The following is a 70,897-nucleotide window of genomic DNA, read 5'->3' as shown; positions in this document are numbered from 1 at the left end:
CAGTACTCTTTTTAATACGGATGCGGGTCAGACTGAGGGTGGGTTGGGTTGTAGGGTTTCATGCGATCCAGATCGAAGGGAGTCGGGTCGGATGGCTTCGTTTGGGGTAGGGGTTCTCGGCGAGGCTCAATGTCGCCGTCTGGTTTGGAGTTGGTGGTCCACTGTGCCCCATCTGCTGCGGGATTTGGATCGTGACTGGTCGAGGCGTCGGTGAGTGGCACTTCGCAGATGGCGGCTTCGCAGTTGGATGTGTGTCATCCCAGATGGAGCTGGTGATGCTTCGCGATGCGTCATCTGCGGAGGATTCAGACTCGCGACTGCTAGTGGCGTCGGAAATAGCTCCACTGGTGGAATCGACGTCGGTTGAGCGACAGTTCCAGTTGGAGATTGAGATACCTTACGGTACGATATCGGTGGGGGATCCATCGTTGGAGTCAGAGCTGTTTGAGCGACAGTCCCCGGTGGTGTTGGAGATGCCTAGCGATGTATCATGGGCTTCCCAAGGAGAACAGGGGCACGAATGTGTGGTTCAGTCACCGGTTTTGGAGTTACAGCCTTTAGCAGTGCAAGATAGTGAATTGGTCACTTGTTTCAAACCAAAACAGCGATTTGAGGATGTTGGGGGATTCTCGGGGGAGGAAGTTCCTTCGGCAGAGGCTGCGTCCCAGTGGGTGTTGGATCGAATTAGTGAAGTTAGTCATTGTTTGGGCTTGTCTTTTGAAGGTCATGAAGCTGAGACAATGAGTCTTTTTGCGGCAGTGGAGGCTTCATGGAGGCAAGGGACTCCTAATCCCAGGGTGTCTCGTTCATTGGTGTCCCATTCTAAAGGATATCGGGAGCTCAAGAATTTGGAATGTTCTATGAATTATGATCGTGGTGTGAAGGATGTAGGACAGGATGAAAGGCGAGATCGGAGGGGCCCATTGTTGTTGAAATGAAGTTAAAAATTGTATCGTGGAACGTGCGAGGGTTGAATGATAGGGATAAACGGGTGGCGGTGAAGGCGGTTTTGCGAGGTGCCAATCCGGACATTGTCTGTTTACAAGAGACGAAGATGGAAGAGGTGGGGGTGGAGCTGATTCGCGAGGTGTGGGGGGGCGGTTTGTGGAGTGGACCTTTTTGCCTTCGTTAGGCACGGTAGGTGGGGTTCTTCTTTGTTGGGATAAAAGGGTAGTGGTGAAAGAGGAGGAGGAGATAGGGGGTTTCTCTGTCTATTGTTTGTTTCGTTGTGTGGACGATAATTTTCGATGGGGTTTTACTGGGGTATATGGGCCTGTGCAAGATTCCGAGTGGGGTTTGTTTTTGGAGGAGTTGGAGCATGTAGCCTTTCGCTGGGATGTCCCCTAGTGTGTAGGGGGTGATTTCAATGTTGTCCGTTGGCCTTCGGAGAAGGCGGGGAATGCCAGGAGTTCGGGGGCAATGCGGGCTTTTTGTTCCTTCATTGATGATTTACAGTTGGTTGATTTACCTATCCAGGGAGGCAACTTCACATGGTCAAATGGTCGGAGTTTGTCTCGAATAGATCGGTTCTTGGTTACTATGGGCTGGGAGGAGCACTTCTCTGAGGTGGTTCAGCTTCGTTTACCCCGACCTGTGTCTGATCATTGGCCAATTTTGTTGGACAGTGGGGGGATCCACCATGGGCCTACGCTATTTCGGTTTGAGAATATGTGGTTGCAACATGAGGGTTTTCTCGACCTGGTTCGTGGTTGGTGGAATAGCTACGAGGTTCGTGGTTCTCCTAGTTGTGTGTTGGCTCAAAAATTGAAGTTGTTGAAAGCACCTTTAAAAAATTGGAATAAAGAGGTGTTCGGTCGCCTAGAAGGCCAAAAAGCTGCAGTGTTGTCTTTACTTCATTCTTTGGATGAGCTGGAGGTGCAAGACGAGTTGTCTCCTGAGACCGGTATTCGTAAGGAGGCGGCTAGACAAGATTTTGTTCGTATATCTCGAATGGAGGAGGTTTGTTTTCGTCAGAAGTCTAGATGTTTGTGGTTAAAGGATGGGGATCGGAATACGACATTGTTTCACCGTATGGCTAATGGCCATCACCGGGTTAATCAGATTAGTAGGTTATGGGTGGATGGTCGGGAGCTGCGTATTGATAGCGAGATTAAGGATGGGGTGGTGGGTTACTATCAGCATTTATTCCGGCCTCAATAGGGGGTTTGGCGGCCAGGTTTAGAAGGTGTTCAGTTTGCTACGATTCTGGCAGAGGATCGGGAGAGTTTGGAGCAATCTTTTACCGAGGATGAGGTATTTGGAGCGTTGCGGGCTATGAGTGGGGATAAAGCCCTAGGTCCGGATGGTTTCACTATGGCTTTCTTCCAGCATTGTTGGAGCGTGGTTAAGGGTGATATCATGGCCACTATGGAGGATTTCCTGGAGTCTGGGCATTTTGAGAAAAGTTTCAATGCCACCTTCTTGGCTTTGATTCCCAAGAAAGGCGGGGCCGATGATATTCGGGATTTTAGGCCTATAAGTTTGTTGGGGAGTGTGTATAAGTTAGTTGCTAAAGTGTTGGCAAATCGTTTACGAGGAGTTTTATCGACTGTGGTGTCTGAATCTCAGAATGCGTTTGTTGGGGGGAGGCAGGTTTTAGATGCAGTTCTGGTTGCCCATGAGTGTGTGGATTCTCGGATTTGCCAGGGGCGCCCCCAATTTGATTTGTAAATTGGATATTGAGAAGGCATACGATAATGTTAATTGGGAGTTCCTTTTATATGTATTGAATCGTATGGGCTTTGGGGCGACTTGGTATAAACTAAATATGTGTACTTATTTAGATTAGTGTATTTATTTAAGATAAGTGTATTTATTTGGGTTATATATATCACCTTTTTATTTTTATACACATCTTTTCATAAAAGGTAAAAAAATATACTTATTTAGATAATCTCAAATAACCCATAACTATAGTGTACTAATAAATATATTAACTAAAACATAAGACATATGTATAATCTATCACTTGACGTGAGACCTATTTAACATTGTCTAGTTAAAATACTCGTTGGTATACTAATTAACGTTTGTAACATTATTGAAAATCTCAAATTAATATTGAGTTAATTATAGTTATAAAATCAAATCTCACTAATTATGGTGGTAAAATCAAAATCTTACTAGTTATGATTACAAAGTTAAATTCTACTAATTATGGTTACAAAACAAACATCTTTTGGTTAATTATATATGACATGATTTAACACTAATGAAACCCTTACTGTTTTAGTATGATTTAATTTCATAACTATAATTATACATATTTTGGCAGGGGTTCAAAAACTAGGCTATATATATTTTATTAACATTAATGCAGTATTTAGTTCATTATAATAAGGTTGTAATAGAATAGTCATTTTATCAAAAGACTCATTCTCATTTTTGGTTGAGTAAAAAAATTATATTGAAAATGGAATCATTATCCACCAATTTAAGAGAATGGTTATTCCATTATAAGGTCAATAAATAATCATCTCATTCATGCTTAAAATCTATACAGCGAACTCAATATTACCTACAAATTTTTGGGTGCAATATAAGATTAGGATCTATATTTTTCACGGGTAAGTATTTAAATTAGAGGATAAAATTATAGCATTAAGATTTAAAATATATTTAGATTTTAAATAGTAATATAAGGGTGTGTTAGGTAAAATATAAAAAATGGTGACTATAAAATAAAAAACCTCATAATCATAATACATAGTTGAAACAATAATACATTACCAAATAAAGAGTTCAACAATAACATAATTTTTCATTTATTTTTCATTGACTTGAACTAGAGGAAGAGTGGGAAATGATATATCTATTTTTTTTATTTGCTATGTATATTATTAAATATCATGATATAGAAAAATAATACATTTTGAAACTCGAAATTGATAAGAAGAAAGAAATATGAGTAGAACCAAAGTGACATTATTTTAAGGAGACGTGGATGAAGCTCCACCTATTACAAAAAAAGAAAAAAAAAAAAACCCTTTCTTAATTTTTTTTTTTTAAATTTTTAAATAACACCATTTTAAGACATTACAAATACAATAGAAATGGTCTGAATTTACATGCATGTGAGCTAGAAAAGGCAATTAATTATGAAGAAATTACATTTCAGTCTTTTCAAAAATAATTATAAAATAATAAAAAAAATTATAATTATAATTATAATTATTAATATTTTATAAAGTTTAACACTGATTTATAATTATTATTTAAAAAAATTATTGATTTGACATTTTCCTATTAATTATTTAGTGATCATCGTTTAATTGAAAGTCAAATGGCCCTCTTCACGTTGGCGATGGAAAATTGCAATCAATGGTGGGGATGTGGTGGTGAACCCCAATGGCTAATCGTTAGACAATTTTTTTTTACTTTTACGAAAAAAATATATAAAAATAGAGAGAATAAATTATATTTTTATAATTATTTTTAATTTTAAATTTTTTTTGGGCTAAAATGTTGCCTTCTCAAAATATAAGTCTTAATTATTACATAATTGAACATATATTTTTCAAAATGGTGTGAGACCTTTACAAAATTGAGAACCATCACATTAGTTATGTTTAGTGTACTCAAAATTGATAATCATAAAAAATACTTTTTCTTCAATTTTAAGATAATTAGTTTTTTTTTCCCACATTATTTAAGCAATTTTTACTTCATAAAACTTTAAGTAGAACATGCACCAAATAATCTAACACATATTATCAAAATAAACAAAATTATAATAAATTGTAAAAAATAACTCTATTACCATGTGAAAGATTATATCCAACTAAAATTTTTTATTTTTTATTTTTTTTTTGTACATTAATGGCGTGTTGTTGCAGTATTGCAGGCTGCCAAACAAAATGAGCCCCCTAAAATCACTGCAGTAGAGATGGTTTTACAATTAATGCTGGAAAAAGAGAGCCCATCCTCTACCCTATGACCAAAAATTGCCTTTGGATTATTTTAAGATTGTGTTACATTCATAAATTTTTTTTTTAAAAAAAAATTGCTCAATATGTGAAAATTTCATTAACATTTTACTAATCTTTTCTCTTTTTCTTTCTAAATCTTTATCCAAATTCTTAAATCAAACATAACCTAAAGGTTGATCATGCTTAAGGCTGCAAATGAACTGAGCTGTTCATGAACAAGCTTGGCTCGGCTCGGCTCGTTAAGGGCTCGACTCAGCTCGGCTCGAATATTAGGCTCGTTTAGTAAACGAGCCGAGTTCGAGCTCGCATAAGCTCGGCTCATTTATCTTTCTTTAAATTATATCATAAATGTATTATTTATATATTAAATAATATATAAATATATATAAAAATAATAATATAAATACATTTTTTATATATTAAATAATATAAATAATATTAAAAAAAATTTATCGAGCCGAGCCGAGCCAAGCTCGAGTTTCATTAAAATTAACGAGCCGAACCGAGCTGAGCTCGAGCCCAATTCCTTATCGAGCTGAGCTCGAAGACAAAAGAATGAAGTAATAAATTTTATTCTAATAAAAAATTACTTAGAGAGAATATATAAGAGGCCTTATATAGGCGTAAGAGATCTTGGAGTAGGCACCAAGTCAATACAGATATGGACAGGGAAAACTATGTAAGGAAAAAAAATATTTATGGAATTAATACAATTGGAAATAATACAACTCATGCCAACACTCCCCCTCAAGTTGGTGCGTAGAGATCTCCTATGCCCAACTTGTCGAGTGAGTCATAAAAAACTTTCCCGGACACTGCATGTGTCAATACATTGGCTGGCTGCTCCTCTGATTTAACAAATGGTATAGTCACCAAATTTGTATCTAGTTTCTCTTTGATAAAATGCCGATCTACCTCCACATGTTTTGTTCGGTCATGCTGAATAGGATTGTTTGCTATTTCTCGAGCAGCTTGATTATCACAATAAAGCTGCATAGCATTCTGTGGTTCAAAACCTATCTCGGTAAGCAACAACCGTAGCCAGAGAAGTTCACAAATTCCTTGAGCCATACCTCTGTATTCAGCCTCAGCTGCGGAGCGAGAGACCACATTTTGTTTCTTACTACGCCATGTGACTAGATTACCTCCCACGAATGTAAAGCATCCTGATGTGGAACGTCGGTCCGTAATATTGCCTGCCCAATCCGCATCGGTGTATCCCTCAACCTTCAAATGTCCATGCTTTTTGAATAGCAAACCTTTCCCAGGAGTAGACTTTAAATAACTCAAGATTCGCATTACAGCCTCCATATGATCCTCACTTGGAAAGTGCATAAACTGACTAACAACGCTAACTGCATATGCAATATCAGGTCTAGTGAGCGATAGATAAATTAATTTTCCAACTAGCCTTTGATATCTCTCTTTATTAGTTGGAACTTGATTCGGATATATGCCCAGATGGTGATTTTGCACAATAGGAGTACTCACGGGTTTACATCCTAACATACCCGTTTCAGTAAGTAAATCTAACACATACTTTCGTTGTGACAAATAAATGCCACTACTAGAGCGAGCCACTTCAATGCCTAAAAAATACTTCAACCCTCCCAAGTCCTTCATGTCAAACTCAGAAGCCAAATACCCTTGTAGCTTTTGAATTTCATCAGTATCATCACCCGTAACCACCATGTCATCAACATAGATAACTAACAAAGTAATCTTACCATCCTTTGTTTTTTTAATAAACAAGGTATGATCAGAATTTCCTTGATGATACCCATATTTCTTCATGGCATTTGTAAACCTCCCAAACCATGCTCGTGGGGATTGCTTCAAGCCATATAGAGTCTTACGCAACTTGCAAACTTTCCCTGAGCCGTTAACTATCCCATAACCAGGTGGAAAATCCATGTATACTTCTTCTTCCAAATCTCCATGTAAAAAGGCATTTTTGACGTCAAACTGCTTCAAAGGCCAATTCAAATTAGCAGCTAAGGATAGTAATACTGTAATGGTATTCATTTTTGCTACTGGCGCAAAAGTCTCATGATAATCCACGCCATATGTTTGTGTGTACCCCTTTGCTACTAACCTCGCCTTGTACCTATCAATCGTTCCATCAGCTTTGTGTTTGATAGTAAATACCCATCTGCACCCCACCGGTTTCTTTCCGTGTGGCAGCGAGACTACATCCCAAGTCTTATTCTTCTGTAGTGCTGCCATCTCTATATTCATAGCATCTATCCATTTTGAATCCTTCAAAGCCTCCTCAACACTATTTGGGAACTTAACAGATGTCATTTGATTCACAAAGGCTTGATATTGTGGTGACAATCTGTGAGTAGATACATATTGAGCAATGGAGTACCTTGTTTTTCCTTCGGGTGAGAATCGGTCAGGTGGATGGCCTCGATTCTGTCTTGGAGGCAACTGATAAGGTCTGTCAACAATGTTAGGATTAGTAACAATATTAATGTCTACGTCACTTACCTCAGGGATATCCATAGGAGCATGAGCAAGTACGAGAGAAGGGGAATCAACAACCTCAAGAGGAACAGCCGTAGGCTCAACAGGCTGCGCAATATTCGGAACAGAATTCGGAACAGAATCTGGAACAGCATCAGAATCTGGAACAGCATCAGCGTGTGAAGTAGGCTCAGTGACTGGTATAGATGAACTTGGCTTTGGTAGTGAACTGGGCTCTGGTTCAGGGGCCACTGGTTTGTTGCACACCACTCCTTCTCTATCTTCCAATGTAACCTCATACCAATCAGGTGGTTCAAGTGTACGCAACTCCCCCTGAAGCACCAGGTTGGACAAGGTAGGATCAAAAAACATCTCATGTTCTAGGAATGTCACGTCCATAGTGACATAAAAGCGCCGAGTAGGAGGATGGTAGCATCGGTAGCCTTTTTGATGGGGAGCAAAGCCGAGAAAAACACATCGAATAGCGCAAGGATCCAATTTGCTCCGCTGATTTTTATGAAGATGAACATACGCCACACACCCAAAAATCCGCGGAGTAAGATTTAATATAGATGACAAAGGTACATGATGTGCTAAAGCTTCCAGAGGAGTGTGAAAATCAAGAGTCCGAGAAGGCATTCGATTCATCAAATAGATAGCATGGATAACAGCATCAGCCCAAAATTGTTTGGGGACCGAAGCACCAATGAGCAAGGTACGAGCAACCTCAAGAATATGTTGATTCTTACGCTCCGCAACACCATTTTGTTTGGGAGTTTGAGAACAGCTAGTTTCATGGATCATGCCAATGTCGTGAAAAAATTGAGACAGCTCAGAATTAATATATTCCCCGCCGTTGTCAGAGCGGAACACCTTGCTAGGGAGTGAAAATTGGGTTTGGATCATCTTATGAAAGACTCGAAAAATTGGACCAACATCACTTTTATTTTTCATGACATATAACCAAGTCATACGAGTACAATCATCCACAAAGGTAACAAACCATCGAATACCAGCATAAGTAGTAACAGGGGAAGGACCCCAGACATCAGAGTGTATTAAAGCAAATGGAACCATACTTTTATTAAAACTCAAAGGATAAGGAACACGATGACTCTTAGCTAAAATACAAATATTGCACTTAAATTCAGAGTCCTTGACATTATGAAATAACAAAGGTAGTAACTTGCGTAAATAACCGAAAGACACATGACCAAGACGACGATGCCACAGCCAAATTTTTTTCATCTTCTCAGTGTCTGTCCCACGCACCTGATGAACCCTACCTGCTGCAACATCATCAACATAATATAATCCCCCTCTCTTAGTACCACGCCCAATGATCTCCCGAGTCTGGATATCCTGGAGCAAGCAAAACAGAGGAAACATTAATACTATACAATCCAATTGTTCTGTAACTTGGTTGACAGAAAGTAAATTATTGGATAATGTTGGAACAAGCAAGGTATGATGTAGGGACAATGAAGGAGTAAGAGCAATAGAACCCGCCCCTGTAACAAGGTCAGTTTCACCATTGGTTGTAACTACTCGATCTCGACGAGGAGGAGTTTCATATTGAAATAGAGATTTAACGTAAGTCATGTGATCGGTAGCACCCGAGTCGATTATCCAACCTGTGTCACGATCCTCGGAGGAGCTTAGAGCTTTTCCAGCAGCATCTTTTTGGGAGTCTTCTGAGAGAGAGAGCTCAGAAATAAGGGACAAACCTGGTGCTAGATGACCAAAATGTTGCACAGTAGGGGTGGTTGGTCTTGTGGTTGCAACTGCTGCAACCCTAGCCAGAGTGTCGGTAAGTTTCGCATGGCTTGAACGTCTAGTCATGCGCTCAGCTTTGAGTTACTTTCGACGCTCCAAATACCAGTCGGGAAACCCATGTTTCTTAAAGCAATTATCGGCTGTATGTCGAGTACCATTGCAAAATACACAATGCAAATCATCTTTGTTTTCAATATCAGAGAAACGAGGAGTTCGGGATGTCGGGATGCCAAAGGATTTGGATACCATGGCAACAGACGGAGTACCAATGGCACCTGCAGAAGAGAGCGTAATAGTCTGTCGTTGAGCCTCACGGTGGATATATGCAAAGGATTCCTCTAAGCCAGGAAGCGGCTAGATCCGCAAAAAATCGCTGCGAACTTTATCAAATCCATCGTCCAATCCTGCAAGAAAATCATAGATACGATCTTTCACAACTTCATCTCGACGAACTTTTATATCCGTAGCACAAGTCATTTTAATCGAGCGACGCTTATCAAGCTCTTGCCATACGGTTTTGAGCTCAGCAAAATACAAGGGAATCAGACGACCACTTTGTTTTATACGAGTGGCTTTGCAGCGTAGTTCGTAAATCTGTGATTCATCCGATCCATCATAATACATTTGAGAAACACCTTCCCAAACGTCAGCCGCAGTTGGTAAGCCAAGAAAGAGGCCAAGTAAATCAGGTTCCATGGTTTTCATCAACCATCCTTTAACAATAGCGTCCTCCTTTCGCCACTTTGCATAACCAGGATCAGATTGGTCCACCCGAGGAGTCTCACCTGTCAAGTAGCCGAACTTGCCTTGGCCGGCAGCATGTAATTCCATCATCTGAGACCAAATAGTGTAATTGGAACCATTCAATTTGATTCCAAATGGAATAACAGAGGAATCATTTAGGATAGTCACCACAGGATTGGAGTTTACACCAGTTGTTATAGCAACTTGCTGATTATTATCATCCATCACGATGATTGGAGTATGTAGAAGGTAGAGTTTGTTTGGAGATTGGGTTTTTAGAGCAAGCGAACCAAGATCTAAACTGGGTTAGGAACTTTCTCTGATACCAAGACAAAAGAATGAAGTAATAAATTTTATTCTAATAAAAAATTACTTAGAGAGAATATATAAGAGGCCTTATATAGGCGTAAGAGATGTTGGAGTAGGCACCAAGTCAATACAGATATGGACGGGGAAAACTATGTAAGGAAAAAAAATATTTATGGAAGTAATACAATTCATGCCAACACTCGAGGGCTCAGCAAAGCTCGGCTCGGCTCGGTTCTCATGCTTGCTTTCAATTATCTGTATATTAATAACAAAATGTTGAATTACCATTATTTTTTTTCCTACATAATTTATTATAAATATGATGTAACAATGATATCTGTATAAATTATGGCCAAAGTGATGAGTATTATATTTACAAATAAAAATATCACAATTTACCACATCATTCTGTATAATATTTCTATAAATTTGTTATGTTTATATATCATCACTCAAGGTAAAACAGACTTCGAGCAACTCCAATAAGATACTGAGATGGTTTCTCTTTATTTAAGTGTTTTAGTTATTTATTTATTCTTGTTTTTTAAATGTCCACATGCTAATTATTTTTCCTTCTCTAATTTTTGCCAGTTAAATGTGACTAGTCCAAAATCACTAGCTAAATATTTTAAAAATATTCAGTATATTTGGTTTTAATTTTTTGAATTTAATTTTTTTTTAAATTAAATTTTTTATTTTTCGTATTTTTTTTGTTTTTAGTATTTTTTTTTAATTTTAAGCAATTTTTAAAATTTTGTAATGCACGTTACTTGGATGTATTTAAAAAGTAAAATATTTGTAAAAAATATTTTAAAAAGTTAATAAATATACTGAATTCTCGTTTTTGTTTTTATTTTTGTATTTTGGGTATTTAATGAATTTTTTAAAGATTTTTTTTACAAATAATATATTTTTTAAGTGTATTTATGTTAGGTGTATCTAAAAATTAAAAAAATTGCTTAGAATATTAAAAAAATTGAATAAAAACAAAAAACAAAAAAATTTAATTTTCTGAAAAATGAATTTTGAAAATCCAAACTGGCAAAAAAAGATTTCCAGTGTAGATTCCTTAGTTCTGTTGAACACCAGATTTGCAATATCCAATATTTCGTAATTATTCACTGATTGTACGTACGAATCTACATGGCTAGATATTTAAATTCGAGTTCCGTATGGTAAATTGACGGTTCTTCACACAATTTGTTTTTTTGTTTGTGCTGATTTTATGTATATTCTTTCCGTACATGTCCATATATTGGTTGTATTGTTGCTACTTTGAGACAGTTGTAGAAGCATGGCTGAGCTTGCCAGTGCCACATATAGGCAGAAATTAAGCAGGGTGTAGTCTAGTTTGTAAATTTTTTAACCCTTGCTGCAATTCCAGATAAATTGAGTCCTCTTCTGGCAATATCATCAATTGAAGCCCACTGATGGAATGACAAAACAAGAAAGATAAAGCAAATCATTGGCTCTGGAAAATTCTGAAATTGTGGTCTCCATGGCTTCTTCTTCTTCAACCCTTCCATGGCTTTGGGTCATCGAAGCTCTCGCAAGCTTCAAGGAACAGCTGACTGTACAGAGCTTACTCTTGTATTGAATCTAAGAATTTACTTAAAAAATGGTGACTTTTGTTGCCATGGAGAAACGTACTTTCTTGAACTCTCAGGGCACATTCAGTGTGGATTCCCTGGCAACAGCTGACTGTACAGAGCTTACTCTTTGTATGAAGTGTAATGAAGGTGGTCAACTATTGGTTTGTAGTTCAAGCACGTGTCCGTTAGTGGTTCATCAGAGGTGCTTGAGCTCTGCACCCAGCTTTGATGACAGTGGGAAATTTTACTGCCCTTTTTGTGCATATTCTCATGCAATTTCGAAGTACTTTGAAGTCAAGAAAAAGGCGTCTTTAGCTAGGAAAGATCTCGCTGCTTTCATTGGATTGGAGAATGGACATCGGGCAAACAAACTTTGTAAGAGATCTCTTAGATCAGAGCAAAATCAGTTGAGACGAGATGACAACGTGAATGGAAACAATCAAACAAACTACAATGGAAACCATGTAAATGAAGTCAATAGTTCTCAATACAGAGAAAATGTAGAAGCTAAGCAACGAGCAGAACCTTCAGTATCAGGCTTTAATGGCAATCCATCTTGTCGAGAAGGTGGTGTGACCGTAAATGATGGAACACTTGCGGAGACACAACAGATTGATGAACGGTCTGGTTCTAAGCTTCATGAAGATAATCCATCTTGCAGAGACGCAGAGATTGTCGATGTGACCAAGATACTTGCTGGAGATGGAAAGCAACAGGAAGTTTTACAACAACCGATTACTGATTCAACCCAAAAAGCTGCATGTCCACCGAATGCTGATGCAGAGGAAAGTTCTGAAGAAGAAAATGATAAGACCTCTTCTAATTACTCCAGATCACTCAGAAGAAAAGAAAAAAAGTAGTGAGTTTGTCGTATTTGTAGATGATAGGGGTGTTTATTTTCTGCATGTCTATGCTAAAGTAAATCACTCTATTCTAACCAGCATCCAAACACTAATATGTTCTTAATTGGCAAATTTCTGTTAAATAATTGATCTGCCTTTTTATCAACTTTAATTTGTTGCAAGTATTTGAATGTCCGACAACTGTATGTTCTCTCCCATCCTCATGTATGCGCTTGGTCTTTTGAATACTCTGATGTTGGATTTGGGTGCTGCTATTTTGATTGATAAGGGATGAACTTTGTTCCAATCTGCAGCACTTACCCGGCAATTCCTCAGTTGAGGCGGAAGAAACTCCCATGGACAGCTGCAGAAGAGGTCATACTAAAGGTACTTTTTTTAAATATTTTTTTTATGCATATATTTCTGCACCATGAGGGCATGATGTATATTTTTTCCTCAATAATTCATATATGCTATTACTGCAATGTAATAAGATTACATCATGTCCAATCTAGGCGAAGTCATAAAGTATTTTCATCTCAGATTTCACTAATTCCATAGTTCTCTAGTCAAATTTTGACATTCACCTCTACCCACTTCACCTAGGACCTTGAAAAGAACGGAAAGTATTTTGGGATAATGTAAACCAAAACAAAAAAGAAAGATGAAAAAAGTTGATTTAAATAATGGCAACTGGCCATACAAGATCGAGTTAAACTTGAGTCTAAGTTTTTGATCGCTTTATTAATTCTCCTCTAATGTGTTATTCAACCTTTCTCAATTAGCATTTAAGGGCTAAGGGTAGGTCTGGATATATGATTGTCGTACTCATTAACTGGGCGTCTCTGAAGTTTGTCTCCGCTCTTATTAACTCTTGCTGCTGTGACTTAAAACTAAAAATTTTACATTATAGGCATGCCACAGTGCTCTTGGACCTACTGATTCTAACCCTAGATACTAGCTAGCTGATAATATATATATATATATATATATATTTTTTTTTCTTACCCTAGATAGCATCTGGAAGCACTGCAAGGGTGAGGATAAGGTAACTTTGCTGCAAGGGTGAGAATAAGGAAACTTTGCTTACACCTAGAGGCAAAAAAAAAAAAAAATTGTTTCACACATTTTGACCTTTCATTGCTTGGGATTCATATGGATTTAGTAGTAGCACAATCTTTGGGTTTGTTGTTCTGGTTTATTTCCTTCTTTTGATTAATGTTTGTTGGAAACGTTTTGCATTGATAATTATTACCATTGTTTGCAGGAGGGTGTGAATAGATTTTCATGTTCAAGATAGAACTATCCCACGGAAGAGGATTTTGGAATTTGGGGTTGATGTGTTTCAGAAAGGTCGAACCTCAATAGACCTCAAAGATAAATGGAGGAATATTTACAAAGGAAGCCCCAAATCGAACCCCAAGTCAAAGTGAAATTTTGTCAACTTGGTCTGTTTGTTGCATATGTAAAAATATACTCTGTTTTTGGCTTCCCCTTTTTAAACTTCATCATGTTCTCTTCTTGCTTTATGTATTCAAAATTAAGTTGAAGTAATTTCATGATATGAGTAGGAATTTAAAAAGAGAAAAAAAAAAGTGAGAAAAATACAAATGAAATATAGTTATATTTTACTTGGGGTGTTTTGGGAATTAAGTCGATTTTTTGATTTTTTACGGAAAGACGTGTAAAAAAATAAAAAGAGTTGTTAGATTTTTTACTTTTAAACTAAAATAGTCTATCCCCAAACAGAGCTTTACATTTAATCTACATTTTTTATTTTCCTTTTTAAGTTTCTACCCAAATTTATAATTCAAATACAACTTAAAATTTATTTTACTTCTCAATCACTACTCCTTTTGGTGATAATTTTTGAGGGATTTGGTGATAGATCTCTCACTGTCTAATTTGTTTTTCAAAAGGACAAGAATTATGTAGGTACTTTCAAAACCTTTTAATATTTTTAAACTTGTTTCTTTTATTATACTATCCTCATATCTGTCAGCTCTCCTATTAAGCTATTCTCATAGTATATTTTAGAGTAAAATTTTACTTTAAATTATAATAAATTTTACTTTAATTCTGAGTAAAATTTTATTCTGAAAGTACATATGATTCAAAATAAAAGTTTAAATTTTGTACCCTCTCCACTTCCACCAACCGATGACGAACCAGATCTAAGGACTCTATTGGTGCACTATTGCTGCCTTTATATCTAAAGCTCTCAGATCTGAATATCTCGCCTTTTAACTTTCTCAAACTCGTTTTTATCGTTTTCCTTCCCAACATAATGACACGAGGAATAGAGCAAAAACATGAGGGTTTGGGTGTAGTGGATCTGAGAAGAGAGAAAGGGATAGAGAGATTTGAGAATGGTGCAGTGGATGTGACATCGAGGACGGTGGTGAACCGACGGTGAGAACTAACCTTTGGTGGAAAAATCCAACCAGTGATGCACACTCTCTTCTCAACCTCGTCATTGGTGAGACACCACGAACCGATCATGATAATAATGCAGAAGATTGGGAAGATGAGAGGTTTTGTAGTCATCGACGGCGATGGTTGTGGCAACGGAGGTGAGATACTCGGCGAAGGATCAGCGGCGGCTTCTCGGTCTGGCGATGGGGGAGATCGACTGAGATTGGAAAAGAGAGAGGGTCTAATAATCTGATAAAATATTTAAATAATAAATTTTGTCCTTTATACAAGACTTTATAATTATGAGAGAGTTTTAAAAGTATAATTTTTAACAATAAAAGGAAGGTAAGAGGGGTTTATAGCCAAATTTCCCATAAGGTTTCTCTTCTTTTTTTTTTTGGATAAATTACATTGACACCCTTTGAGATTTCTGTTTAATACAGATCTCCCACTCATATTTGAAAAATTACACTTATCTCCATGTCTGATTAAAATGACATATTTGCTCTTTAGCTTTTATACATATCAAATAATAAGCATGCAGATATTTTGTTCATGTTATTTTAAGGGAAATAACAATCTTCATTGGTTTAACTCAACAAAAAAATTGAGTGTTTTTTTATTATTATTATTTTTTGTATTTTTATTGAATTTTTGTAATATTTTAAGTAATTATTTTATTTTTTAGATACACTTATTTTTTTAAAAAAATTTACCAAATACAAAAAAAATATAAAATATAAAATTCATATATGATCTTATTTTGTTGTATTCAATGGATTTTTTTAAAAAAAAAATTGTACAAATTTTTATACCTTTTAAATATATCTAAATTAAATTGATCTAAAAAGTAAAAATAAATTGATTAAAATATTAAAAAAATTATTAGAAATACAAAAATGTAAATTAAAAACTCAAAAAATTATTTTTACAAACTCCACGAGGGTACATTTTTGTTGATATTATTTTTGTATAAACGTATATATATGCATTATATTTTTGTGCTTTCAAGTTTTATTGGGTGGTTGGTTAGATTTACGTGAATGACAATATTTGGCAATACTATAATAAATGTGAATGAATAGACGAGAAAGAAAAATGTTTGTCAAAATAAAAATGAAAATTTATATTCATATATAAAAATTTATACAAAAAAATATCATAAAAATATTGTGATAGTGATATTGTTGTAAATATAAATCATATTTATGGGTGTTTTGTTTTAAAGTGAAAGACCACCATTAAGCTATATCATTATGTTTGAAAATTCTATACAAAATTTATATTTGTATATCATCATTCAATAAGAATATGTTTAAGTAAAATTTAAGAATAAAAAGTTGTAGAATACAATCATGATGATAGGAAGAAAAAATGATAAAAAAAAGAAAAGATAGTCATTTAAAAAAATTTAAAGTATGACATCAAAAATCAAAGGGATAATTTATAATGAAATTACAAATCTCAAGGAGGAAAATATAATTTTTTAAATATGAGAGCAGGTCTATATTAAACAGAAACTTAAAGGGTGTTAGTGTAACTTACCCCCTTTTTTGTTTGGACTAGTCATTGTGATTTTTTTTCCCACACAAACAGTTGGTTTTAGTGAATCTTGCACTATTTCTCCTTTGACAGCCCACACCCAAGACTTCTATTTTACATCATGAATACAAAGATGTAAAAAAAAAATTGATAATAAAAAAATTTCTCAATAAAATATTATAAAACATATGAAATCGTAAAGGTCAAATTATCCGAGTAAATTTTGTAAAATAAAAAATTTTCATTTACTTTAGATAATGCAAAATATTGTAATAAAATTGTAAATTTTAAGAAAACAACTTTAGCCTTGCTGAAGCAATGAGGGTCACAATATCATATTGGACAGTGGTTTCCTTCCCTTTTTACAAATTTTAGAACTTTTCTTTGACAAATCCATTAACATCCAATCCAAAATAAATAAATGGTTTTGGAAATGTTAGACACACAGAAATTCTTAACATCAGAGTCCCTTCGTGTTGGATCAAGTGGAATGCAAAGTACTGCATTCTGTGCAGTTTTCTAAATAAATTTCAGTGTTTGTTATCTAGGACCAAGTGACATTTGACAAAGAAGGAAATATCCTTCTTCCATTATTGTTTATTCATTTCCATACTTCGAAGCACTCAAATACTCGCCATGCTCCTCAAAATACTCAATCAGACGCTTCAAGAATCCATCGCCAGTCACGGTTTCAGTGTCACAAACAAGACAACACTGCCTCCTTGCTCGTGTCACCACAACATTCATTCGCCTGCGATCGCTCAGAAACCCCACCTAGAAAATCCATGAGTCATTTACCATCACGTAATCTTGATGGCAATTGAGATTTTGAACATTAACAGAAAGGAATTAAGAGGACTAATATTTCAAGGATTACCTGTTCCTTTGAGTTTGATCGGACCATTGAAATGATAATCGCTTCCTTTTCTCGGCCTTGAAAGCCATCAACTGTTGATATCTCCATATCTTTTAGCTTGTCTTCATTGCTTCTCATCATCTTCAGTAAGACAACCTACGATAGTATACATAGTACAAAATAATAGGTCATAATATTCATAATGGGTATTTTAATCCTGTTCTGTGAAACCAAATTCACTGCAATGAGGCCTTCGATTGAACATTAAAAAAGTTATTCTTTAATTTATTGTTATTATTTTTTGTTTTTTTACCTGTGCTGCGTAAGGGGAAATGATTCCAATATCAGAAGCTTGGACTCCACTCTGAACAAGTCTCTTTGCATGGGTAATGGCAACCTCGGCTTCGCCCTCATTCATTGTGCTGTCTTCTTCATCTTTCTTTTCCTCCATGTCGCATCTGAAACAGATTGGAGTGAACTACTTAAAGCAGTAGCACGGAATTCTTAAATAAAATCATTCCATTCTCTTCTTACAGCATAACAAATGATATTGTAACGTTTCAAATGATTGTCTATATTTAAAAATAAGATGCTTCGAAGGGTTTATAAGAAGTGTCTCATTTTAAACATCTCTAATCCATATGTCGATATTTTTTCCCCCTCCTAATTATCATCCCATGATAATATGATTTTGAGCATTCAAATCTTATAAAGCATGTATAATTTCATTTCAAAGTTCTACCTAAAAATAACAGAAAAGATTAATTTCAACGTGGTTCGAAACTCAATGCAGAAAACTCTCATCAATTGCCAAGTGAAACTGAGCCTGTGTGGCAAACAACAAAAATCAGCTGCATACCCAGCTATGTCTATGAGAATTAGAGTTGGTTCGGTTGAAGAAGACTTCTTTACCCCCTCAAGGTCATACAGCATGTGTGCAGCAACACATGGATGAGCTTCGATCTGTAAAAAAACAGCAGCAAAATATCACATAAAAAATACTAAAAACAACTGAACAATCATTCTTCATCAATAAAGAAATTTTACTATGTGAATCAACATCTGGGTATGATCTGAGCACCTTACTGTTGTAAAGCTCTTTAGATGACCAAGTCATTATGAGCTCATGCATGCGGTATTGGACAGTGAGCATAGACGTGACTTCATCACCATACAAGTCTGCAAGGCGTTCAAAGAGGGTTCTCCCTAAACCCTTCTTCTCGGCTTCTACGCTCTGAATGGTTGGAGGAAGCTGGAGGTGGTCTCCTGCAAGTATACATCTTGAACCCTAAAACAGAAAACTCATATATTAGAACCAATGCATGAAGTGTTAAAATGTGTTTCACGTATTAACAAATCAGGGATTGGAATTAATGATTGGGCTCCTTTCCAGGTAAAAACACGTTTAGAGAAAGATGTCAGATATGTCTTCCTATTTACCTTTAGTAGGGCTATCCAACATGCTATCTCAAGTGCCTGAGCAGCTTCATCAATAATCACCAAATCAAATGAAGTACCCTCCAACTTTCGGGACAACGCACCAATCAATGTCATCAACACCACATCAGAACTTTTGATTACATCTGCAACGGCTAGCACTTGCCTTTCACGCTCTTCTTTAGAAAGAGTCTTTAGCTCCCTCCTTATGTCCCTCCTTGAATTTTTATCTTTTGTCTTCAAAAGCTTCCCATTCAAAGCCTGCACAAATCCATTAGGACAAAGTTGAAAAAAAGATCGTACTGTGATAATCATAAAATTACTGTAGATCAATGAATATATAGCGATCCTGGTTTTTCCTCTATTTATTGTATTCCGGACTCGGTTCCGTGGATGTGTTGTTGTCTCATTCTCATTTTCATCCTTTACTCTTTATATTTGAGTCTTAGATTGTGTTGGGCAGGTTTGAAATAGGTTGGTTGTGTTTTGAAACCAAAGGTTGATGCCCAGAATTTGGCCTTCACGCTCGAGCGGGCCCTTTGTTGTTGCTTCTCCGCTCGAGCGGGCTTTTTGACGCTCGAGCGTGAATTTCCATCTCCCAGTATTTTCTCTGCAGGTCTTCGTATGCTCGAGCGGGAGTTTTGACGCTCGAGCGTAACCCTTTGATTTTGTCCCTTCGCTCGAGCGGGGAGTTTGACGCTCGAGCGGGGACCATCGCCTGCAAAACTTTTGGAAGTGTGCAATCGACGCTCGAGCGGCGCTTTTGACGCTCGAGCGTGAGTTTGTGTCTGACGCTCAAGCGGGGAGACTTTTATATCAGTCCGAGTTTCACCTTTTTAGATCACTTTTTGATTTCCTTTCTCTCTTACTTTTCGAAAACCACCATTGTAGAGCACCTCACTCTAAAACTCTACCTTCTCTCTAAGATTTGATCTAGTAGGAGTGACCTCCTACCCTTTGGCCTTTGTAAAAAGTGTGGAGTTTGTCGAGGGTTACATTTTGATCCGAAAATTTCTTGGTATGGAGCACTTCGAATTTCTTCATCTTCTTCCTTTGAGCTCCGAATTTGAAGTAGGGATGAATGTTGAGCTATTTGTATAGATGGTTCGATTTAGGAAGTTAGGGTTTGAGGTGTGTTATATTGAAAAGAGGGGTTTTGTCTTTTGACTCATATAGGTATATTTTGGGTCTTAAAAATGGATCATTGATGTTGTTGGTAATATTTGAGCCTTTGGGTCATCAGTGCAAATAATGACATTTATTATGGAATTATGAAATTGAGTTGGAAATAATGAATTGGACCATTATGTGTTAGAATGGTGGAGTTGGAATTATTAATCACTCACCTTCAAAAATTGTTGATACTTATATGTTGAATGAAATTATTATCTGTTTAGAAATAATTGCTTTGGGCTAGGAAGCATGGATACGGATACGGGATACGGATACGATACGATACGGATACGGCGATACGACAAAATTTGAAAAACTAGGATACGGATACGACGGGGATACGTTCGTAAAAAATATTATTTTAACAATTTTTAGTAATGCAGTATGCATAAAAATAAAACCTAAAGCAAAAGACAACTTGATAAAGAAGAAAGATTCCTATAAAACTAAGAGTCTTCAAGGTCAATAGCTTCAACTTGTTTCCCTTCATCATTGAATATCACAAGACCTTAGCTAAAGCCAAAAAACCATTCTAAAATAAAAATTTCAGCAAATATACTTTTTTAAGTCATCAATGATAGCCTAGGAAGCACGGATACGAATATGGTGATATGGGGATGTGGATATAGCGATATGTCAAAATTTTAAAAAGTACGATACGGGTACAACGGGGATACATTCATAATTTTTTTTTTTTTAATAATTTTAATAATGTAATATGCATGAAAATAAAATTTAAAGTAAATTAATAAATAAGGAGAGGGATTCCTATTAACCTAAGAGTGCTCAAACATTCATAAAACATCCAAAACTAAAAGCAAAAGCAAAAGCAAAAGCAAATTCAAATTAAACATCATCCTTACATGCCAACACTAAAAAAAGAATGAGAGCAGAGAGAAGAAACGTGAGAGAGTGAAAAAGCGAGAGAGAAGTGAGAGAGACAACAAGGATACATCAATTTGACAAATTCTATTACTTTAACTCTCACTATATTCCTCTTATCAAAGAACTAAACAAAATATTATAAGTAATATATAACTTCGAGTATCCGATACTTCAAAATTAAGTATCCGATACTTCAAAATTAATAAAAAATTAATTAAGAAGTATCTGATACTTTTAAGAAGTATCCGATACGTATCCGCGAGTATCCGAAGAGTATCGGTATCCGATAAGTATCCGATACGGATACGTCACCCTTTTTGAAGTATCCGTGCTTCATAGGCTTTGGGCTATTGGTGGATGATAGTCTTGATTGTTGTAGACAATGCATGATGATTAGGCGAACTAAAACTAATCAATTGAATATGTCATCGGATATGACGGTTGGAATAATACATCAAATTTTATGTATTGATTGATTGATTGTGTATATGATATGTGTTTATATACATGGTATTGTGTGGGAGGAGATAGGGGATGTACTCCACGGTTTAGGAAAAAATAGGGAATGGACTCCTAAACCGGATATTGTTTGGGAGGAGATAGGGGATGAACTCCATCGATACAGCAAATATGTGTATCTATTGAAGTATTGATACAGCAAGTCTGTGTATTATATATGAAGTACGGAAGTGTTTTATTTGAGATTGATATAGCAATTACGTGTATCTATTGTGATGTACGAAGTGTTTAATTTGAGTTGTTATCTCAATTGAAATGGAAGTACTGTTGATATGAGATGTAATCTCATTTAAATTGTTTGGCCAGGTTCTAAGCCATAGTTATGAATTGAGAAAGTGAATAAGAAATGGAAAATGGATTGAAACATGGACACATTTGTCATGTAATTGAAATGGATTAAGAATTGATTTATGTGAGTTAAACATTTATCAAATGCTAATGTTTTAGTCATTGCTCATATTATGTTTAGCATATCTCTACTGGGCGTTGGCTCACCCTATATAGGATATCATTTTCAGGTTCAGGTATTATGCCGCCTCCGAGGTCATAGCTTGGATGGTTGTGGGAGTTGAAGACTCTTTTGTTTATTTTTGTGTATTACATATATATCAAGCCAATGGCTTATTTTGTGTAGAGTTAGTACTCTCTTTTTTGGAACTAAGTGTTGGCTTGGAAAGTTGTAAGCCCGTGGGGCATTTACTTTTGTTGTCAACGTGTAATACTTTTGGACTAAAAACTTTGATGAATAGAAATATGTTTATTTCTCTTATATTTATGATTGTCACGAATGCATGATTTATGGGTTTATTTTGAGAGCGTTACAACATATCAATGTGTAGTGATGTTATGGGGAAAAAGACAATATGTTAATCAAACAAGAAGAAGAATAAGAAATAATGGGCTTTGTGAAGCATCATCTTGGTTGTCACTTCTCTATATCTTTTACCTTCATTTCCTTGCTGATGTCATTTGCAAGAGAACTATTATCCCCCCGTAGAACCTACAAGGAAACAAATTGAATAGGTAAATACAATTCCATGAATCAAACATACAAATCATTGAAATCAAGCAATAACAATGGCTATTATATTCACACACAAACAACAAAAAAACAAAAAACTAATTTTATTTTGCTTTTTCAAAATTCAATTGGATTACAAAATTATTCTTTATTTTTTTTGACAAATTTGATGTGAAAATTGCTTTATTCTTTATTTTTGTTTTTCAATGTGGATTATTTTTTACAAAATTTATGTGAAAATTCAAAATCAACAGTCTATAACTATCACGTAATGATTAATGGCTATTAAAGATCCACATCAATACATCTTTATTTTAAATTCAAAAATGGTTTAAAAAAGCTTTGAAACTAATCATGGCGTGATAGTATAGACCATTGATTTTGAATTTTCATGATGTGTTGCAATTTTATTAAATGAAATAGAGATCTCCATTACATCTATGAAATAGAAAGGATCAATATCTTATCAGGCATGAAAATTCCATGATCCAAAAAGTTTTCCCAGCAAATAAATATTTTTAAATACCTGTGCATCAAGAGCACTGTCCAAGACTTGAGGTAGCAAACGTGCGGGATGCCCCACCCTCACCAACTTCACTCTAATTAAAGGAATAGATAAAGAAAGTGAGTAACACAATGCAGGTCAGCATATGTACGATCAGAGAAAATCCCTAACATGGCATTGAACTTGTAGTTGGTAAACATCACAATGACATTGACATTTGATAAGTTCAAGCTAACAAGCTCAGAGGGTTTGGTATAGGTACATAGATTTATATAAGGTTACTGAAAATCATAATCAACTAAATTCAACAAAACTACAGGTAAATTTTTTCTATAACAGGAATTTACAAACACAATAAGCATAGGTTCAATGAGTACAATCAAAGAGAACACTTTCTCAGGTGAAGTGAGCAATACTTTCCCTTAATACAAAGGAGGCCCAATTAAAAAAGATGAATTAGGCCATATCATATCAAAGCCTAACTCAACAATACAGACCTCCAAGGTCTGTTACACAAAATCCTTTCAACTATCCAGCTATATGAATCCTATCGTCGAAATGTGAGGAATAGACATTGGTGAAGGCAAAAAAGAAAATGTTAAAGAAATATCAATTACTTAATTACTTAAACACACATGGATCTCTCTGAACTCGTCAAATTAGGCATATACGGCTTAATTAAAATTTAGAAAAGTGGACTACTGGACTTCCATCTAAGCTTCATTTACTAACATTCCTTTACATGAGATTGTCCCCCATGATATCAACCTGAAGAGTTTTTTCTAATGATGAAATGAAATCAATATACCTGTAAGGAACAAGTCGTTCAACAATGTTGTCAACGGCAATATTTGAAGCAGCACAAGCAAGAATCTTTGATCCACGTTTCACTTCTTGTAAGATAATTTCCACCACAGTTGTAGTTTTTCCAGTTCCGGGAGGCCCATGCAACAAAAATATGTTCTTTGATGATAGGGCCTTTGAAATGGCGTCTTTCTTGAAGCAAAAGAGAAATTGCTTTAGTGTGCGAAAATGAAGACATGAGCCTAGAAAACAAATGAATACAATGTTTAAGCAAATATTGATGCACATTTACATAGATATACATGCAGAAGTTCAAATACTAGCTATGTTTATGAAGTAGATTTCCAACACAAAAGTACATAATATGAGAGCTACTTCATTTCAATGCCATAACATCTTAAACTTCACTGGCTTTCCATGCCCAATTATTCCATAGGAATAAGTTGCTACAGTGCTACTCCATGGCAACACATACTCCCCAATGAAATCCTTAGTCAAAAGCATTTAACTTTAGCATATCTCATTGGATGCTAAAAAGGTTCAAAATCATTGCATATTTCATGGTCAAGAATTTTAAATGAACTTAACATGAAATGTACAAGTATCCCTAAGGACATTGTTACCATTGTTTCCCCATTCAGTTGAAGCACAACATATGCGTCTCGAAAAGGAAAAATTGAAAGCACTTTGAGTGGAATATAATTCTCTCAAATTAACCTAATCAATCTCCTCAAACTCTGCTTTAATTAACATTGTAACTATAGCACTTTCTTGCAACACAGCGCATCTCAAGTACCAATAGATGGTCATGACCACTTAACATTTTCAGTTCTACAAGCTGAGAAGCTATTATACAAGTAAGATTTACTAGATACTCTCAGTGCCAAACTTATTAACATTAGCCATTTTAACTTTTAAATTAGGGAAATGGACATGGAAATTTTAGTGTCTTCAACCCCCAAAAGATTATAATAAAAATGGACAAGGACGTCATTAATCTAGACCATCTTGCGCCACAAAGAAAATTTACGTCAACCACACATGCTGTCCTCTATGAACCAATAAAAATTCCCAACCAATGGAAGCCGTGTGGGTATCCATAATCAAAAGGGTAAAAGATGATTGCATTAGTATTTAGCAATGAATTATCAATTGGAAGCAACAAGTTAAAAAAAAGTATTCCACAAAAAAAATAGAACAGCCATATGGTGTGAGAAAAAAGCCATCTTAAATGTTACATTAAATAGTTTTGGATATAGCAACACCGATATATCAATATATATATGTGTGCATATACATGTGCTAATATGTATATATATATAGAGGGAGAGAGAGAGAGACAGCATGCATTTAAATAGAAACAAAAAAAGCTTAAGGACCTGAGAGTGATCAAGGTTGGTGTTAAATAGTGAGAAAGTAACATCCTTCTTTGACACTGTTGGCGGTCGCTCTCCAAATAGCACAGGAACTAAGTCGGCAGCAGGTCCCCTCAGCACTCCTTTACTTAGTTGAATCAATGTATCCTTCATCCTACGGTATGTCACCTACAAAACAATTTAAATGCACAACATTCTTTGTTAGGCTTGTTAGAGTTTCGACCATTTTCCTTTCATGCTAAGCAAAAATATATATATATTTTAGAGATTTTTTTGTGAAAGCTATACCTCATTGGCCCCTTTCTCAAGACGTAAAGGACTATTTAAACCCTCCTCTGGGATATCATCAAAAGCAACAGTGATTGATGAGTCCTGTTCAATATAAAAACCAATTTACATCTCAATCAAATAAAAATAAGAATAAAAATATATATATATATATATATTTTGCATGACAATAACCAGTACCACCAATAAATGCAATAACCCATATAGTGTTTCGAAGGCAGAATTACCTTCAGACGATAAACCACACCTTGACCCAATGGAGGTGACCCTAGATCAGCTTTGTTTGGTTTTAAAACAACAACATCATGAATCCCAAACTGCAAGGGGAAGAAAAATACATTATTACTTATCAACTTCAGTTTCCATTAGTTACAAAAACACAAACAGTAGAAGTATGAAAATGAAGAAAAAGTTTCTTGGAAAAATTATAAACTTCAGTTTCCATTAGTTACAAAAAAACAAACAGTAAGTATGAAAAATGAAGAAAAAGATTCTTGGAAGAATTATCAACTTCATAACATGTGACGAAACTGAAGAAGCAACCTTACTAACATGATTAATTCGACATGGCAAATCAATATATTGCAGCACACATCACATTATAACATGTAATAAATATCAAAATCAAAATAGTAATGAGTGGACATTAGACAGTCACCTTGTGGGCAGGAAGAACATCACCTTTAGTAGACTGAAACTCGAGAAGAGATTTTCCCATTAATCCTGTCTACGGTGAGAACAAAATCAACAAAATTAGAGAAAAACAACCCAACAAGTTAAATGATTTAAACCAAAAAAAAAAAAGAAAAAAGAAAGAAAGAGAGAAAATAAAGCAAAATAAAGAATGCACTACCTGAGCATCCACACACTTCAAATTAAGAATGGAGGAGCCTTTCTTCTGAGCAGCATCCAAAGTCCTTGTTGCTCCCGAAGTCATGGAAGCTGATATCTCAGCTTCCTAATACAGTCATACAAACAACACTATACAGCAATTTCTTTAAGTATTCTTCTTCTTGCACTTTGTTTTCACTATTTATAGTCCATAATTGTTAATTAAAACAACTAAACCCTAACCCATTTGGATTGAGCAATTTGATGAGAAATGATAAGAAGTGATGAGAAAGATAATTCTTTCTCATGTTTGATTTATAAATTAGATATATTAAAAAAATAGTGAGAAATGGTAAGAAATTGAGAGAAACATAACTCTCTTATTATGCCACTTTGGTTTCCCACCAAAAAAATGGGTAGATTTGGCGAGAAACCAAACTGGTTGGATACTTTTTTACCAACAAGATAACCTATCAAAACACAAAAGGAAGAAAATTTTCTATGACCCATATCCCAATTCCACATGTTTTGCTATCTTAACCCATCCAAACATGATAATAATGAGAAAACCACAATTACTTGTTTTCTCTATCAGGGCAAGAGCTAATTCCAAACGAAACGGGCTAAATCCTTAGCAGAGGCTACACAATTGAATGCATTTATTCGAAATACAAAACTCAAAGAGTTGAGGCGGACTAAGTAGAGAGCGATTAATTCAATGATTCGGAAGATAAAAATGCAAATGGAAGTTCCTGAATTCGGCGCATTTCCAGTAGGACTAAGATTAAAATGACATATTTGTGTGTAGAGGGAGAAAGAGGGGACCTTTTCGAGATCGAGTAGAGGGGCCATGGTGGAGACGAACTGTTCAAGAGACATAGCAGATGAATTCTTGCTACTGTTCTTCCCCCGTTTCTCCACTTTTAGAGAGAGAGAAAAAAAAACATCACATTAATGATGGGCCCCACTCATTAGAGCTCTTAGTTTAGAGCTCTCAAACATTTTTGTAAGATCAAATATATATTTTACATAAAAAATGATAATATTTTTTTTTATTTATATAATTAATAAATTATCGATGAAGATATAACAAAGTGTTAATATAATTATTTCAAATTTCTAGAACTAGTTATATTTTTTTTCTAAATGTAGCATTTTTACTTGCTACTCTTGCTCAATATAAAATAGTAACACATATTCGAGTGAGTTATTTTTTATTCTTCAACGACATAATAAAATTGAGTTTGTATGCCTTAATAATTTTTTTTGTTAAATAATTAGTTTTAAAAATTCCATAAATAATATCACATAATATTAACCATCATTCTATATGAATTAGTAACATTTCATGCAATTACAAGTGCTATAGTCACAATCATTCTACACTTCTACAGCATTTGTAATAACATGATTATGGGTGCTCCGAAAATTGACATTTTTAATGATTTTTTGAAATTTTCCAAAAAATTATTTACAAAAATAAAAAATAGTTAACTTTTATAATAACTTTTTTGATTTTTGACATGTTTGAAAATTATTTTTTTAATTTTTTATTAAAAGACGTATAAAAAATTAAAAAAATGATATGACAACTTACAATAATTTTTAACTTTTTAATTATTTACCCTATTGACAAATAAGGTCCCAGAAAAATCCTAAATCAACAATGGTCAAAGACTCGGTGTCTCCAAAATTGACTGATTTACTGCTCAAAAAAAAAAAAAAAAAAAAAACCCTACAAACTGCACCAAACAGAGCCTAAGCCATGGTATCATACCAAAATGCCCTATATTATTACCCAGCACAGTTATTCAAATTCAAAGTCATAACGACTTTATCAAAGTAGCCCAGATTGAGAATTAACATTTGTTACAACAAATGCATGTCCACTAACTAAAATTTTATCTCTTTGTCCAAAAATTAATCCCAATCACAGGGGACATACACCTCCAGCATTAGAAAGCTTCATTCTAGCAAATGACAAGAACAGAAACCCTAATAAATAATATCACTTGTATATAAGAGCATCACGCCCAGGCCCGACACCTATGTAATGGATGGGAATACCAACAAGTTCTTCTATCCTTTCCACGTATTCCCGTGCAGCCTTTGGAAGATCAGAGTAGTTTCTCACCTTCGAAATATCACATTGCCACCCCAATAAAACTTCATATTCCACCTGACATATATAAGAAAGAAAAAATACAATTCACATGGTGAATGGAAGCCACTATGAGGCAAATGGAAACAATTACAAACTCAATATTTAGTTTTTCAATTATTTTCTTTAATTTTTGTTATGTATTAGATTATTGATACAAAACAACAAGCGGGGGAAGGTCAAACATCAGGTGTAAACCATCACATTCAAGTAATTTCCTACTTAGAAATAGGACTATTTTTTTAGGACAGAAAAGATTCATTGCTAGGGTTTCCAGGTGAAGACAAGTTTCATTTTGGCATCCTTGAGAACGAGTAGGGTCCCAATACATGGAAAACAAAAATGCACAACCAACCACATACTACGTGTAAAGTTTCTATTTAGTGAGCCAATGTCATCAAAGTTTAAATCTCCATTGAGTAAAAAGGGCGACCTAGTGTACGAGGGCAAAATATACACAGCCCTGTGTAAGTTTAGATACCAGCTCCAAATAAATATATGGAAAGGAAAAAGAAATGCTTGCCTTCAGTTGCTCGAGAACGCGAAGATCACCAGGGAAGGATTTGACTGGTGTACCATCAGCGTGTTTATACAATACCCCCAACTGAATTTCAGGAAGATCCGACAAGACATCAAGCTTAGTGAGATTTAGAGAAGAAAAGCCATTAATCTGACAGCAGTATTTTAGAGCAACTACATCAAGCCAGCCACAACGACGAGGACGACCAGTAGTCGTGCCAAACTCCTGCCCAGCAAACCTAAGGAGGTCACCACCTTTACCCAAGATTTCTGTTGGGAAAGGACCTGAACCAACTCTAGTAGTGTACGCTTTAACCTGCACCATAAAATATCAGGTAGGGACCATAAATGACCATGGTGTAAGTGTATTGTGTGAAGTACAAATGTTATTACCATAAAACACTCAGGCGAAATCACTTTCTACAAGAGACACTTGGCAGAAAAGAGAAAAATAATACAGAAATAAAAGAATTATATCTCTTACCACTCCAACTAGGTCACCAAGAATTCTAGGGGCAATGCCAAGACCAGTACAGATTCCACCTGCTGATGGGCTAGAGGAAGTTACAAATGGATAGGTTCCAAAGTCAACATCCAGCATGGTTGCCTGACCACCTTCCACTAAAATATTCTTCTTTTGTGCAATGGATTCATTCACGACATGCACAGTGTCAGCAATGAAGGGTTCCAACCTCTCAGCAAATCTCTTGTATTTTTCAACTTCTTCTTTGAGCATGTCTGGGCTATACTTAAAACCTTGGAATCTTAAAGCTGCATCCGACAATAAGAAATCAAGCTTCTGAGGGAAAGTGTCCATATGCCTAAGGTCACATATTCTAATGCCATTGCGAATCACTTTGCTGGAGTAACATGGTCCAATGCCTCTCTTGGTAGTGCCAATAAAGGAATTAGCTAGCTCAGCCTCTCTAAGGCCATCTACTACTTGATGAAAATCAAACAACAAGTGAGCACGATCAGATACCAATATCCTACCTTTGCAGGAGACTCCATTAGATTCAAGGCCATCAATTTCTTCAAACAACCCTGGTAAATGCACTACAACCCCATTACCAATCACACACACAGTTTCCTCGTTAAGAATACCTGAAGGAACAAGATGAAGGGAAAACTTCTTCCCCTCTGCATTGTAAATAGTGTGTCCAGCATTGGCTCCACCCTGACATCAAGTTATATTTAAAGCTTTAGAATAAAATGATTGCAAGTCTCAGACACCTGGCTATTTAGGAAATCACAAGATTAGGGCAGGTAAACACATTATCACTATTACAATCACATAAAGCATGTTCAGAAGAAGGTTTATCAACTCAAAAGGAAGACCTTTCCTTTTTTATGGTTCTTTTTTTTTTTTTAGTCTAAAGAAAAACAGATCTGTCACCAGCCACATGTAAAATATACTTTGAATTGTGGCAACATAGATGTTCATGTTTACATGTAAATTGAATATCCAAAAATCATAAAGAGAAGTAGGAAAGAGTTACTATCTGGTATTCATCAGAGTACTAGTTGTAGATTGGGGCGCTTGGTATTTTAGTTGAAATTTTTGAGCTTTTTTTACCTGGATGGACTCCACATTCAAGTATCAAAACACTATGACACCCATAGCAAAGGAATGGGTGATGCCCATGGATGAAATGCCCCCTCTTCTCCCCTTCCCCCATTTCCCAGCCACTGCCCCCCACCCCTTCCTATTTCAGCACCATTGCCACCTCCACTTCCCCCTACCCCATTCCACAACCCATCTGCTTCTATTATCCTCTTCTGATTGGACACCAGTGCCACACAGAAGGTCATTTTTGAGGAAGCATCACTGGTTGGCTAATCATAGCTGACGGATTCCAATATGGCAAAGGAAGAGCCAAACGCGACGAATTCAATGACAAAAGAATCCAATCAAGGTGTTTAGACAGGGCACTCTTAAATCTGAAGCTCATTACCATCCCATTAGGTTAGTGTCGGCTGTGATGGGCCTGATCAGATTGCAATACCTCAAATGTCTCTTCCACTTAACCTTTGTTATTATGTCGAGCCCGCCTCCAAAAACACCCTTAATAGTTAATATCACAACAAATCCACCACCACTGCCGCTTAAAAATGGTTACTTTGCCCAAACAACCCCCAACGACCAGTCAACAATGTCACTTAAAATGACTACCAACCCCACCACCTGTAATATATGCAAACATGTAACATTTACTTATATCCATCCTACCACCACTACCACCACTAAACTACTAGCACATCCCTTGCCTTGCCAACAAAATTGCTTTTAGCAAACTGACAATTCGGGCACTAGCACCTCAAAAATCTCACCACCACCAAATTACTTTGTCTTTTATAAACTGATCTCCAATTTCTAACATGTTTAGTATAGTGTAATCACTTATTAAAGACCTAGTTTCGACACCAGGCCATTACGAGTGCAAAACAAACACTAACAATATGTCCAATTTATGCCTTGAGATCTTGTGGATGTCAAAACTGTGATCAAGATAAATAACCAACAAGGGTAAATTTTGTTGATGCATGTAAAGTGAATTGTCAAACAGTATGAAGAGTCCATATGACTTGTAATCATCGGATGTATTTTACTGTTTTATTTCAACCTTGCATATAACACCCAAAAGACAATCTTTTGAAAGTAAAAGAGCCCATTTGGATTTGGTGACTTTGGAATAAAAGAAAAAGAAATGCATTTCTTTCATTTGTTTGAATTAATTAGTAAAAGTAATAAATGGGGTGTTCTATAACCCTCGTTTGCAATTTTGATAAATTTTTTATTTCTTATGTAATTTTACCAAACAAAAGAGCAGAGAAATCTTTTCTCTCATATCAAATCCTAAAAATTTCTTTTCTTTTCTCTCCTAAACAAGAACGTAAATTTTAATTCTAGACCAAATAAGAATCTTCTTGAAGATCATACATGTATACATATACCTGACAACGAGCGACAATGTCGAAGTGCTTAGCCAAGATATCGACGAGTTTGCCTTTACCTTCATCACCCCACTGACAACCCAACACGCCCGAGACCTGACTCAGCGATCTGATTCGACTCAGCCCCTGACTCACCTGCTCAGCAGCCACTGCAGATGGCGAAGAAGAAGAAGCAACAGACTTCACAGAGAACACCGCGTCCTTGCGATGGTGAAGGTGAAGAAGATGAGACCCAGCACAGGTTCGGATGGTTCTTCCATAGAAGCTCCTCTGTTGAGCTGTGATAGGGTTTGATTCGAGTGTCAGTGATGAGAGGTTCATCGTAGAGAGAGATGACAGAGCTAGGGTTTACAGTGAGAAAGAGATTTAGAGGAGAGGACTGTATGTGAACGCTAGGGTTTACAGGGAAAGAGATTTAGAGGAGAGGACTGTATGCGAACGCTACGGTTTACAGAGGAGAGGACGGTTGCGTATGTGAACAGGGAAAGAGATTTTAGAGGAGAGGGCTGCATGTGAACGCTAGGGCTTACAGAGGAGAGGAAGGTTGTGTCGGTGAACACTACTTGGAATAATTTAAAGAATATGTAATTGTCCATGTTATTCTTTTTTTTTTATTTCGAATTTTCTTAGGAAAATTTTAAATATATATAAAATTTATAAAAAAAAAATAGAGTAAATTACATAAATAGTCTTTATAGTTTGGGACTTGTATCACTCTAATCTCTGACTTTTCAATTGTAATATATTTGACCCTAAATTTTTAATTTTGTTTCAAATGAAGACAATTGAATATATAATTAGATTTTTCAAGGGTAAAATTGTTAATTTGATAAACTAATTCGACAAAAATAAATGTCAAACAAATATTTTTAAATTTTTAAAAATTATTTCTACCTACTAAAAATAAGATTATGTAAAATTGATAAATCTTTTAGACATTTATTTATTTTTTTACCAAATTAATTTTTATTATGTGTTTGGATGATGATCATGTAAAATTAATTTTAAAAAATTAATCATGTAATTTTTATTAATTTTACATAATTTTATCATTGGTGGATAAAAATAATTTTAAAAAAATTAAAAATATTTTTTTAACATTTATTTTTGTCAAATTAGTTTATATTTTATCAAATTGACGATTTTACCTTTGAAAAATCTAATAATATTTTTAATTGTCCTTATTTGGAACAAAATTCAAAATTTAGGTCAAATGTGTCACAATTGAAAAGTCAGGACCAAAGTGACACAAGTCTCAAACTATAGGACCTATTAGTATAATTAATCCAAAAAAAATGATAAAAATTAAGAAAATTCGAAATATACATAAAATTTATTAAAAAAAATATGATAAAAATTATATGACAATGTCATTATCTATTCTATTATTAAAAGGAAACAATAATTTTGGTGTCATAAAATTACTCCATAGAAACTTTTCCCAATTTCTCTTAAAATGATCTTAACTTCCTACACTTACACAACTTCACTGTATTTTGCATACAAAAGTTCTGACAGCTCTCTTCTAAAAGCATCCTATGGATATGTGATTGATTTTTCTAATTCGTAATTATATGAATGTGTGTGACTTTCATAATTTATGAACATTTTCACTGTATTTTGCATTTGTTCCTATGGATATGTAATTGGTTGTATGTTTCACTTTTGTGATTGGTTTTAATAATAAAATAGATGTGTGCGCTTTATATTTTTTTATAGTCAATTTCTTAGTCTCTCTAGCATTTTTATATCAAAAAGCTACTCTTTTTTTTGTTTCTCTAAAAAATAAAAAATTTAATGATGAGCTTATATGAGATTTTCGAACCCTCAAACATAAAATTTTCGTCACAGGTCACCAATTGCTGATACTAATGAAAGTATCCACTAGTTATAAATTATAAATAAATTTACAAAGAGTTATATCATTATATATAAATTTTTTTATTTATATAGTATTATTATTTTACTATTATTTATATAAAAAACAATAATTTAAAAATTACTTTGTATTATAAGTTAAAATTAATTTGAAATATATTATTAACATATGAATTTAAATTGTTTTTGATAAGTCAAGTCTTTTAAAACCACATAAATAAATAGTGGTTTTCAAATAAAAAATGAATGACGACCCTTCCTTTATCTTCACAATGCTCATCACCCCCTTCTCTTCTTTCCCTAACGCCCCTTACGTGGTAAAAATAAACAGGATTGAAGCACGCAATGGTGAACAAAAAAAGAACAAGAAGGAATTAGCTGGTTGGCTTCAAATTGGCCCTACTCTGACTCTAAACATGCAATTACAGTATCTCTATCTTACCAAAATATATGAAAGAGTAGAAGACCTTGAAAACAACAAGAATGAGAGTGTTCAACATCATATAAATAGATTCATGTACACACAATTCTATTTTATATACATGTCTCAAATTATACACCTGCTTGTGGATTTAATTAAGATGTTTGCATGATAATAACATAATAGTAAATAATATCAGCAGTGTTTCATTCACTCAAAACAGAAAAAAAATGGAGGCTCACTATCATGATATGAACAAACATTCTAAATTTTTATTTTCTTTGTAAAGATGGGAGATCTGCCAAATAAACAAGCAATCAATGAAGAAATTGTTCTGTGAAATTTATTTTTTCCATTCTAAACAATATCTAATAGCACAAAAATTCATATCATGTATGCAAATTGTAAAAAATAAACAAAATATTGACACTTTCCTCTTCTTTTGTTTCGTAAAATTGGCTAGAGATGCCATTGGAAACTACGGTTCTTCGGATGCTGCTTTCTATAAAATCGTTTAATGGTCGCTTAAAATTGAATTCTCTTGTCAACGAGGCTGAGCATCTTCGAGTGTTTGCTTCTTCCTACCAAAATGCCCCCGAGTTTTTGTGATCTCTTCAAGTTAGATGTTACAACTCTTCAATCGGTTCTTATCAAGCATTGTCCTGGTAATCTGAACTCCTTAGTATGATGAGCAAGTTGTCGCCTCCAAGGGTCATTGGTAATCCGAACTCCTTAGTATGATGAGCAAGTTGTCGCCTCCAAGGGTCATTATGCAACTTGTAGTGTAAAACCTTGTTGGAAAGAAAGCACAGTTCAAATTCATTGGCTAAAGATTGAAGAACTAACAATCCCAAATGAGACAAGGCACACATTCAAACTCAAGAACATTGTTGTAAAATAGCAAGATTCACTTTATTTGGCATAATATATGTTCTACAAAATTCTGAATAGCATCAATTTTTGTCAAATAGATTTTGTCAACAGGGCACTGAAGGGAGTTTGGACTAAATTTGGAGAATTTATTGATTTTTAGGGCATTTGTGGAAAAGCACACAAACTTGAACTTATAAGGAAGGAAATCCTCAAGAAAATAACAACTTTCTCATGATTTTTGTGCAAAAATTTAGAAACCAGTGTGCAGGGCATGTGCCCAAACATCCCCAATGATCAATCCTAAAGGGGCTTGGGATAGTTGAAGTCAATGTCCTCTTCCAACTAAAAGTCATAAAAATCCTTGCATTCATTAAGTTGGTTAAAACAAAAATATAAGAAGAAATTTACTCCACTAATCTATTGTTGTAGGCATTTCTGTCACTCCACTTGATTAAAAACATTACTCAATTAAAATCTCATGAACACAAATCTTCAAAAATATGAGCTGATAAAACCAAAGGGCATGCATAATGGTTCCTGGTAAAAATATTAATGTTTAAATCAGCTTTAGGCATGAGAAGGATTGTGTAAGGTGTACCTGTATGATTGTGGCAACGACATCATCTTCAACTAGCTGCAAAAACATCGTAGCCCAATCATCCACCCGTCTAGACGTAGTTTTCTGCCGTTCAGCCTCGAGAAAAAATGAATCACGATATAAGAACCGCTGCCAGATCTTCCGTACATTTGCCAATCTGAACTCTATTTCTGTCTCATTGAATCCCTTCAGGAAGCAAAGCTCACATGTCATTCAAATTCTATGAACTTCTAACTAGAATGTGTTTCATTAATATTAAGAAACAAAACTAAGAAATTACCCTCAGAATTTTTATCAAATCTGGAATTTCATCTTCACGTATCCGAACAGCAAAGCTTTCATAGTTGAGCACTTTCTCATATGGTAGGTAAATCCCATCCTAAATACAAAACCAATTGAAAAAAACATAATAATATATAGAATATGACAGGATGGTGGCATTCAACTGGGATATTTCCAAAAAAACTAACTTGATGGTGCTTCTGATTTTTTATTAGTGAAGGAAATTAAAAAACATCCTATAAAATAAAAATGAGTTAGTTGAAATGAGAATGCTTAGATGAATGTGTGGTAAGACTAGGAAACATAGAATTAGAAATGAATATACTCATGAGAGTAGTACTTATTGAAGATAAATTGACAGAGAACATGTTAAGATGGTTTGGTCATGTACAATGAAGACCTATAAATGCAATGGTAGGGAAGAGTGATATGATCAGGAAAAGACTTAAGTTGACAAGAGTGTGGTAGCGAAAAGAACATATGTTAATTTAACTGAGTATATAGCCCTTGGTAGAGCAAAATGACAAAAAATGATTCATGTAGCCGACCCCACTTGATTGGGACACAAGGCTTAGTTTGATTTGGATTGGTTGTTGAAACCCAATTCATGAGCAGAAAGTTGCAAGATGCTCACCTCACCACATACCATAAACTGGAAGCAGTTTACAGCTTATAATGAGCCTAATCAGACACAAATATCAATATCCACAAGCTTGAAGTTTGCAGATGGAGGATATTACAACCTGAATGACCACGGGAATGCAGCCTTGCAAAATACTATCTCCCATTCGACCACTCCACCTATCTCCAGGCATGACCCCACAAAAAACAGAACTTGCCAAATCCTCATGATAATTATCAGAACGTAGTGGGGTCACAATCACATCTTCGGCATGCTGTGTCCCAAGCTTTCCTTCATGCTGTATCCCAAGCTTTCCTTCCTTGTTAGGACTTGATCCAAACTCTTCTGCCACTTTCTGCCGGATACCCATACTATACCTGAATGATGCAGATAATCTAATCAATTATATCTCATTGAAATTCCAAAGTGTAATATGTATCTTTAAGGTTGTTGAGGATGCTGGTAGCTAACAAGTAAAAACTCATGGGTCTGAACCTCTTGTAACATGTTTCTTAAACATTGGGGAAAACATGGATTCAACATATACCTCGAAACATTTAACGCTTTCAAATAACCCTTTAGTTTACTTAGGTGGCTTCTGGCCTTCCTTTTTCATAAGCTGGTCCTAGATTTCCATTGAAGTAAAACAATGTCTTCCGCTTCTCACGGGGCCTGTGGAAGTAACATTCAATTAACCATTATTTCCAGTATATGCTAGGGTTACAGTGTACATCAAACAACAAAACCGCCAAAACCAACAATGTCTGTCATGAGGTACAAACCTAGCCCAAAGTTTTGAGTTCATGGCATTAACATCAGGTCCTTTATCTGGGTCAAAGCATGGATGGTTGCCCCGTCTATCAGAATATATCCGGTCCCAGTTGTCAGTCGAGTGGTTATGCTTTGAATTTGTATTACCCCAGTGGACCAACATCATGCTATTCCATATCTCCTTAGGGGCATAGCAAGCACCTTCATCCCATGAAAAGGACTGCCTCGAGATAAAGCAAAAACATTAGCATACACACCACAAACTGTTGTAATGTTGTTTCCACACCGTCATTAAGTGAAGTTTTTTAGCCACATAATATTCACACCCAAATGGGGTCTCTTCCTGACGAGCGGTTCCAGCAATGATATTGCTCCACAATGTGATTATATGCCTTATAAAATTCCAGAGTCAGAGAGTTCCTTAGGCCCTTGTGTTCCTGAAATTTAAAGAGGTATAAATATTACAATTAAGTAATTAACACATGATCGAAGAGGGAGACAAATTACAAAAATATTAAATATAGCGTGTTTTTGACAAACGGTCAATCCTTTTGTTATTTTCTATTTTCCTTTCTTGTTAACATCCTGCTTAGGAGATCACTTCTTTTCTTTATTTCTTTCATTTATAACCTTGATTACGAGAAATTGTTTGTACAAGGTGACCCAAATGCCCAACTGACGAATAAGGTAATATGATGTGGTCCGCAGGACGAGAAGGGCTTAAAAGATGATAGCTACAAAATGCAAAATAGATCCCGATCTTCCTTTTCTCAATTTTTTTGCCAAGTAAAGGGCTGATGATCTCAGAATAAGGTAAACATACTCAGTTACAGATAGAGACCTCTTCAACTAAAAAGGGAACTGTTATGAAGTTTCAAAAACATTAATGTGTACTAATTGGACGTTGTTTATATCTCACTGGATGCTAAAAAGGTTCAAAATCATTGCATATTTCATGGTCAAGAATTTTAAATGAACGTAACATGAAATGTACAGGTATCCCTAAGGACATTATTACCCTTGTTTCCCCATTCAGTTAAAGCACAACATATGCGTCTAGAAAAGGAAAAATTGAAAGCACTTTGAGTGGAACATAATTCTCTCAAATTAACCTAATCAATGTCCTCAAACTCTGCTTTAATTAGCATTGTAACTATGGCGCTTTCTTGCAACACAACGCATCTCAAGTACCAAAAGATGGTCATGACCACTTCACATTTTCAGTTCTACAAGCTGAGAAGCTATTATACGAGTAAGATTTACTAGATACTGCCAGTGCCAACTTATTAACATTAACCATTTTAACTTTTAAATTAGGGAAATGGACATGGAAATTTTAGTGTCTTCAACTCCCAAAAGATTATAATAAAAATGAACAAGGACGTCATTAATCTAGACAATCTTGCACCACAAAGAAAATTTACATCAACCACACTTGCTGTCCTCTATGAACCAATAAAAACTCCCAACCAATGGAAGCCATGTGGGTATCCATAATCAAAAGGGTAAAAGATGATTGCATTAGAATTTAGCAATGAATTATCAATTGGAAGCAACAGCCATATGGTGTGAGAAAAAAGCCATCTATTAAATGTTACATTAAATAGTTTTGGATATAGCAACACCGATATATCAATATATATGTGTGCGTATACATGTGTTAATACATATATATATATATATATATAGAGAGAGAGAGAGAGCATGCATTTAAATAGAAACATAAAAGCTTAAGGACCTGAGAGTGATCAAGGTTGGTGTTAAATAGTGAGAAAGTAACATCCTTCTTTGACACTGTTGGCGGTCGCTCTCCAAATAACACAGGAACTAAGTCGGCAGCAGGTCCCCTCAGCACTCCTTTACTTAGTTAGTTGAATCAATGCATCCTTCATCCTACGGTATGTCACCTACAAAAACAATTTAGATGCACAACATTCTTCGTTAGGCTTGTTAGAGTTTCAACCATTTTACTTTCATGCTAAGCAAATATATATATATATATACATACAATATTTTTAGAGATTTTTTTGTGAAAGCTATACCTCATTGGCCACTTTCTCAAGACGTAAAGGGCTGTTTAAACCCTCCTCCGAGATATCATCAAAAGCAACAGTGATTGATGAGTACTGTTCAATATAAAAACCAATTTACATCTCAATCAATTGAAAATAAGAAAGAAAATATATATATTTTCCATGACAATAACCAGCACCATCAATAAATGCAATACCGATGTAGTGTTTCGAAGGCAGAATTACCTTCAGAAGATAAACCACACCTTGACCCAGTGGAGGTGACCCTAGATTAGCTTTGTTTGGTTTTAAAACACAACAATGATAGAGACCACTAATTTTGGAGCTCTAAAAAGACCACTAATGACATGACACTCAATAAAAAAAGAAAAAAAAATACAACACCAAGGCCAAAATATCAAATCATTCATGCTGGGGCCTACTGCCACATAATTAGTGGTAGCACTAATTAGTGCTCCCACTCATTTTCCTTTAAAACAACAACATCATGAATCCCAAACTGCAAGGAGAAGAAAAATACATTATTAATTATCAACTTCAGTTTCCATTAGTTACAAAAACACAAACAGTTGAAGTATGAAAATGAAGAAAAAGTTTCTTGGAAAAATTATTAACTTCAGTTTCCATTAGTTACAAAAAAACAAACAGTAAGTTTGAAAATGAAGAAAAAGTTTCTTGGAAGAATTATTAACTTCAGTTTCCATTAGTTACAAAAAAACAAACAGTAAGTATGAAAATGAAGAAAAAGTTTCTTGGAAGAATTATCAACTTCATAACATGAGACGAAACTGAAGAAGTAACCTTACTAACATGATTAATTCGACATGGCAAATCAATATATCGTAGCACACATCACATGATAACATGTAATAAATATCAAAATCAAAATAGTAATGAGTGGACATTAGACACTCACCTTGTGGGCAGGAAGAACATCACCTTTAGTAGACTGAAACTCGAGAAGAGATTTTCCCATTAATCCTGTCTATGGTGAGAACAAAATCAACAAAATTAGAGAAAAACAACCCAACAAGTTAAATGATTTAAACCAAAAAAAAAAAAAAAGAAAAGAAAAGAAAGAGAGAAAATAAAGCAAAATAAAGAATGCACTACCTGAGCATCCACACACTTCAAATTAAGAATGGTGGAGCCTTTCTTCAGAGCAGCATCCAAAGTCCTTGTTGCCCCCGAAGTCATGGAAGCTGATAATACAGTCATAAAAACAACACTATACATGTCAGCAATTTCTTTAAGTATTTTTCTTCTTGCACTTTGTTTTCACTATTTATAGTCCATAATTGTTAATTAAAATAACTAAACCCATTTGGATTGAGCGATTTGATGAGAAATGATAAGAAGTGATGAGAAAGATAATTCTTTCTCATGTTTGATTTATAAATTAGACATATAAAAATAAAATAAAAAATAGTGAAAAATTGTAAGAAATTGAAAGAAAGATAACTCTCTTATTATGCCACTTTGATTTCCCACCAAAAAATGGTGAGATTTGGTGAGAAACCGAACTGGTTGGCTGTGTATATATATTTTGTAATACCAACAAGATAACCTATCAAAACACAAAAGGAATAAAATTTCTTTGACTCGTATGCCAATTTCACATGTTTTGCTATCTTAACCCATCCAAACATGATAATAATGAGAAAACCACAAATTTTTCTTTTCTCTATCAGGGCAAGAGCTAATTCCAAACGAAACGGGCTAAACCCTTAGGAGAGGCTACACGATTGAATGCACTTCTTCGAAATACAAAACTCAAAGAGTTGAGAAGGGCTAAGTAGAGAGTGATTAATTCAATGATTCAGAAGGTAAAAATGCGAATAGAAGATCCTCAATTCGGCGCATTTCCACTAGAACTAAGATTAAAATGACATATCTGTATATGTATGAATGTATGTATGTATGTGTAGAGAGAGAAAGAGGGGACCTTTCGAGATCGAGTAAAGGGGCCATGGTGGAGACGAACTGTTCAAGAGACATAGCAGATAAATTCTTGCAATTGTTCATTCCCCCTTTCTCCATTTTTAGAGAGAGAGGTTTTGAGAATAACTGGGTTTTGCGAGGATTTTATATATTTTCCCACTTTTTTGTTTTAGTGCCGCTATTAGCGCTAGGAATGGCAACGGAACGGAACGGAACGGGGCGGGGCGGAGCGGGGTGGGATCACCATCCCCGTCTCCGATGGCCAAAACTTCCTCTTCCCCTGCCCCAATCCCTGATGGGGAACCTACCACGGTCCCCATCCCCATTCTCAACGGGGATCGGGTTTCCCCAACCCCGAAAATTCCCCGATCCAACTCTGTTTCAACATTCAATACCATCAACAGATAAAAAAAAAAGAACGGATCATAAAAAAAAACAGATATGTTTCAACATTCAACACCATCAACTCTGTTTCAACATTCAACATCATTAACATAGATCAACAAAAAAAAAACACATCTGTTTTTTTTAATAATAATATAATATATATATATATATATATAACAGATTTGTTTCAACACAACAACAGATCTGTTTTCGTTCAAAAAAAAAATTCTGTACACACACAAACAGATCTGTTGAACAGATCTGTATTCGTTCAAAAAAAAAAATTCTGTATACACAAACAGATCTGTATTCATTCAAAAAAAAATAAAAAATAAAAAATCTGTATGCACACAAACTGAGATCTGTGTCGGAGGAGGACGATCGGCAGAGGAGGACAACGGAGAAGGCGATGGACGACGGAGTAGGAGGACGATCGGCGGAGGACGACGCGGAGGAGGACCATCGGCGTCGCGGAGAGGTGCGAGAGTGAGAGTAGAAGAAAGAAAGAAAGAGAGAGAGAGAAGAGATATAGGCCTAGTTTGGGAAGATTGAAAAAAGATAAAAAGTCAAAAAGTCACTACCCTATTTAAGTCACATCATCTTATTTAAGTCACATCACCTCTCTAATACATCACTTCAAACCCAACCCAAACTCAACCCATATTTCATAAAAAGTCAAAAAGTGCACTTATTTAGTCTTCCCAAACTAGGCCATAGAGGAAGAAAAGGGACTGAGTTGAGTTGAGGTGAGGTTTGGTTTAACCAAACCCTACATACGCACATGTTATATATATATATATAAAGGGCAAAGTAGTAATTTTACATCAGGGCAAACGGGGCCGGGGATCGGGGCCGGGGCCGGGGTCGAGGCGGGTCCGGGGCTGAAACATGTATCCTCGTCCCCGGTCCGTATATCATCGGGGATTTAATTTTTGATACCACCTCCGGCCCGTCAGGGGTATTTTTCGGGGAATCACCACTCAATTCGGGATCAGGGGATTGGGTCCCCGTCGGGCCGGGTTCCGATTGCCATATCTAATTAGCGCACATCATTTTTTTGGATCGCATATTTAGGGATTGTTTGGGGTGTCATAAATAAGTGTATTTTTTGTCTTTTTGGACTAAAAAGTTGAGAGAAAAAATATGGATGTTTGGGTTAATTTTTTGAATTTTTATAGAAAAATGTGTATTAAAAAATTGTATGAATTAGTGTGTAGGGAAAAATTAGGATTGAGAGTTGTGCAGCCGTAATTTTTGACTTTTGGTGAATAGTGATAACTTTTTGAGTAACTTTTTGACTTTTTTTACACTTCTCAAACTTGGCCTTAGTGTTTTTTTAGGATCCCATTTGTTAATTTTTTTATTACAATAATAATCTTAAATAAAATTATTAACAATGACATTAATAATTTCGAGACATTTCATTTCATAATTAAACCATACACGTATTATATCATGAATTAAGATTTATAATAGCACTTACCTCCATTAATTTCCATCCATCTTCTCCAAATCTTACCTTCAAAACCTAGTTACCCTCAACATCTTGAAAATCCTTTGACAGTATTATTTCGACGGTAACAGTGACAATCATTTGATTACTTATTGTGTGAGTGATTTTCTGATCACACTGTCCGTCTAGTAATCAGTTAGAGAGTACTGGCAGAATAGATGGCTTCAGCTAACCTGCAACAGAAAGAAAAGGCTCCGGCGGTGGTTCTTCTACCCGGGCGCACTCCGACGAGCAAGTCAGTATATCTCTCAAAGATAATCAAGTGCTAAATTCACTGCTCTGAATACAAATTGCGTACCTTAGACCCACCGGGGGTGCCTTTCTTTTATAGTTAACTCAATCCTAGTCCCACTAGAAGCCTGACTTCTATGGACTTCAATTCTGGATTTATCTTGGACTCTTCAAGAGATAAGGATAGACTTCCAGGAGTCCTATCCTTACCCATCTTGAAGTCTTTTCTTCATTTCAGGACTCTTGTCCCTTATCCGCTTATCTCGAATTCCGATATCTTCGGAGGAAACCTCGACCTAGATGAGATTACCTCGGCACAATGACCAAGACACGTGGCACCTCGACTGACACGTCGGCGTCACCTTGCCACGTGCTGGTACTCAGAAAATATATCCCCACAACTGCCCCCTAGGTTCTATTACCTCGGTATCCTGAGGTGATGGGACCTATATCGGTACTTCTTCCTGTACATCAGCTCAAGAACTCCTCAGCCGAGATCATTCATTTCAGGCCAACATGTCTTCTTTTAAGAACAAGAATTCTAATGAACTCCTTTACGTGCATTAAATGCTCTGTTTGCCGCCGTTTCAAGTTTTTGACAAAACTTTTCCTTCTCTCTTCTTTTCTGCACTTTTGCATTCGATTCACTTGCTTTCTCTCTCTCTAAACCCTTTCTCTCGAATCCGCCATTGCTCAAGCTCCAAGCTCTGCAATCGTCTTCATTCGTCCTTCTGGTAAAGCTTCCGCTATTTTGTTACTTTTGTAGCCATCGTTTGACTTCGGCGAACCTCATTCCAACCTTACTTCTTCTGGTAAGCTACTGTTTCCTTCGTTTTCAATTACTTGATGCTCTCCATCATTTGTTGCCATTACTGCTCTGTTCACTATTTGATTTGCGAACCATATATCTGAATGTTTTTATTCCATGATTCTGCTTTTGCCCAAATCTTGAACACACGCACTGTTCCACCACTTTCTTGATTCTGAAACTCCGTTCTTGCCTTTCTGTTTTCCAGATTTGTGCCTTCCATCTTCATCTTCATAGATCTAGGTTTGGATTTGACTATAGAACCCATCAAAACCAAAACAATCTTCACAAATTCTTGCACCAATATATACTTAGGTCTTATCCGAGGTTCACAAAACCTTTTTAGATCATCTCTTTCTGAAACCCAGTCTTGCTAACTTTAGGCCGACGTTATGGGTATGTAGAGGCACAGGGTAGACACCCCGACCAAACTTGAGTACTTTAGGCAAGAGTTCTCCATCCTTGCCGATGTCCATCTGAGGCTGGCTGGAGATAACGACTCCATTATGCCCACAGATGACTCGATGCCTTTTCCCATTGTAGCTTTCACTGAGTATGGGCTCCGGCTCCCACTCAACATCCTCTCTCGCGAGGTTCTTCACTATTACAAGTTGAACCCCATGCAACTGGCCATAAATTCTTATCGAGTAATCAATGGCATCATAGCCTTAGCAAGATAGCAAAATGCTAGGATCACCTTAGCCGATATCCAGTATTGCTATACCATATGCGGCCTTAACTTGAAAGAAAAAGGCTACATTTATTACCTTAAGCCGAGGTCTACAGAATTCAAAATCGTAGCCAACCTCCCAGACTCTAACAAGGGAGCTGGGGATGACTATTTTATCACGTCGGGGAATTGGGAATTCAGCCCAGACGAGGAACTCCATCTCTTCCCTCTTCCATGTTCAGTCTTTATAGAGGGCAATGGTAAGAGCCCTGCATTCTCATTTTACCTGTTTTCTTTCAAAGTCTCAGATACTTTATCCGTTTCTAATGTCTGTTCTTCTTGCAGCTGTTCGTAAACCACCAAAGGGCTTCTGCGAGTCTTTCTGTCCCAGTGAAGACTTGAAGAAACTTCTGGATTTGTCTGTCCATAAAAAGAAAGCACCTCCACTTCTCAATTTTATTCCAACTTACAAGTCAACTTTGCCCAACGTCCATAAGTGGAAGAAGAAAAGCCTCTCTCCCCCTTCTGCCACAACTACCCAGGCTGCGTCCACATCTCGGCCAGATCAAGGGTCAACCTCAGACCTAGCTGACCAGCTGTCAACCTCGGCTCCAAACCTGATCCCGATATCTCAAAGAAAGCGTCGGCGATGACTTGTGCTTACAGCCAATATGGGCCGCCTAAAACAAGTCGCAAAAGATCTCCTGGCTAGTATTCCAACTGATGTTAATGCTGAACCAGCTCAAGTCCAGCCTCCACCAAAGCAAAAACGAGTAAAAAAGGATCAGCCAAAGGCGAAGGTAACTCAGGTTGAGTCTGAAGATACCTTGCCTATCTCAAAACTGGCTGAGAGTGATAAACCTCAGCCTTCCGCTGGGAAGAGGCGTTCTGAGTCTGAGCCACCAGAATCCCAAAAATCAAAAAGGCCGAGGTCATCATCTGCAACAACCTCGGGGTCAAAAAAACTGGATGCCCTCTAAGCCCCGACAATTACTTTGGAGAACAAGCCAGTTATGGCTAGTGACAGCGCCGATGATATCAATGTCGACGTTGCACTCAGTACTGCGTTGCTTCTTCTAGGAGATCTAGAGCGAAATGCTGAGTACAGCGAGTATGAGAACTATGCTCTTATGCTTTAGCATTCCGTTCAGGTAAATGTCTTCTATTTGGTAATTCTCTTATTTCTTTCTCTTTACTTCATACTTTGAATGTTTTTCCTTTTGCTTTCAGGCCATCCAGCATGTCCACTCTTTCTCGATGCAATCTTTTAAGAACCGAGAGAGGCTTGCCGAGGTGAAGAGGGAGGTCTCCAGCCTTCAAAAAACCAACAAAGGCTTTCAATCTAAAATGAAGAAATTGGAGGACCAGGCCGAGGCTGCCATTAAAGCCCAAACTGACGCCGAAGAGAAGGTTGGCGCTGCTGAAGCCATAAACAAAGTCCTTCAGGCTCAGTTGAAGGAAGCCGAGGACAAAAAGGCCCAAGCCGAAAAGGAGCTTCAGGAGGCCCTGGCCACCAAAGATGCCGAAATCAAAGAAACTGATGAGAAGGCCTATGCTCAGGGCATGGCCGATGTCACGGAGGCCTATGAGCAACAAGTGAAGCAGGCATGCAACAGGGATTTCTCCCTTGGTTGGATGTCCCTTCTGAAAAAGCTTAATGTCCCCGAGGACTCGCCTCTTCGGAGTGTTGACGCCATTCCTCTTTCATTCCCTCCGCCGCCACCTCCAGCTCAACCTGATGATGATTCTGAATCTGAGGAAGAAGATGAGGATGAGGCCTTGGTGAGGAAATCCAAGGAGGCTGCTGGGGCCAAGTCCCCTCCTCAAAATGATCAAGTCCTTGACTTGACTCAAGATGAGGAGGTTGAGGAGGTTCCCAAAGAAGCTACCCTTGAGCAGGTATCATCCGACGTTCCTCTAGCCGACAAAAGTATTGATGAAACCCTTGCCCAAATCGATGCCAAGCTCGCTGCGAAAAAGGCGGCCGAGGTGGCTTCTCAATAGCCCTCCGACGTCCAAGCTCAGCCTGCTGCCGATGTTAGGGAATCTTAGTTTTAATGTCACGTTTTTTTTTTTCCTTGTTTGTTGTACTCTTTTGTTTCTTCAAACAATGTAAGCTGCTTGACATGGCCGATGTGCCCTTGTTTTCCACTTTAATGCTTAATACAACTTTCCTCCTCTGAGTGTTTGTACCTTTCTCTTCTCTTGACTACTTCTGCATGATTCTATACTTAGAATATTTTGCAAGTCTTTCCTTCTTTGTGCAATCTTCTCGGGGTAACATACCCCGGTTATATGAACTAATGTTTTACCTCGGCAAGTATCCAAGTACCTTTTCTTGGCATACCCTTGGTTTCACTTTGTAAATTTTTTCATAAAATTTCAACAAGTGTTTAACCTCGGCTTAACTTTAACTTGTAAATTGTCCACAAATTTCAACAAGTGTAAAGTATATATTATTTTAATTTCAACTGGCAAACTTTTCTCAAGTTTTCAACAAGTGTTTGAACAACAATCTTGATTTAACTTCATCTTGTAAATTGCTACAAATTTCAACAAGTGAAGATAAACAATTATCTCGGCTTAACTTCAACTTGTAAATTGCCACATATTTCAACAAGTGAAGATAAACAATTATCTCGGCTTAACTTTTACTTGTAAATTGCTACAAATTTCAACAAGTGAAGATAAACAATTATCTCGGCTTAACTTCTACTTGTAAATTGCTACAAATTTCAACAAGTGTTAAGCATTACTTCGGTTTAACTTCAACTTGTAAATTGTTACAAATTTCAACAAGTGAAGATAAACAATTATCTCGGCTTAACTTCTACTTGTAAATTGCTACAAATTTCAACAAGTGTTAAGCATTACTTCGGTTTAACTTCAACTTGTAAATTGTTACAAATTTCAACAAGTGAAGATAAACAATTATCTCGGCTTAAGCGTTAAGCATTTTTGTCTTCTCTCTGCCCCTAATGTGAACCTAAGTTCCACTTGGGTTCTCATTATTCAAAAAACATCATTATGCATAGTTTCACAAGTTGTGAAAAATTCTGCTAAGATTTTATTGATCACATCGGCAAAAAATCAAACAACATCTAATAATAGAAAATTTTCAAATTAGAAGTGTTCCAGGGTCTAGGCAATGCTTTTCCCTCACTATCTTCAAGACGATATGCCCCGTTTCCTAATACCGAAGTAATTCTGTAGGGTCCTTCCCAATTTGGGCCAAGCTTGCCCTCTCTGGGATCCTTCTTGTTGCCGATGACTTTTCTCAAGATTAGGTCGCTGACTTGAAAATCCCTTGGATTGACTTTCTTATTGTAAGCTTTGACAAGCTGTTGCTGGCATGCTGCAAGCTGTATTGCAGCATTCTCTCTTCTTTCTTCTAGAAGATCCAGATTTCGGGTTAAGAGTACATCATTAGTCCCGTTCTTAACTGCCTGGGTTCTAATCCCTGGGATGCCGACCTCCAGTGGAATGACTGCTTCTATGCCATAAGCCATGGCAAAGGGGATTCTCCTGTTGATCTTCTCGGCGTAGTCCGATATACCCAGAGTACGTTGGGCAATTCATCTACCCAATTTCCTTTTGCTTCCTGCAGCCTCTTCTTTATCCCATCCAAGATTACTTTGTTGGATGCTTCTACTTGCCCATTGCTTTGAGGAAAGCTTGGGGTTAAAAAGTAATTCTTTATCTTGAACTTTGCATAGAAGTTCTTGATAAGTTTGCTGTCAAACTACGTTCTGTTGTCGGTAACTATTGCTCTCAGAATCCCTAATCTGGTGATTATGTTTCTCCATATGAAATTCTTGACATCCACATCTCAGATTTTGGCAAGAGGTTCTGCTTCTATCCACTTCGTGAAGTAATCTGTTGCTACCAGCAGGTACTTCCGTTGCCCAGTTGCTTGGGGCAATTGCCCAACGAAATCCATGCCCCATTGGGCAAATGGCCATGGACTGGATACAGGGTTCAGGTCAGCAGCTAGCTGGTGTATCAAAGATGCAAACCTTTGGCATTGTTCACACTTCTTCACGTAGGCTCCTGTATCTTTTTGCATGTAGGGCCACCAATACCCCTGGGTAATGGCCCTGTGAGCTAGTGATTTGCCCCCAGCGTGGCTTCCACAAATCCTTTCATGAATTTCGTATAAAAAATCCTTAACTTGAGAAGGGTGTACGCACCTTAAAAGGGGTCCAGTGAAGGACCTTCTATAGAGGTGTCTGTCTGCTGTCAGACTGAATCTTGCCGACTTCAATCTAACCTTGTGTGCCTCCTTATGGTCTTTTGGTAGCTTTCCTTCTTTCAAGAATGCAACAATTGCATCCATCCAGCTTGGTCCCATGTCCACACACATTGCCTTTTGCTCTGTGCTCGGTGGTTCTATGTTCGGGCCCGACAAGTAGTCAATCATTATTGTCCTTGTCTTTCCAATTTGTATTGAACTTACTAGGTTGGCCAACGCGTCGGTGTGGTTGTTATCATCTCGGCTAACCTGGAGAAGTCGGCAGTTCTTAAACAAGGTTGCCAGCCTGATGACTTCTTTTACGTATGCCGACATTCTTTCATCCCGGGCTGCGAACTCTCCTGTTGTCTGATTCACTATGAGTTGTGAGTCACAAAAGACTATTACCTCATTTGCTTCTGCTGCTACTGCTGGCTTCAGTCCTCCAATCAGTGCCTCATACTCCACCTCATTGTTCGAGGCTTTGAACCCCAATCGAATGGACTGTTCCAATATCTCTCTATCTGGAGATATCAACACTACTCCTGCCCCTGCTCCCTGCCGGTTTGAGCTCCCATCAATGAAAAGTCGAAAGGAGTCGCCGATGTAAATACTCCAGGGTCTGAGTTTTTTCTTCCTTGGTTCTTTTGCCTTTGGCTGGGTTTCTCTTTCCTTGTTTAGACATCGTTCATCTTGGCTCGGCGGAGCCCGATGTTCGATGGATTCTGGCGTGAACTCGGCCACGAAGTCAGCCAAAACTTGGCCCTTAATTGCTGTTCTCGGCCTGAACTCCAGGTCATACTGGCCCAAGGCCACTGCCCATCTTGTTATTCTTCCAGTTAAGTCTCCTTGTTGCAACAAGGATTTTAGTGGGTGCTCTGTTAGCATCATAATCTTGTGGGCCTGAAAGTAATGGTTCAACTTCTTTGAAGCCATTACCAAGGCCAGCATCAATTTCTCCAGTGGTAGATACCTTGTTTCTGCGTCGGCCAAGGTTTTGCTTACATAGTAAACAACCTTCTGCTCTCCCTTCTCTTCTCGAATTATCACTGCACTTATTGCTTGTTCTGAAACTGCTAAGTACAAAAATAGCTCTTTCCCAGGTTCAGGTGTTGAGAGGACTGGAGCCGTGGTAAGATATTTCTTTAGATCGGCCAAAGCGGCCTCACATTCCTCAGTCCATAGAAAGTCCGTGGCCTTCTTCACCAGATTGAAAAAAGGTTTACATTTGTATGAGCTTCGGCTTATAAACCTGTTTAGGGCTGCGGCCCTTCCAGTGAGCATTTGAACCTATTTCGCCGATGTCGGACTCTATAACCCCAAGATGGCCTTGATTTGATCTGGGCTGGCCTCAATGCCCCTTCTGGTCACTAGGTACCCCAAGAACTTACCAGATCCGACTCCAAACGCGCACTTCGATGTGTTGAGTCGGAGCCGATATGTTTTGAGTATGTCAAAGACCTCTTTTAGGTCGGCAAGATGACCCTTTGGTTCCTTGGTTTTCACGACCATGTCATCAATGTAGACTTCTACTGTTTGGCCAATCAAGTGTTTGAACATCTTTGTTACCAACCTTTGGTAAGTTGCTCCTACGTTTTTCAACCCAAAAGGCATTACTCTGTAACAGTACAGGCCTTTTGGGGTGATAAACGTTGTCTTCTCCTCATCTGGGGGGTACATGGTTATCTGGTGGTACACCCTATAAGCGTCCAGGAAGCTCATCCTTCCATGTCCAGATGTGGCGTCCACCAACTGGTCGATCTTGGGTAGAGGAAAGCTGTCTTTGGGATAAGCTTTGTTCAGGTTTGTAAAATCTACGCAGACCCTCCACTTACCATTCTTCTTTTTCAGTACCACGGTGTTTGATAGCCATGTCAGATAATTGGCTTCTCTGATGGCCCTAGCCTCCAGAAGTCTGTCTACTTTCTCCTCCACTGCTTCGACGTGTATCAATGTCGGTCTTCTGGCTCATTGTACTACAGGTTTGGTCAACTTGTCAACGTTGAGTTTGTGGCATGTGACCTCGGGGTTAATGCTAGGCATTTCATAAGGTGTCCAAGTGAACACCTCAATGTTTTTTCTTAAAAAAGCTTCTAGCTCTCTTTCCTCTTCTTCGGCTAAGCCCGAGCCGAGAAGAAAGAAGCGTTCCTCATCGCCTTCCTGGACGAGGATTTTCTTCAGTGCTTCTTCACTTTTCTCGGCCGACTCTTTGCCGACATCATCTAGGACCTTCATGTCCTCTTCTTCAATCTCTACCTTCTCTGGTTCCTGAATGTTGCAGGTGGATTTCATTGCTGCCATGGAGCAATTTTTTGCCTGTAATTGATCTCCTCTGACTTCTTTAATCCCATGTTCTGTTGGGAACCGCAATAGTTGATGCAATGTTGAGGGAACTTACCCCAATGCATGCAACCACGGCCTCCCCAAGATAATGTTGTATGGAGAGGGCGTGTCAATCACGATGAATTCTGTCTTGATCTTCTTAGTGCCAGCTTGTACCTCCAAGCTTGTTGCGCCCAATGGCCATGTCGGCGTTCCATTGAAGCCGACCATTGGGCCATTCGATTGCTCCATGTCATCAGGGTGAAGGCCCAGCTCCTTGTAACATCTGGCATACATGATGTCGCAAGAGCTGCCTTGATTGATCAGGATGCGTTTCACTTGGCACTCCCAAACCTAGAGGGATACTACCAAGGCATCATTATGCGGATACTGGACCATCTCTAGGTCGGCTTCAGTGAAGACTATCATCGGTCTTTGGCACTCTTCAGACCAAGGTCTTTTCTGTCCGACCTGGTTCACGTGTTGCAGGTGTTTTACCTTCTGGGTCTCCCCCCGCATGTCGTTTTCGTTCACCTTTGAGTGGATTACATTAACCACCCGAGGTCCTCCTGCCTGTGATTGCTGTGCAGGGGGAGGCGGGGCTGCTGGTGCTTGAGGCAATCTTGCCTGTTCTTTCCTTGTCCTGGCCTCACCGACAAGGTCTCTCAGATGACCTTGCCTCACCAAGTCTTCTAAATGTGCTTTTAGGGCTCTGCAACCTTGAGTTGGGTGCCCCTCTTCATTGTGATAAGCACAACGCCTACCAAGGTTTCTTCCCATAAATTCCCCTGGTGCCCTTGCTGGTGTTTTGCTGGTGTTCTGAAATAGAATTGGTTCCGTATTTGATCCAGGACTTTGTGGACCGGGATTCGGAACACAATCGTCACCGCCTGCTTAGCCCTCAATTCCGTCTCTTGTTTGTTAGGTCCATTGTTACCTCGGCCTCACTTTGGTGAGCCGTTTTCTTTTTCTAGCTTTGTCTCCTTATTCCCCGACGTATCCTCCTCGGCTCTGGCATACTTCTCGATTCTCGCCATGAGCTCTTCCATGCTTTTTGGCAATGTCTTTGCCAAAGACTTCCGTAGTGGACAATCATCTTTCAGGCCGTTCTTGAAAGATACGATCGCTACCTCTTGGTTGCATTCGGGTATTCGATTGAACACCTCATAGTACCTTTTTGCATAGGCCCTAAGGCCTTCATCTTTACTGATCTTCAGAGCCATCAATGCGTCCACCCTCAATGGCTGCAGTTTGTTTGTTATGAACCTGGCCACAAACATCTCGGCCAGGCCTTCCCAAGTCCTCATGCTTCCCTTCGGTAGTTTGTGGAACCAATCTGATGTAATCTTCTTGAAGGATGAGGGGAACACTTTACAGAGCAATGGCTCGTTCCCACTATACAATGCCATTGAGTTCAAAAATAATCCAACATGGAAGTTAGGATCTAACTTACCATCGTATATTTGGAACCTCGGCATATTGAATCTCTTCGGCGCTACGAATTTGTCCAATTCCACTGAGAATGGTGTCCTCGGCTTAACCGGGGAAGTTACTTCGGCTTCGGCATTCTGTTGTTTCCTCTTGAGGTAATCTCTCAAGTCTTCTTTACTTCTCCCTAGAGCTCGGCTGTCTTTGGAATTTAGTCTTTTCGGTACACTACTCTCGGCCTCGTGGTGGGCCCCTTTGGATCTTTCCCCCTGAGATGTGTCGAAGCATAATGCCTGCCCTTGAACATGCCGATGTTCTTTGGGGTCTGCCTTCTTCGTGCGCCGTGACCTCTGTGATTCTTCCCTTCATGACTCTCCTCGTCTGACCTCCTTGGAGGTTTGGTGAGAGTGTCTTTTGTTGTGCTGAGGGGCTATGGGGATCTGTCCTCCCTTCTGGGTGTTGACCGCTGGAATCGGTGTGTCATGCAGTGGGAAGGGTGGCTGCATGACATTGTTTTGCATCATAAAATTGACGACCGACTGTAGGTCGGCCAATTTATTCGCCATCTCTTTTACTTCTTCATCCCTCCGCAGGCATCTGTCTTTCTAAGTCTGGAGGTTATCTTCGTTATAGTACCTGCCTTGGTCTGCTTTCTTCGGTGCGTCACCAGTCTGGCCAATGTCTTTCTCTCCGTGATTCTAGTCACGAATTTCTCTATTGTGGTTGTTTTCTTCGACATCAAGGTTGACGGGTCTGTCACTCCCAGTAGGAGCGTTGTCCCCAATCTTTTCCTTCTGTCCGTTACTGGCCATCTATTCTTCTTTCTTTCCCACAGATGGCGCCAAATTGTGTGAGTGATTTTCTGATCACACTGCCCGTCTAGTAATCAGCTAGAGAGCACTGGCAGAATAGATGGCTTCAGCTAACCTGCAACCGAAAGAGAAGGCTCCAGCGGTGGTTCTTCCACCCGGGCGCACTTCGACGAGCAAGTCAGTATATCTTTCAAAGATAATCAAGTGCTAAATTCACTACTCTGAATACAAATTGCGTACCTTAGACCCGCCGGGGGTACCTCTCTTTTATAGTTAACTTAATCCTAGTTCCACTAGAAGCCTGACTTCTATGGATTTTAATTCTGGATTTACCTTGCACACTTCAAGAGATAAGGATAGACTTCCAAGAGTCCTATCCTTACCCATCTTGAAGTCTTTTCTTCATTTCAGGACTCTTGTCCCTTATCCGCTTATCTCGGTTTCCAATATCTTCAGAGGAAACCTCGACCTAGACGAGATTACCTCGGCACAACGACCAAGACACGTGGCACCTTGGCTGACACGTCGGCGTCACCTTGCCACGTGCTGGTACTCAGAAAATATATCCCCACACTTATATTTTTTCGGCAATGATAATAAATGAAAGTTTTTATGGTAACCACAACTTCATGAGATGAGATAAGTACAACAATAAAAGCTCAGAAGAGATTCATAACTTTGATGGTATTCTTAGCTCAAAAGAAATTGGCCTTATAAGGATAAATTTCTTGAAAAAAATGACAAAAATAATAAAAATTATTCGTCATTTTTTCGATACTGAACTCCCGAACGTTTGACTGAAATTCAGGAATACATGCCTGAATATTTCTTATTTGTTCGGAAACAGACAACCAACTTTGACAATGATCAAACCAAAGAAAAGAATGAGGCGGCAGTAGAGATCACAATCTAAACCAATCTTATCAAGGCAATTGACAATAAATTACACTTGGCTCTTCTCTTTTTTTTTTTCTCAAGCACAAAAATCCCAATCTAATTTCTTGTTGATATATTTTGAGGATTAAAGATTAAAAACCTTATATTTATTTTCTCACTCAAGTATGTGGAGATGAAATAATAATCACCTTTGTAGGTTTGGTTATGGTTTTTGGGAGAGAGATTTTGTAGGGTGTGAGGACGTGCATCCAATTGAATGTGTGGAAGATAAGGATAATTTTGATATTATTTAGGGGATAAAATTTTTTTGAGGGTTTTAAAATTTATAAGTGGGATCCAAAGAAATGGGAGATCCAAAATAACTGATGGGATACCAATAGCAACACTCTTTTTTATCTTTTCTTTTTGTCTACAAAATTCCTTTTAAACCCCTCGTATATATAAAGTTTTGTTTATTTGGATAGAAAATATTTTTTTATTAAAAATAAAAAATATATTTTTCTATATTTGATAGTGGTGGTAGAATGAAGCTGGTGGTGGTAAGGCAATAGTGATGGTAGTTGTGGTGATGGTGGTGGAGGTAAGAGTGGCGGAGGTGATGTGATGAAATTGGTAAAATTCTAGTCTAAAAAATATTTTCAGCCTTTTAAAAGTAAAAAATATTTTCTTTCCGAATAAGATTGTTTTTCATTTATCGTGAAAATATTTTATACTGACTTTCGTTTTCTATTATATCAAAAAATATTTATTTTTTGCTTTCCTAAATTTTGGCATAAGTATAAATAAGGTTTTCAATTTTGATGTAATTTTAAATTAATACAGATGATGTTCAAATACAAAGATAAATAAGATCAAGGGTGGTAATAGAGAGTTCTAAAAGTAAAGTTCTAAATTGAGTTATACTTATGTGGTAATGAAAAAATAAAAAAAATCCAAAAATCACATTATTAATGGGCCCCAGTTATTAGAGCTCTTGGTTTAGAGTTCTCAAACATTTTTCTAAGATCAAATATATATTTTACATAAAAAATGATAATATTTTTTTTTATTTATATAATTAATAAATTATCGATGAAGATACCACAAAGTGTTAATATAATTATTTCAAATTTCTAGAACTAGTTATATTTTTTTTCTAAATGTAGCATTTTTACTTGCTACTCTTGCTCAATATAAAATGGTAACACATATTCGAGTGAGTTATTTTTTATTTTTCAACGACATAATAAGATTGAGTCTGTATGCCTTAATAAATCTTTTTGTTAAATAATTAGTTTTAAATATTACATAAATAATGTCACATAAAATTAACCATCATTCTATACGAATTAGTAACATTTCATGCAATTACAAATGCTATAGTCACAATCATTCTATACTTCTACAGCATTTGTAATAACATGATCATGGATGTTCCGAAAATTGACATTTTTAATGAGTTTTTGAAATTTTTCAAAAAATTATTTACAAAAATAAAAAAATAGTTAACTTTTATAATAACTTTTTTGATTTTTGGCATGTTTGAAAATTATTTTTTAAATTTTTTATTAAAAGATGTATAAAAAATTTAAAAAATTAAAAAAATAATATGACAACTTATAATAATTTTTAACTTTTTAATTATTTACCCTATTGACAAATAAGGTCCCAAAAAAATCCTAAATCAACAATGGTCAGAGACTTGGTGTCTCCAAAATTGACTAATTTACTGTTCAAAAAAAAAAAAAAACCTACAAACAGCACCAAACAGAGCCTAAGCCATGGTATAATACCAAAATGCCCTATATTATTAGCCAGCAAAGTTATTCAAATTCAACGACTCCATCAAAGTAGCCCAGATTGAGAATTAACATTTGTTACAACGAATGCATGTCCACTAGCTAAAAATTTATCTCTTTGTCCAAAAATTAATCCCAATCACAGGGGACATACACCTCCAGCATTAAAAAGCTTCATTCTAGCAAATGAGAAGAACAGAAACCCTAATAAATAATATCACTTGTATAGAAGAGCATCACGCCCAGGCCCGACGCCTATGTAATGGATGGGAATACCAACAAGTTCTTCTATCCTTTCCACGTATTCCTGTGCAACCTTTGGAAGATCAGAGTAGTTTCTCACCTTCGAAATATCACATTGCCACCCTGGTGAAACTTCATATTCCACCTGACATATATAAGAAAGAAAAAATACAATTCACATGGTGAACGGAAGCCACTATGAGGCAAATGGAAACAATTACAAACTCAATCTTTAGTTTTTCAATTATTTTCTTTAATTTTTGTTATGTATTAGGTTATTAATACAAAACAACAAGCGGGGGAGGGTCAAACATCAAGTGTAAACCATCACATTCAGATAATTTCCTACTTAGAAATAGGACTACTTTTTTAGGACAGAGAAGATTCATTGCTAGGGTTTCCAGGTGAAGACAAGTTTCATTTTGGCATCCTTGAGAACGAGTAGGGTCCCAATACATGGAAAACAAAAATGGATAACCAACCACATACTACGTGCAAAGTTTCTATTTAGTGAGCCAATGCCATCAAAGTTTAATTCTCCATTGAGTAAAAAGGGCGACCTAGTGTGCGAGGGCTAAAATATACACAACCCTGTGTAAGTTTAGATACCAGCTCCAAATAAATATATGGAAAGGAAAAAGAAATGCTTGCCTTCAGTTGCTCGAGAACACGAAGATCACCAGAGAAGGATTTGACTGGTGTACGATCAATGTGTTTATACAATACCCCCAACTGAATTTCAGGAAGATCCGACAAGACATCAAGCTTAGTGAGATTTAGAGAAGAAAAGCCATTAATCTGACAGCAGTATTTTAGAGCAACTACATCAAGCCAGCCACAACGACGAGGACGACTAGTAGTCGTGCCAAACTTCTTCCCAGCAAACCTAAGGAGGTCACCACCTTTACCCAAGATTTCTGTTGGGAAAGGACCTGAACCAACTCTAGTGGTGTACGCTTTAACCTACACCATAAAATATCAGGTAGGTACCATAAATGACCATGGTATAAGTGTATTGTGCGAAGTACAAATGTTATTACCATGAAACACTCAGGCGAAATCACTTTCTACAAGAAACACTTGGGAGAAAAGAGAAAAATAATAAAGAAATGAAAGAATTATAGCTCTTACCACTCCAACTAGGTCACCAAGAATTCTAGGGGCAATGCCAAGACCAGTACAGATTCCACCAGTTGATGGGCTAGAGGAAGTTACAAATGGATAGGTTCCAAAGTCAATATCCAGCATGGTTGCCTGACCACCTTCCACTAAAATCTGCTTCTTTTGTGCAATGGATTCATTCACGACATGCACAGTGTCAGCAATGATGGGTTCCAACCTCTCAGCAAATCTCTTGTATTTTTCAACTTCTTCTTCGAGCATGTCTGAGCTATACTTAAAACCTTGGAATCTTAAAGCTGCATCTGACAATAACAGATCAAGCTTCTGAGGTAAAGTGTCCATATGCCTAAGGTCACATATTCTAGTGCCATTGCGAATAACTTTGCTGGAGTAACATGGTCCAATGCCTCTCTTGGTAGTGCCAATAAAGGAATTAGCTAGCTCGGCCTCTCTAAGGCCATCTACTACGTGATGAAAATCAAATAACAAGTGAGCACGATCAGATACCAATATTCTACCTTTGCAGGAGACCCCATTAGATTCAAGGCCATCAATTTCTTCAAACAACCCTGGTAAATGCACTACAACCCCATTACCAATCACACACACAGTTTCCTCGTTAAGAATACCTGAAGGAACAAGATGAAAGACAAACTTCTTCCCCTCTACATTGTAAATAGTGTGTCTAGTATTGGCTCCACCCTGACATCAAGTTATATTTAAAGCTTTAGAGTAAAATGATTGCAAGTCTCAGACACCTGGCTGTTTACAATCACACAAAGCATGTTCAGCAGAAGGTTTATCAACTCAAAAAGAAGACCTTTCCTTTTTGATGGTTCTTTCTTTTTTAGTCTTTAAAATAAAAAAAATAAAAAAATAAAAACGGATCTTTCACTAGCCACAAGTAAAATATACTTTGAATTGTGGCAATATAGATGTTCATGTTTACATGTAAATTGAATATCCAAAAATCATAAAGAGAAGTAGGAAAGAGTTACTATCTGGTGTTCATCAGAGTACTAGTTGTAGATTGGGGAACTTGGTATTTTAGTTGCAAATTTTTGAGCTTTTATTACATGGGTGAACTCCACATTCAAGTATCAAACACTATGACACCCATAGCAAAGGAATGGGTGATGCCCACGGATGAAATACCCCCTCTCCTCCCCCTCCCCATTCCCCAGCCACTACCCTCTTCCCCTTCCAACATTCCCACTTCCTCCTTCGCCAGCCACTGCCCCCCACCCTTTCCTCTTTCAGCACCATTGCCACCTCCACTTCCCCCTACCCCATTCCACAACCCATCCGCTTCTGTTATCCTCTTCTGATTGGACACCAGGGCCGCACAGATGGTCATTTTTGAGGAAGTATCACCTGTTGGCTAATCATAGATGACGGATTCCGATATGGCAAAGGAAGAGCCAAACGTGACGAATTCAACGACAAAAGAATCCAATCAAGGTGTTTAGACAGGGTACTCTCAGATCTGAAGCTCATGACCATCCCATTAGGTTAATGTCGGCTATGATGGGTCTAATCTGATTGCAATACCTCAAATGCCTCTTCCACTTATTATCACCACCAACACCTTTGGTATTATGTCGAGCCCACCTCCAAAAACATCCTTAATAGTTAATACCACAACAAATCCACCACCACTGCCGCTTAAAAATGATTACTTTGCCCAAACAACCCCCAACGACCAGTCAACAATGTCACTTAAAATGACTACCAACCCCACCACCTGTAATATATGCAAACATGTAGCATTTACTTATATCCATCCTATCACCACTACCACCACTAAATTACTAGCACATCCTTTGCCTTGCCAACAAAATTGGTTTTAGCAAACTGACAATTCGGGCACTAGCACCTCAAAAATCTCACCACCACCAAATTACTTTGTCTTTTATAAACTGATCTCCAATTTCTAACATGTTTAGTATAGAGTAATCACTTATTAAAGACCTAATTTCAACACCAGGCCATTAAGAGTACAAAACAAACACTAACAATATGTCCAATTTATGCCTTGAGATCTTGTGGAAGTTAAAACTGCGATTAAGATGAATAACCAACAAGGGTAAATTTAGTTTATGCATGTAGAGTGAATTGTCAAACAGTATGAGGAATCCATATGACTTGTAATCATCGGATGTATTTTACTGTTTTATTTCGCCTTTGCATATAACACCCAAAAGACAATCTTTTGAAAGTAAAAGAGCCCATTTGGATTTGGTGACTTTGGAATAAAAGAAAAAGAAATGCATTTCTCTCGTTTGTTTGGATTAATATTTAAAGGTAATAAATGGGGTGTTCTATAACCCTCATTTGCAATTTTGATAATTTTTTTTTAATGTAATTTAACCAAACAAAAGAGCAGAGAAATCTTTTATCTCTTATCAAATTGTAACAATTTCTTTTCTTTTCTCTCATAATTCCCAAACAAGAATGTAAATTTTAATTCGAAACCAAATAAGAAACCTTCTTGAAGATCATACATGTACACATATACCTGACAACGAGCGACGATGTCAAAGTGCTTGGCCAAGATATCGACGAGTTTGCCTTTACCTTCATCACCCCACTGACAACCCAACACGCCCGAGACCTGACTCAACGATCAGATTTGACTCAGCCCCTGACTCGCTTGCTCAGTAGCCACAGTAGATGGCGATGAAGAAGAAGAAGAAGAAGCAACAGACTTCACAGAGAACACCGCGTCCTTGCGATGGTGAAGATGAAGAAGGTGAGACCCAGCACAGGTTCAGATGGTTCTTCCATAGAAGCTCCCCTGTTGAGCTGTGATAGGGTTTGATTCAAGTGTCAGTGATGAGAGGTTCATCGTGGAGAGAAAGATGAGAGAGCTAGGGTTTATAATGAGAGAGAGGTTTCGAGAGAGGTTTAATTTAATGATTCAGAAGATAAAAATGCAAACGGAAGTTCCTGAATTTTGGCGCATTTCCAGTGGAACTAAGATTAAAATGACATATTTGTGTGTGTAGAAGGAGAAAGAGGGGACCTTTTTGAGATCGAGTAGAGGGGCCATGGTGGAGACGAACTGTTCAAGAGACATAGCGGATGAATTCTTGCTACTGTTCTTCCCTCCATTCTCCATTTTTAGAGAGAGAGAGGTTTTAGGATAACTGGGTTTTGCGAGGTTTTTATATATTTTCCCAGTTTTTTTTTTTTTAAGTGCCGCTATTAACGGACATCAATTATTTTGGATCCCATTTTTTTAGGATCCCATTTTTTAGGATTTTTTTATTACAATAATAATTTTAAATAAAATTATTAAAAATTACATTAATAATTTTGAGGTATCTCATCTCATAATTAAGGTTTTGTTTAGGAAGAATAGTTGGGTTAGGTTTAGGATTATTTTAACCACAAAAAGACAAAATATTACATGCAACCCATAATCATTGCATTCTTTCTCTCACAAATAGTCAAAAAAACCAAAAAATCTTTCCAAAACGAGGCTTTTTAGCCTCAGGCAAAAATAGCCAAAAAGACAACCCACTTCCCAAACGAATACTAAGCCAACACATACATTATATCATGAATTATAATTTATGAATGCACCCACCTTTATCACTACCCATCCATCTTCTTCAAATCTTACTTTTCCAAACCTACCCACCCTCAAAATCTTAAAAACTCTTTAGCGGTAATAATGGCAATCATTTGATTACCTTCACTTATCCGGTAATGATAACGAGTGAAAATTTTTCTAGCAACCACAACTGCATAAGACGAGAGAAGTATAATAATAAAAGCTCATAATTTTGATGGTATTCTTAGCGTAAAAGAGATTGGCCTTGTAAGAATAAGTATATTGAAAAAAATAACAAGAATAATAAAAACTATTCATCATTTTTTTGGGGACTGAACTCCCGAACATATGACCTAAATTCGAGAATACAGACCTGAACATTTCTTATTTGTTTGGAAATAGACAACCAACTCTGACAATGGTCAAACTGAAGAAAAGAATGAGGCGGCAGAGATCATAACCTAAACCAGTCTTATTAGGGCAATTAACAATAATTACACTTGGCTCTTCTTCTTTTTTCTCAAGCACAAAAACCCCAACTCAATTTCTTGCTGGTATATTCTAAGGATTGAAAATTAAAAACCTTACATTTATTTTATCACTCAAGTATGTGGAGATGAAATAATAATCACCTTTATGGGTTTTGTTAGGGTTTTTGGGAGAGATATTTTTTGGGGTGTGGGGAGTGTGCATTCAATTGAATGTGTGGAAAACAAAGATAATTTTGATATTATTTAATGGATAAAAGAAATTTTAAGGGTTTTAAAATTTATAAGTGGAGTCCAAAGAAATTAAAGATTCAAAATAACTGATGAGATGCTAATAACTGCACTCTTTTTTATCTTTTCTTTTTGTCTACAAAATTCCTTTTAAACTCCTTGTATATATAAAGTTCCGTTTATTTGGATAGAAAATATCTTTTATTAAAAATAAAAAATATATTTTTCTATATTTGGTAGTGGTGGTAGAATGAAGGTGGTTGTGATGGCATGGTGGTGGGGCGATAGTGATGGTGGTTGTGGTGATGGTAGTGGAGGTGATGTGATAAAATTGGTAAATTTTTAGTCCAAAAAATATTTTCAACCTTTTAAAAGTAAAAAATATTTTATACTCAAATAAAATTGTTTTTCATTTATCATGAAAAATATTTTATATTGACTTTCATTTTCTATTATACTGAAAATATTTTAAAAAAATATTTTTTGCTTCCCTAAATTTTGGAAGAAGTATAAATAAGGTTTTCAATTTTGATGTAATTTTAAATTAATACAGATGATGTTCAAATACAAAGATAAATAAGATCAAGGGTGGTAATAGAGAGTTCTAAAAGTAAAGTTCTAAATTGAGTTATACTTATGTGATAATGAAAAAATAAAAAAACCCCAAAACATCACATTATTAATGGGCCCCACTCATTAGAGCTCTTGGTTTAGAGCTCTCAAACATTTTTGTAAGATCAAATATGTATTTTACATAAAAAATGATAATATATTTTTTTATTTATATAATTAATAAATTATCGATGAAGACACCACAAAGTGTTAATATAATTATTTCAAATTTCTAGAACTAGTTATATTTTTTTTTTTCTAAATTTAGCATTTTTACTTGCTACCCTTGCTCAATATAAAATATTAACACATATTTGAGTGAGTTATTTTTTATTCTTCAACGACATAATAAGATTGAGTCTACGTGCCGTCATCACTAAGATTGTCTTGGCTCGGGAACTTAGGTACAAGAGGGAAAGGTCATGAATTGAGCACCCCTCTCGCCCAATCAAATATTGGCCTCTACTAATCATGATGTGATTCTTATCTATATTATATACTCTTGTTCTGATTAATAGGCTAGCTTACTATGTGATGCGCATACACACAAGTATAGACTAAATTGTAAGAATTAGAACATTTGATTTCATGCTTGGTTTTGAAAATCGTTTCGAATTTGTACCACTTGAAAAAGTGATCGCATATAAATATTTACTCAAATTATTCCAATTCAAACAACTAGCCTTCATCCACAGGCATTCAAACAGTTTATCATTTAAGCAATTAGCCTCATGGCAAGCATGCTAGACATGACAACAAACACACGCATGCGATATGCTAAAGCGAGTAAAGGCTCACCTAGTACTCCAAGCCGAAAAGATGAAAGAGTTAGAACAATGCATGATCCTAACTTATGTAATATGCCTAATGCAACACATGCTATATGCAATTACTAGGATCGGCTATTAATATAGCATATAAAGCAATTTGATAACATGTGGTCTAAGCACGTATTCAAAGAATGTATTTAAACTAACAATGCGAGTTAGAATGATAAACCGAGCCTCGGTGCATGCAAGACAAGTGAATGCAAACATGGAGAATGCTAAACAAAATATAATGCCCTAAACTAACCAACGTAAGCTAGTAAATAAAAGGGAGAAAGACGTGGGGTTGGAAGACATACACATTATTACAACATTGCGCCCTCACATATTAAGGTCCGAATGAAAAAACTAGCTAACTAATTAAAGCTAAACTAATTAATTAACTATTACAAACCCGAATGAATAATTTAGCTAAACTACTTAACTAATTATTACAATAAATTAATTAACTATTGTAGCTAACTAATTATTACAACAAATCAAAACGAACTAATTATTTACATGAATACAATATGAAAAGAGTGCTAAACTAGCTATTCTAATTACTCTGCCTCGGGAAACGATGAATGCTCATGCATGCACGGACTTTCCATCCGAAAAAGCCATTGTTTCTGCTACCAAATGCCTCTGTTGCACAATAGAACACTTACACTGTTTTCCATCTCAAGACTAATTCTGTTCTACTTCAAAAGTACACTGCTGGATTTTGCACTAGTGGCCGGCAAACTAGTAGTGATGGCCTTCCGTCCACTGATGGTGGCCTGCTGGCCACAAATAGTGGCCTTCCAGCCACTAATGACTGGATTGTCTTACTGCAACAAAGAGCAAATAGAGTAGGGATAGGGTATTCTCAAGGGTTTGTTTGCACAATTTACCCATCTTTATCATTTGAACAGCTCAAATGAGTAGTAAAACTTGATTCACAAACCATCAATCTATGCAATTTCATTGCATGATGGCCTATGAACCAAAGTGTGCAAGTTCAATAAATATAACAAAATAAGACTCTCAAAACCGCTTCCCTATCATGAATGATCAAGGGAAGTAGTTGACAATGAATCTTGAACCGTTTTCATCACTAATTAGTATGAAACGATTCAAGACTCAAGGGTTCAATTAACGTCCAATTGAACCCAAACCAAATTATTATCTTGCACCTTTTTTATCCACCAATTTTATTACTCCATTTTAGTTACCTTTCAATTCTTTAATCAATTAAGTCTACAAGTGAATTTTAAGTCCTCTAATAGAAAGATGGCTCAAACCAAGTGTTGCTTTGGGCATGAATGAGACATCATACCATTGGTAATGAACCCCCAAAAGGATTAAACCATTAAGCATGACACCTCAATCTCATGCTTAAACAAACAAATAATTTGAATCCACTTTTAAAGTAAAGAAAAAGGAAAGAAAGGAGGGAGGTTGCAGAGGTGATTAAAGGTGAGAACAAGTCAGAAAAGCACCAAATAAATGCAATCAACTCAAATAAGGTGGTGTCTAAGGCCTAAAACACCAAACTTATGAGGACAATTATACTACAAGCATGCAATATATGGCTCAAATGCAACAAACACTTCAAAACAGTCCTAAAATAGTGCTAAATTAGTCCTAAAACATGCTGAAATTAAGACAAAAATGGCTAGACCAATAAGCTAAAACATAGATCATGCTAGGCTAGTAAGCAAAACACAAAGAAAAGAGGCTAACCCCTCCAATTTTGGACTTCAAATCATGATTTTAGCCACTGAAATACCCTGAAAATCAATGTCTAAAAGCTCAAAAAAAGATAGTGTAATGGTGGGAAACACAAGGGTAAAAGATTTGAAAGCAATGTGTAAAGAAGGGTGAACCATCCCTTAACCTTTATTGGCCTTAAAACCCAAGTTTCGGCCCAAAAATACAGAGTTTATACAACCTAAAAATAGTTGAAAAATAGTAAGAAAAAGTGTAAATAAAGCAAGTACAGAAGCAAAGCTTTATACATCTTGAAGAGGAGAACCAACTCTAGGCAACAAATCAAGACAAACACACCCTCAAGAGCTCAAACAAGGCTCAAAGGTACCTCAGCTTAAGCATTGAGAGGTTTGGTTAAGAGTGTATAGGCTAAAGCTTGCAAAAAGCTAAGAAATTATGAGAGAGAGAGAATTGTAGAGAGAGAAAGAAAGAAAATCTTTGCTCTAAAAATTTCAACCTTAAAAATGGAAAGGGAGGCCTCTTATATATAGAAAGCCAAGCAACTCCCTCAGAAATATTTATATATACATGTGTAGGAAGGTGCATGCATTTGTGAAAATAACTGGCACAGCTGGCAGAAAAATATTTGGAAAACACACTGGTGGTCAACAGGCCACTAATAGTGGCCGGAACCAAGAAGCAATGGCTGGCAGCCAACAGAAGGGGCCGACAGGTTACAAGAGGTTGCAGGCTTGAAAATCTATGGTTTTGTCCAAGAATAAGGCAACAGGTGTGTAGGGTTTGAAGGCTCAAAGCTGTGGCATTCTGCTAAGAACTTAGAGCACTTGACAAGCATATACATTCATCATTAGGTGTGCAAACGATGACGTCCAAGTCGTAAGGGCGGTCAAAAATAGGGTGTCTACAGCTATGTCTGGGTTTAGAAGGTTTTCCGAACCAGAACAAGGTTCGGTCACCGGTCCAACCAGTCCGACTGGCCAATCTAGCCCAAGTTTCTAAACACTGTTGCATACTACTAATATTTTTGTGCTAGGAAGTATTTTGTGTTTTGTCACGGAATTGCCAAATGAGGAAATTGTTAAGATTTTCAATCCTAATTCTGTGCATTCTGATGCTAGTTGGCAATCCCATTCCAAAGACAAAATCATGATTTTTAGTTTATTCATTGTTGTCTCATTTGTTTGAATCAAAAGATCTTGTGCATCAATTGTTTATGAAGTTTTGTCCCGGCATTGCCAAAGAGGGATATTGTTAGGATTTTTATCCTAACAGTTTAATGATTTGTGCTTTGGAAATACCTCTCCTGACAAGACTTAACATCATGATTATTGATTCACAGTGTTTTTGTTTTTCATTATTTCTTTGGTCATTATTTTATTTGATAATTAATCATTATCTTCTTGGTTTTTGATATAATGGTTGGAAGTTTCAAAGAGTTGCAAATCAAGGACGTGGCTCAAAGATTTGTTGGAAAATGTTGTCAAAGAAAGTGGACTAAAGTGTTTTGGCTCTATTCTCTTAAGTCTAAAATAAACAAATCTTTGTAGATGTTTTTGTTAGAAATTAAGCATGTGGGAGACAATCTTTCTAGCCTAAAAGAAGGGTCTTTGTTGGGGAGAAAAGGTTGTTAAAAAGTGGCTAAAAATGTGCAAGAAGATATGGAGCAATACACGGAACAAAAGTCCTCAAAAGCTGCTGGAGCATGCATAGGTTGCGCCCGCGATCACTACACTCACGTCGGCTAAGTGTAGGTCCTGCTATCACGCCCACAACATTTTCCATCGCATCCGCGACTGAGACATACAGCGGCCGCAACTAGCCCGCGATTTGAAGATGCCGAAAATAACACTCTTAGTATTTTTCTCTACAACCCGCGGAGAATGTGTCCAAGCCGTGAACTTGCCCTGCCTCAAGTCTATTTAAAGGACCCCTTGCTCATTTGTTGAGGCACCTCTCCAAGAGAATTTTGGCATCTCTCTAGTACATTTTCTCTCTCTCTAAAACCTCTCTAGAGCTCAACATTGCAAAAATCAGAAAGAGTTGAGAGAAATATATTTTTGAGAGAGTTTATTTGTAAGAGAGATTTTATTGAGAGAGTTTATTTTTTAGAGTGAGCTTGTAGTGAGGATTTCTTGCAACTCTCATCTACTTAATGATACATTAGCCATAGGAGCTCAAAGCTAATCATCAAGTTTTTGTAACAAGTTCTTCACACCTTTCCAAAAGTGAACCTTCTTAGTGGATTCCAAGATTGTAGGCTTCGGTGGATTCCAAAGTCATTGGCGTCATGGCGATTCGACAACCGTGGCAGGTATCCAGTGGAGGTCATGGAGGTACTTGTAGAGTGAGTAAGGACGTGTGCCGTTAAGTGGACACGTTAAGCCTAGATTGACTTTTGTAAGATATCTGTTGTACCACCTTTCTTGCGTAGTGAATTATTCGTCTGGCCAAGGGGCCGTGATTTTTTATTATCAGTTAGTAGATTCCAATTGTAATTTTTTCACGTAAAAAATATTTTGTACCGTGGATTGATTTTCTCTTATTCTCTCATATTTACATTGATCATGGTTGCTTAATTTTTAATTAGATTGCCTAAATCGATAATCACGTTAAACGAGACGCATCTAGATTTTCTAAAAGAGTTTTCTGCAACAAATCTAGATTTTTCACTATACATAGACCCTATGCTACACAAATTCAATCTCAATTACACATCACCGTTCTAGATAGATTGGGGGACCATAAGTCGGTCCCCAAACTTATTTCTTTGCAAAAAAAAAAGATGCATGATCTATTCTTCTTGGCTTGGCCACATTTGGAACAAACTTTTTTTTATCAATTTTTTAAATTTTTTTAATTAAAATATGAGATGAAAAAAATTAATTTGAAATAACCTTTTAATTTTTTACACAAAAAAAAATGCAAAAAGTAAAATGAATAAAAAGAATCTGATTTTTGAGCTTTTTTTATTTTTTAATTTTTTTTAATGATTTTTTTAAACTTTTAAACTAAAAAAAAATACTTTGGAGTACTAGTTTGACGTTCTTAGTGCATCACCATCGACATGAAATAGATCATGTGAAGGGGTGGACCCACACTTCCTTTCCCTCCTCTTTCTATTTTTTCTCTTCCATCTCATTAGTAATCAAACTAAGAGTGTTATATTAGAGAATGTAGTGCCACACTAAACTAAAATATCATGTTGTGAAACGAGCCTTTATTGTTTAGAATCAAGAAAATTTCTACCATTTTGTCCAAAATGCAAAATTCCTAATATCCAGTTTATTGTGAGTATGTACTGAGAGGGTAATTTTTGGTAAAAATTGGGCCGAGCTGTGAGATGGACTTTATGGCCCAAAGTACGAAGGACTGGGTAAAAAGGCCCAATAGAAATGTAAAAGTTACTCCGGCCCAAGAGAGATAAAGTTACTTCGGCTCAAGAATAGTAAAGCTACTTTAGTTCGGGCAAGTTGGAGCTAGGCCGGTCTCAGAGTTAGTCCGGTCATGATGTATCCTGAATAGGTCGGTCTAGCGGTACCTTTGAGTTAGACCGACCTAGGAGTTATGCCGGTCGCAATTTGTTAAGTTTGGTCCAACCGTGCCATGGGTTGAGCAGGAGAGAACCGAGATAAGGAGGAGTAAAAGTAGAACCGAACTAAGGTAGGTCGGCCTACTCAGTGGCTCTGCATAGTCACGTTTATTTCGGTCATGTTATAGTTCGGCCATGGTACAAACCATCTCACTTGGTTTAAGCAGTGAGGGGGGTGTTGAAGGATAAGCATTATCTTTCAGGAGTATGAATCCTAGGAGGACTCTGCATGGAGGAGTATGAGTCCTACTAGGATTATGCCACTCGAAACCTATAAAAGCTCACAAACATCACCTTGGAGGAGGTAACAGAACACAACACACAACTTTGCTTCTTGAATACACAGAGCTTTGTCTACTTGTCAAGTTTACTGACTTAGGCATCGGAGAGGTTTCCGGCACACACCCGCCGGCTAGCTCACGTTTGTGTTTTCAGGTGATAAAGCGACGTCATACGGAGGAGTACGGATTTAGTCAACAGGATTATACGAGAAGGTGTATTTCTTTCCCGTACAATTGGCGTCGTCTGTGGGAAAAACAGACAGAACAAAACCTCTTGACTAAAGCTTCTCCTTTTCTCAAACAATGGCACATATTGAAGAACTACCGCAGTCCGCCGTCGACGGGCTAACTCCAGATGGGGGCGCAAGGCGTGAAGGACTACCTTTTGTCCCTCCCATGGCAGACTTGGAGCCCCAGTGACATAACACCAGGAGGGATACTAGGGGGAGGCGGAATAGCAGCCCCCATCGCTCTCATTCGCAAAGTCCTGACAGGCAAAGGAGGAGGATTGATCCTCAAGCCCTAGAAGACCGCGTAAAGGAACAAGATGAATTGATAAGGAAGATGGCGGCGGACATAGAGGCCTTGAAACGCCAGATGAAGAAAAAAGAAGTGGCGACAGGAGAAGGGCGCAGAAACAAGACGCCCCCTCGCCACTCAGGAAGTCATGGTAGGAATACCACACCCTCGCAAGGAGAGAGCAGAAGCCTCAGGACAGGCGACACTCAATCCTGGTCTTCCAGAACTCATCACTCCAGGCCTGAGAGGATGAGATCTGAAAGATCATACACTGAAGGAAGCACGTATTGGCCCTCGCACTCGCACCAAACCAGATCTAGACAGACGGAGCTACCCAGAACATCCGACTTACGAACCATGCTCGAAGAAAAAGCACGATGCAAGGAGAATGCCAGGACAAAGGATCCACACAGAGTTTCTGCCTTACAGCGGTTGGCTCCTCGGACGCATGGAAGCGTCGAGGTTGGAATGCCAGTACCGCGCCCTGCCTATGAACCAACAGACAAAGCATTGGCAAGGCTGCAGACTTCGCCGTTTGTTCCGGTGATTGAAAACGCGCCCCTACCATCAGGCTTTCTTCAGCCCAAATTCACTACATATGAAGGGAAGACGGACCCGTATTCACACTTGAGCCACTTTCGCCAAGTCATGGCCATATACAGGCGAAACGAGGCCTTAATGTGCATACTCTTCCCATCAAGCCTTGGCGACCTAGGCTTGACTTGGTTCGAGAAACTTCTAGAAGGCAGCATAGCCTCCTGGGCTCAATTGGCAGAAGCGTTCGTAACAAGGTTCCGAACAAACACTAAAACACCGGTGGAGATCGACCAATTACTCTCCATTGACATGGGGGATAAAGAGACCCTTAGATCCTACAACAGTCGCTACTGGGAGACATTCAATCAGATTGGAGACTGCCCCACCAATCTCGCCATCGCACAGTATAAAAGAGGCCTTCCAGTCGGGAACAGACTAAGGGACTCAATCACCATGACGCCACCCCTCACCATGGAGGCCCTGATGGAAAGAGTGCATCAGCACATCAGGGTAGAAGAGGATGGCGCACGTGCCAAAGCAAAATCTAGCGCAACTGCAGTACCAGAAAAGAAAGCCTCAGCAAAGATCAATGCAGTAGATCGTCAGAATAGAAACGGACGTGGCAGACGAGATAACAGAGAAGACCCAGACAAAAGATGGTTAAGAATTCGCACTGCCATAACAACAGTGTTCAAAAAACCGATATATCGGATTCTGAGCGAAATAAGAGATGAGCCTTTCGTCAAGTGGC

At 37.1% G+C, this 70,897-nt stretch overlaps 6 protein-coding genes and 1 long non-coding RNA gene across 11 annotated transcripts; 2 read left to right on the top strand and 5 right to left on the bottom strand.

Moving 5' to 3' along the window:
* The first annotated feature begins 1,419 nt into the window (after positions 1–1,419).
* Positions 1,420–2,160, top strand: LOC145791299 (uncharacterized). The gene has a single exon (XM_082871647.1). It carries the CDS (start codon positions 1,420–1,422, stop codon positions 2,158–2,160), a length of 741 nt encoding a protein of 246 aa, XP_082727773.1.
* Positions 2,161–11,829: 9,669 nt separating this feature from the next.
* Positions 11,830–14,189, top strand: LOC114262684 (uncharacterized). Its single transcript, XM_082868497.1, has 3 exons — positions 11,830–12,677; positions 12,975–13,047; positions 13,928–14,189. Exons 1-3 carry the CDS (start codon positions 11,845–11,847, stop codon positions 13,958–13,960), a joined length of 939 nt encoding a protein of 312 aa, XP_082724623.1. The 5' UTR covers positions 11,830–11,844; the 3' UTR covers positions 13,961–14,189.
* Positions 14,190–16,976: 2,787 nt separating this feature from the next.
* On the bottom strand, positions 16,977–27,333 carry LOC114259810 (uncharacterized). Of its 4 annotated transcripts, none has more exons than XM_082868495.1 (15): positions 27,138–27,333; positions 26,335–26,439; positions 26,140–26,208; positions 25,709–25,798; positions 25,482–25,565; positions 25,197–25,361; positions 23,822–24,009; positions 23,035–23,107; positions 22,434–22,487; positions 18,914–19,171; positions 18,555–18,761; positions 18,333–18,436; positions 17,787–17,931; positions 17,495–17,629; positions 16,977–17,368 (listed from the first exon to the last, which is right to left on the bottom strand). In XM_082868495.1, exons 1-15 carry the CDS (start codon positions 27,189–27,191, stop codon positions 17,315–17,317), a joined length of 1,785 nt encoding a protein of 594 aa, XP_082724621.1. In that variant the 5' UTR covers positions 27,192–27,333; the 3' UTR covers positions 16,977–17,314. The 4 variants fall into 4 exon arrangements, with proteins under 4 accessions (XP_082724621.1, XP_082724618.1, XP_082724620.1 ...); XM_082868492.1 differs by having other exon boundaries at positions 16,977–17,391; positions 27,138–27,332; XM_082868494.1 differs by having other exon boundaries at positions 16,977–17,391; positions 26,335–26,462; positions 27,138–27,264.
* A 750-nt stretch (positions 27,334–28,083) lies between these two features.
* Positions 28,084–32,543, bottom strand: LOC145790522 (adenylosuccinate synthetase 2, chloroplastic-like). The gene is made up of 4 exons (XM_082868496.1): positions 31,948–32,543; positions 29,477–30,169; positions 28,997–29,308; positions 28,084–28,491 (listed from the first exon to the last, which is right to left on the bottom strand). Exons 1-4 carry the CDS (start codon positions 32,266–32,268, stop codon positions 28,321–28,323), a joined length of 1,497 nt encoding a protein of 498 aa, XP_082724622.1. The 5' UTR covers positions 32,269–32,543; the 3' UTR covers positions 28,084–28,320.
* A 1,955-nt stretch (positions 32,544–34,498) lies between these two features.
* LOC145789189 (uncharacterized) lies at positions 34,499–39,270 on the bottom strand. Of its 2 annotated transcripts, XM_082868498.1 has the most exons (8): positions 39,131–39,270; positions 37,719–37,829; positions 37,404–37,612; positions 37,213–37,293; positions 36,743–36,998; positions 35,998–36,096; positions 35,718–35,903; positions 34,499–35,037 (listed from the first exon to the last, which is right to left on the bottom strand). In XM_082868498.1, the coding sequence occupies exons 3-8, from the start codon at positions 37,556–37,558 to the stop codon at positions 34,897–34,899; spliced, it is 918 nt and encodes a 305-aa protein (XP_082724624.1). In that variant the 5' UTR covers positions 37,559–37,612; positions 37,719–37,829; positions 39,131–39,270; the 3' UTR covers positions 34,499–34,896. The 2 variants fall into 2 exon arrangements, with proteins under 2 accessions (XP_082724624.1, XP_082724625.1); XM_082868499.1 differs by lacking the exons at positions 37,719–37,829; positions 39,131–39,270 and having other exon boundaries at positions 37,404–37,700.
* A 469-nt stretch (positions 39,271–39,739) lies between these two features.
* Positions 39,740–41,351, bottom strand: LOC145790524 (uncharacterized). The gene is made up of 3 exons (XR_014329305.1): positions 40,539–41,351; positions 40,342–40,410; positions 39,740–39,924 (listed from the first exon to the last, which is right to left on the bottom strand). It is a non-coding gene; the product is annotated as an uncharacterized LOC145790524 (long non-coding RNA).
* Positions 41,352–56,660: 15,309 nt separating this feature from the next.
* LOC114311730 (adenylosuccinate synthetase 2, chloroplastic-like) lies at positions 56,661–59,165 on the bottom strand. The gene is made up of 4 exons (XM_082871646.1): positions 58,953–59,165; positions 57,818–58,510; positions 57,338–57,649; positions 56,661–56,831 (listed from the first exon to the last, which is right to left on the bottom strand). The coding sequence occupies exons 1-4, from the start codon at positions 59,163–59,165 to the stop codon at positions 56,661–56,663; spliced, it is 1,389 nt and encodes a 462-aa protein (XP_082727772.1).
* Between the last annotated feature and the right edge of the window lie 11,732 nt (positions 59,166–70,897).

Source organism: Camellia sinensis, chromosome 5 (assembly GCF_055761805.1).
Source record: "Camellia sinensis isolate YWXY chromosome 5, ASM5576180v1, whole genome shotgun sequence".
Classification (NCBI taxonomy): domain Eukaryota; kingdom Viridiplantae; phylum Streptophyta; class Magnoliopsida; order Ericales; family Theaceae; genus Camellia; species Camellia sinensis.
This window is presented reverse-complemented; position numbering and strand designations above follow the sequence as displayed.

Bases quoted from the DNA above. Each gene is read 5' to 3' on its own strand.
- LOC114259810 (XM_082868492.1), bottom strand. From the start codon at position 27,191: ATGTCTCTTGAACAGTTCGTCTCCACCATGGCCCCTCTACTCGATCTC. The intron at 17,630-17,786 runs GTAAAAAAACAA...ATACTATCGTAG, and splicing joins TTTCCCCTTACGCAGCACAG to GTTGTCTTACTGAAGATGAT. The intron at 17,392-17,494 runs GTAATCCTTGAA...TGGATTTTCTAG, and splicing joins GATCAAACTCAAAGGAACAG to GTGGGGTTTCTGAGCGATCG.
- LOC145790522 (XM_082868496.1), bottom strand. From the start codon at position 32,268: ATGAACCTCTCATCACTGACACTCGAATCAAACCCTATCACAGCTCAA. The intron at 30,170-31,947 runs GTATATGTATAC...ACTTGATGTCAG, and splicing joins ACATTGTCGCTCGTTGTCAG to GGTGGAGCCAATGCTGGACA. The intron at 28,492-28,996 runs GCAAGCATTTCT...TATATATGTCAG, and splicing joins GCGTTCTCGAGCAACTGAAG to GTGGAATATGAAGTTTTATT.
- LOC114311730 (XM_082871646.1), bottom strand. From the start codon at position 59,165: ATGACCATCTGTGCGGCCCTGGTGTCCAATCAGAAGAGGATAACAGAA. The intron at 57,650-57,817 runs GTAAGAGCTATA...TTTATGGTGTAG, and splicing joins TTGGTGACCTAGTTGGAGTG to GTTAAAGCGTACACCACTAG. The intron at 56,832-57,337 runs GCAAGCATTTCT...TATATATGTCAG, and splicing joins GTGTTCTCGAGCAACTGAAG to GTGGAATATGAAGTTTCACC.
- LOC145789189 (XM_082868498.1), bottom strand. From the start codon at position 37,558: ATGATGTTGGTCCACTGGGGTAATACAAATTCAAAGCATAACCACTCG. The intron at 37,294-37,403 runs GTTTGTACCTCA...TTACTTCCACAG, and splicing joins AACTCAAAACTTTGGGCTAG to GCCCCGTGAGAAGCGGAAGA. The intron at 35,038-35,717 runs GTACACCTTACA...CTTTCCAACAAG, and splicing joins TCGTTGCCACAATCATACAG to GTTTTACACTACAAGTTGCA.
- LOC145791299 (XM_082871647.1), top strand. From the start codon at position 1,420: ATGCGGGCTTTTTGTTCCTTCATTGATGATTTACAGTTGGTTGATTTA.
- LOC114262684 (XM_082868497.1), top strand. From the start codon at position 11,845: ATGGTGACTTTTGTTGCCATGGAGAAACGTACTTTCTTGAACTCTCAG. The intron at 12,678-12,974 runs GTGAGTTTGTCG...TCCAATCTGCAG, and splicing joins AGAAGAAAAGAAAAAAAGTA to CACTTACCCGGCAATTCCTC. The intron at 13,048-13,927 runs GTACTTTTTTTA...CATTGTTTGCAG, and splicing joins CAGAAGAGGTCATACTAAAG to GAGGGTGTGAATAGATTTTC.